Source organism: Agrilus planipennis, unplaced genomic scaffold (genome assembly GCF_000699045.2).
Source record: "Agrilus planipennis isolate EAB-ADULT unplaced genomic scaffold, Apla_2.0 scaffold62, whole genome shotgun sequence".
NCBI classification, from domain to species: domain Eukaryota; kingdom Metazoa; phylum Arthropoda; class Insecta; order Coleoptera; family Buprestidae; genus Agrilus; species Agrilus planipennis.
The window spans coordinates 330,753-398,158 of record NW_020438875.1 but is presented as its reverse complement, the minus strand read 5'-3'; the positions used below and the strand labels follow the sequence as shown (position 1 = coordinate 398,158).

General features: G+C 33.6%; 12 protein-coding genes across 15 annotated transcripts; 6 read left to right on the top strand and 6 right to left on the bottom strand.

Moving 5' to 3' along the window:
* The first annotated feature begins 6,774 nt into the window (after positions 1-6,774).
* On the top strand, positions 6,775-14,960 carry LOC108734552 (scavenger receptor class B member 1). The gene is made up of 10 exons (XM_018466166.2): positions 6,775-7,024; positions 10,453-10,945; positions 12,702-12,812; positions 12,878-13,164; positions 13,519-13,719; positions 13,775-14,015; positions 14,072-14,218; positions 14,276-14,394; positions 14,455-14,583; positions 14,651-14,960. The coding sequence occupies exons 2-10, from the start codon at positions 10,762-10,764 to the stop codon at positions 14,864-14,866; spliced, it is 1,635 nt and encodes a 544-aa protein (XP_018321668.1). The 5' UTR covers positions 6,775-7,024; positions 10,453-10,761; the 3' UTR covers positions 14,867-14,960.
* An 85-nt stretch (positions 14,961-15,045) lies between these two features.
* LOC108734553 (probable cytochrome P450 6a21) lies at positions 15,046-17,083 on the top strand. Its single transcript, XM_018466167.1, has 3 exons — positions 15,046-16,420; positions 16,475-16,726; positions 16,826-17,083. The coding sequence occupies exons 1-3, from the start codon at positions 15,349-15,351 to the stop codon at positions 16,987-16,989; spliced, it is 1,488 nt and encodes a 495-aa protein (XP_018321669.1). The 5' UTR covers positions 15,046-15,348; the 3' UTR covers positions 16,990-17,083.
* LOC108734551 (organic cation transporter protein) lies at positions 17,060-19,321 on the bottom strand. Of its 3 annotated transcripts, none has more exons than XM_018466163.1 (6): positions 19,213-19,321; positions 19,087-19,159; positions 18,621-19,033; positions 18,292-18,550; positions 17,789-18,191; positions 17,060-17,721 (listed from the first exon to the last, which is right to left on the bottom strand). In XM_018466163.1, exons 3-6 carry the CDS (start codon positions 18,960-18,962, stop codon positions 17,085-17,087), a joined length of 1,641 nt encoding a protein of 546 aa, XP_018321665.1. In that variant the 5' UTR covers positions 18,963-19,033; positions 19,087-19,159; positions 19,213-19,321; the 3' UTR covers positions 17,060-17,084. The 3 variants fall into 3 exon arrangements, with proteins under 3 accessions (XP_018321665.1, XP_018321666.1, XP_018321667.1); XM_018466164.1 differs by having other exon boundaries at positions 18,621-18,980; XM_018466165.1 differs by lacking the exons at positions 19,087-19,159; positions 19,213-19,321 and having other exon boundaries at positions 18,621-19,074.
* Positions 19,322-19,823: 502 nt separating this feature from the next.
* On the top strand, positions 19,824-23,916 carry LOC108734556 (ran-specific GTPase-activating protein-like). Its single transcript, XM_018466169.2, has 5 exons — positions 19,824-20,020; positions 20,083-20,286; positions 20,338-20,572; positions 20,633-20,842; positions 23,547-23,916. The coding sequence occupies exons 1-5, from the start codon at positions 20,006-20,008 to the stop codon at positions 23,558-23,560; spliced, it is 678 nt and encodes a 225-aa protein (XP_018321671.1). The 5' UTR covers positions 19,824-20,005; the 3' UTR covers positions 23,561-23,916.
* LOC108734555 (endoplasmic reticulum resident protein 29) lies at positions 21,685-22,780 on the bottom strand. The gene is made up of 2 exons (XM_018466168.2): positions 22,119-22,780; positions 21,685-22,063 (listed from the first exon to the last, which is right to left on the bottom strand). Exons 1-2 carry the CDS (start codon positions 22,668-22,670, stop codon positions 21,869-21,871), a joined length of 747 nt encoding a protein of 248 aa, XP_018321670.1. The 5' UTR covers positions 22,671-22,780; the 3' UTR covers positions 21,685-21,868.
* Positions 23,917-24,376: 460 nt separating the features above from the next.
* On the bottom strand, positions 24,377-25,472 carry LOC112906485 (endoplasmic reticulum resident protein 29-like). The gene is made up of 2 exons (XM_025980685.1): positions 24,811-25,472; positions 24,377-24,755 (listed from the first exon to the last, which is right to left on the bottom strand). Exons 1-2 carry the CDS (start codon positions 25,360-25,362, stop codon positions 24,561-24,563), a joined length of 747 nt encoding a protein of 248 aa, XP_025836470.1. The 5' UTR covers positions 25,363-25,472; the 3' UTR covers positions 24,377-24,560.
* A 1,801-nt stretch (positions 25,473-27,273) lies between these two features.
* LOC108734561 (facilitated trehalose transporter Tret1-2 homolog) lies at positions 27,274-31,148 on the top strand. Its single transcript, XM_018466175.2, has 5 exons — positions 27,274-27,729; positions 27,830-27,907; positions 28,376-28,511; positions 28,816-29,153; positions 30,010-31,148. The coding sequence occupies exons 1-5, from the start codon at positions 27,676-27,678 to the stop codon at positions 31,006-31,008; spliced, it is 1,605 nt and encodes a 534-aa protein (XP_018321677.1). The 5' UTR covers positions 27,274-27,675; the 3' UTR covers positions 31,009-31,148.
* Positions 31,149-31,168: 20 nt separating this feature from the next.
* Positions 31,169-36,895, bottom strand: LOC108734560 (probable cation-transporting ATPase 13A3). Of its 2 annotated transcripts, XM_018466174.2 has the most exons (18): positions 36,644-36,895; positions 35,774-35,873; positions 35,620-35,711; positions 35,402-35,569; positions 35,270-35,340; positions 35,110-35,186; positions 34,892-35,048; positions 34,631-34,835; positions 34,375-34,573; positions 34,184-34,303; positions 33,946-34,121; positions 33,694-33,894; positions 33,452-33,640; positions 33,239-33,394; positions 32,785-33,181; positions 32,556-32,701; positions 32,268-32,493; positions 31,169-32,205 (listed from the first exon to the last, which is right to left on the bottom strand). In XM_018466174.2, exons 3-18 carry the CDS (start codon positions 35,698-35,700, stop codon positions 31,241-31,243), a joined length of 3,534 nt encoding a protein of 1,177 aa, XP_018321676.1. In that variant the 5' UTR covers positions 35,701-35,711; positions 35,774-35,873; positions 36,644-36,895; the 3' UTR covers positions 31,169-31,240. The 2 variants fall into 2 exon arrangements, with proteins under 2 accessions (XP_018321676.1, XP_018321675.1); XM_018466173.2 differs by lacking the exon at positions 35,774-35,873.
* A 14,311-nt stretch (positions 36,896-51,206) lies between these two features.
* Positions 51,207-55,327, top strand: LOC108734574 (proline-rich extensin-like protein EPR1). The gene is made up of 4 exons (XM_018466194.1): positions 51,207-51,467; positions 53,957-54,226; positions 54,329-54,508; positions 55,014-55,327. The coding sequence occupies exons 1-4, from the start codon at positions 51,453-51,455 to the stop codon at positions 55,101-55,103; spliced, it is 555 nt and encodes a 184-aa protein (XP_018321696.1). The 5' UTR covers positions 51,207-51,452; the 3' UTR covers positions 55,104-55,327.
* Positions 55,328-55,420: 93 nt separating this feature from the next.
* On the bottom strand, positions 55,421-58,583 carry LOC112906578 (mucin-5AC-like). The gene is made up of 2 exons (XM_025980924.1): positions 58,411-58,583; positions 55,421-58,354 (listed from the first exon to the last, which is right to left on the bottom strand). Exons 1-2 carry the CDS (start codon positions 58,464-58,466, stop codon positions 55,489-55,491), a joined length of 2,922 nt encoding a protein of 973 aa, XP_025836709.1. The 5' UTR covers positions 58,467-58,583; the 3' UTR covers positions 55,421-55,488.
* Positions 58,584-59,237: 654 nt separating this feature from the next.
* Positions 59,238-62,409, bottom strand: LOC108734508 (glycine-rich cell wall structural protein). Its single transcript, XM_018466096.1, has 7 exons — positions 61,943-62,409; positions 61,101-61,332; positions 60,693-60,904; positions 60,428-60,607; positions 59,704-59,743; positions 59,463-59,624; positions 59,238-59,380 (listed from the first exon to the last, which is right to left on the bottom strand). Exons 1-7 carry the CDS (start codon positions 61,955-61,957, stop codon positions 59,313-59,315), a joined length of 909 nt encoding a protein of 302 aa, XP_018321598.1. The 5' UTR covers positions 61,958-62,409; the 3' UTR covers positions 59,238-59,312.
* A 2,552-nt stretch (positions 62,410-64,961) lies between these two features.
* Positions 64,962-66,318, top strand: LOC108734486. Its single transcript, XM_018466073.1, has 4 exons — positions 64,962-65,255; positions 65,328-65,427; positions 65,650-65,754; positions 66,274-66,318. Exons 1-4 carry the CDS (start codon positions 65,134-65,136, stop codon positions 66,316-66,318), a joined length of 372 nt encoding a protein of 123 aa, XP_018321575.1. The 5' UTR covers positions 64,962-65,133.
* The last annotated feature ends 1,088 nt before the right edge of the window (positions 66,319-67,406 follow it).

Sequence of the window (67,406 nt, the reverse complement as noted above, 5' to 3'; positions counted from 1 at the left end):
AATATATTTTATAATAAAAAGGCTTTTTAATTTCACTATATTCATAGACGTATCAAGCGAGAAAGAAAATTTGATTTTGGCCAAACTTATTGTGCGGTAAGTATTTATTATATTAAAATTAAACTTTAAAGTTTATTTGTTCAGGATAATTTTGGGATGCATAAGGCTGACATTCAAAATTCCTGCTTTATGGCAAATTTTATATTTTGACAAGTTTTGGACTATATGTATATGATGACGCTAAGACTTACGAGCACGGAGTTTTGATAAAAAATTTAAAGAATACGACAAAAGCCGTCTAAAATATCCCAATTAGTGTGTTAAGGATAGTGAAATTAAGGATCTATATCTAAATATATCATAGATTAGAAGCTACAATCATTTTTTTGCAGTAGGTCTGCCAAAACGAGGTATTACCAAAACAAAAATATACTAGTATTACTATCATTTGTTTATAAAACGTGGACAAAGTGTGTTCAGTGTGTTGCCTATAAAATATTCTTATACTTATTAAACAAACGAAAAAAAAAAAGAAAAGAGAAATCCGATGCTTATTTCTTTCATACGATGCCTGCCCATACAAATTAAAAACGCTTTTCATGAATAAAAAGATTCGATTTTTCTCTAGAATTTAGTCAACGATAAATCTCTTGAAATAAAAAGATGTATTCCCAAAAATTTTAATCAGTTTCTAAATAGAATTACAATTTGTGCTCATTTTATTTCCTATTCAAAATCGAGCATACAAATGCGCCGAACCTATAAAGTAATGTTAATGAAAATGTCCAGCAACAAAGAACAAAATACAAAAAAATAATTAGAAGTGGGTTTTAGGCATACTATTTTCAATATTAAATCTACGACGGAGGCTTATTGACATTCGTAGGATGGGTCAGTCAGTTTTACGTGCTCTGAAAGAAAGGTCGCGAGTTATAGGACGTTGCATCAGTAAGGACCTTGTTAACACCATCTGCGGCTCATGCCACGCCACTTCGTATGGTGTTAGGAAATTTGGCCGGTCACAATCTGATAAAAAAAATTGCATTTGGACCTTTTCTACGTATAAGTAGCTCAATTAATTCGCAAGTTTTTAATAATTCAACTGATTTTACCGAAATAATTCCATGTAACCAATCAATAATTTGTAATAAACATTCAATTTGTTTCCCATAAAAACAAAAAAAAAACAATACATAATTCGAAAATTCAATTGTTTCTTTTAATAAAGTTGATGAAGCTACAAATATAAGGAAAAATACTGTAAAGTACAAATTATCGATTTTTGAAGAAATTATTGATACTATAAAATGAAGTAAATGGCAGAAATGGTTTACAGTAATGAAGATATTTGCTTATCAATAAACATTTATTGCCTATAGGGCATAATCTGGAATTATAATGAACCAGTCACGAATTACCGCACATTTTATAGCATTATACTTTATAGCGGAAACGTTTACCATTATAGATCATATAAATGCACCGTTTAGAGGTAAATTGATGCAATCTTCTAATTATTATTTATTAGACCTTTTTATAACAGCTTTCAAAAGAAAGAAAGGATTAAACATTTTTTTTCTTTCCGTGATTCGACCTAAATTTTTAGAGTTGCCTGCTTATAAAAAGTTGTGAAATACTCGTTATAAAACATCATAAAACAAATTATTTGTTGTAAAAAAGAACCAACGAAAACTTTAATTTTAAACGGAGTTATAAAAATCCAAAACTCAGCTATATATAATTTTGGTTTTATTTTTGATAGACTAAATTAATATGATCGCATTTGGACACAATCAATTGAAAATTGTATGGATACTACGAAAACAATTGATGTATTAACAGACCCGCCGGAAGTTCTTACCCATTACAGGAAATTACATGAAAAACATCAACAGAAGAACACCTTGGACTTGCCGATGTCAATAATGTTATTTAAACATGAGAAGAGTAACTTTTGTAATGCAAGATTAAATAATATTATTATTATTGCACTTATATTTGTAAATATTTGATTTGTTGAAATCTTTGGGAAATCCGAGTGTCAGGGACGTATCAAGGGTAATTTTTGGTTTATTGCCCGTGTCTTCGAGAGTAAAATCAATCTTAACCCAAAACAGTTATTGTTTAAATTAATTTGCAAAATTGTTATCTATCACAGAAGAAATACTTCATGTATTTTTTCTAAAATTATTCTTTTCCAACCACCCGCCCCTGGTAATTAAGCAATTTTCTATGGCTAATAGGACAATTTGTAAAAGTTTGTAGAAAATATTCCCCAAAAGGTTCAAAACGGTCGTGTTCTTCATTTGTTATTATTAACATTTTTATTTGACATTAGATTTGTATCAAATAAAGATGCATTACTTTTACTCTCAACTCCATTTGTATAAAAATGGCCAAATTGGATTGACCATCGATGGATAATAATTTTAATGGACTGCAATTTAGTTGCGAAACTGATGTTTTAGAGCAGCATAACTTGTTTTGAAAGTTGATGCACTTGAATACACTTATGCGATTCTATCAAAAATCGCACGCAGTTTTTTACCTATATGTTAGCTGTATCAACTAAAAATAATTAACAAACGCACCAATTAAATTAGGTACAATGACTTAAAACAACTTCAGAACAAAAGACAAACATTACGAAAAATGAAACAGTATAGGTAATTTTCAGTGTCGCTTACGAAAATTACTCAGTAGTACCCTGTAGGTACACTCCATGGAATTTTTTTGTTTCGTCTCAATCGATAGAANATATAATAAACAATTTAATTAAATAATCCTTGAGTAAACATAAAACTATTAATTCTGGGCCATAAAATTCGTTTGTCTTTCAACGTTTGCAAATTGGTTTTTTTTTGTTAGGTAGGTACTTACAGTAAATAGATAATTTTTGAAAAAAAGGCTTATGTAATCCAAACACAGCCTTGAACACTTCTCAGCAAATATTTTAAAATTTTCTAAAAACCCAAACAGGTCCAAAAAGAATACATTAACAATAATTTTATAAAAAAGCTCTCTATTAGTTTTATTCAAAGTTGACCTTGCAAAAAGTAAACGAGATAATTTTTGATTGAATAGAGGCAACAATGTATCAACGTAATTTGTTTATCGTTTATGGTATAAAATCTAATTGAATAGGTACTCATCATTAAATTTCATTTTTGACTTTAAATCATGGACATACAAAGGTTTTACCATAATTGAAGTAAAGCAAAAACAAACGACATAGGATCATTGTGAAAAATCCTAGTGATCTTCAACTTTTTATTCATTTTTAACTTCTTTTGTTTCAGATTATGGGATGAATTAAACAATTACTATTTTCAAACAATTGCACTAGTAACAAAATCAAAGACAAAAGGCTTTTGTTTGACCTTTGTTCTATAAAAAGGAAAGTAATTGTAGTAAAAACAATTACACTTATTAGCATATTTAAAAAGGAAAAATGTTCTCTGGGAAAGCACGGTTGCCAACATAAAAAATCGGTATATTCGCTCTACGAAACTAACAGAACAATTACTTTAATATCTAATAAATAATTAATTGAGATTGACTCATTCTGTCGTGAGTGAATTTTAAAACAAAAGTAGAATAATAATATAATGGAAATCATAGAATCCCGTCCATTTCCTGACGATGTCACGTCGAACGATGACGAAACAAGCAGCGCTAACACTGAAGATGCACTGATTAGCGCTCGAAACAGTAGCGAAACAATTAATTCTACCACCAACAGAAACAACATTGGCTGTTGTGTAACTGATGAAAAGAAGATCACTTTTTGTGGTAAGTATCTCATATTATACAGGGCGTTGCGCGATAAAAAGGATCACAACTCATACAACTGTCGATATTCTGTTTAATTGGATTAATTAATTAACGGATCTGTTAAGATATCTATTTAGTAAGTTTTCAAAAAAAAAAAAACCTTGTGACACTTTGCTTAACCTCCTTTTTTAAATTACAGTTTTACAGTTCCGAACAAAATTTATTATTACAATGTAATAAAATTGAAAAATTTAGAAGGTTGTTATAATAATGGTTTTAGTAAGATAGATTTTATAATCTCTACAAATACGAGGATCGCCCAACAAATCATCGTATGATGCAATATTAAAGCGTTTCTACTAGGAAAAGATTATTTTCTGTAACGTGTGAATTTCTCATAAGAAACTATATTATGAGAAACTTGTGCGACAAAATTGAAAATTTGAATAGTTATTGTTTCCTAATGGCCTTGCAATTACGGTTGAAATTTAAAAAGGCATTTGTAATCATATGTATGCTGCGATCTGTAGATATAAACAATGTACCACTTGCATGTAAATGTTGAGGTGTTAACAATATCTAAAAATAATGACACGGAATAAAGATTGGCTCGATCTGCTTTGTAATTCTTGCAAGTTATAGCTTAAGTATTAGCAAGGAATATTAATTGCTTATGTAATAATTAATCCAGGGTCGTAGCCTGCAGTTGTTAACGGAATAAATACAAACGCGGAAAAATATTCCTGAGCTTTTTCAAGCCTGTCCTGTTTGCAGTCTGGCTACAGGCTAAAAGATTTTAATGTTACTAATTACGTCTACATCTACAAAAACTATAATTTAAAAGTGAAATTTCATTAATCTGCTTCAATGAAACCAAAATTACAGCTCAATTGGCCTTTGTTTTAAATTGTCCCCGCTCTTCCACCAAAATTTCCAATAAAATTTTTGATGCATAAACATAAGACAGTAAAAAACTGCGTCTAAATGAAAATAATACAATTTAAAGATGATAATTAATTAATTTACTTCAATGAAATCGGAATTATACCGCAATTATAGTGGTTGGTTTAAATTGTCTCGGCGCCTCCACCAAAATTTTCATTCAAATTTTTTATTAATTGCAGATAACATTGGTGTATCTTTATGAATACGTTATTGTCGGTAATTAAATATTTGTTTACAAGAATAATCGACCACAATGAATGTCAAATTCAACCCTTCTCTCAATATGTACATATAAGAGACACAAACGTATTTATTAAGGAAAGATGTAGAATATTGTCTCTTTTTTTCGATTACGTATCAAAACATTTGATTAACTTACTGTATTTTGTTTTTCTTCTCAAAACAAAAGGATCATTTACTTTGTTCATTTGTCTGTTTAACAAATAACTGTTTTATGTTCAGTTTTACTCGAACTACACAGGCGATTAATATTCTACCATATACGTAAGGTAGTTATACATACTATCAGACTCTAACAACACAATTATTTAGAAACTGCAATCAGGTTCAATGTTACTATTACGAAACGAAGCCGTTTGCTAAGCCAAGGTGAAGAAATTAACAACGTGTTTAAAAAACATGTCCCCATTAAAAAAATGCACTTTACATATGAGCTGATAGCTGAAATGGTAATATGTTAGATTATTTATAAAAAGAAAAATACTTGGGGTTCAAACCTCACAAAAAGGCATTGTTGGGGCATCAGATAATAAAGTTGACCTTGCAAAAAGTAAACGAGATAATTTTTGATTGAATAGAGGCAACAATGTATCAACGTAATTTGTTTATCGTTTATGGTATAAAATCTAANATCCAAAACTCAGCTATATATAATTTTGGTTTTATTTTTGATAGACTAAATTAATATGATCGCATTTGGACACAATCAATTGAAAATTGTATGGATACTACGAAAACAATTGATGTATTAACAGACCCGCCGGAAGTTCTTACCCATTACAGGAAATTACATGAAAAACATCAACAGAAGAACACCTTGGACTTGCCGATGTCAATAATGTTATTTAAACATGAGAAGAGTAACTTTTGTAATGCAAGATTAAATAATATTATTATTATTGCACTTATATTTGTAAATATTTGATTTGTTGAAATCTTTGGGAAATCCGAGTGTCAGGGACGTATCAAGGGTAATTTTTGGTTTATTGCCCGTGTCTTCGAGAGTAAAATCAATCTTAACCCAAAACAGTTATTGTTTAAATTAATTTGCAAAATTGTTATCTATCACAGAAGAAATACTTCATGTATTTTTTCTAAAATTATTCTTTTCCAACCACCCGCCCCTGGTAATTAAGCAATTTTCTATGGCTAATAGGACAATTTGTAAAAGTTTGTAGAAAATATTCCCCAAAAGGTTCAAAACGGTCGTGTTCTTCATTTGTTATTATTAACATTTTTATTTGACATTAGATTTGTATCAAATAAAGATGCATTACTTTTACTCTCAACTCCATTTGTATAAAAATGGCCAAATTGGATTGACCATCGATGGATAATAATTTTAATGGACTGCAATTTAGTTGCGAAACTGATGTTTTAGAGCAGCATAACTTGTTTTGAAAGTTGATGCACTTGAATACACTTATGCGATTCTATCAAAAATCGCACGCAGTTTTTTACCTATATGTTAGCTGTATCAACTAAAAATAATTAACAAACGCACCAATTAAATTAGGTACAATGACTTAAAACAACTTCAGAACAAAAGACAAACATTACGAAAAATGAAACAGTATAGGTAATTTTCAGTGTCGCTTACGAAAATTACTCAGTAGTACCCTGTAGGTACACTCCATGGAATTTTTTTGTTTCGTCTCAATCGATAGAAAATGTTTATTTTTGTTATTAATTTCATATGTACATAATATACATTTTCACTTGTCGTATACCTGTCCAAAGCTCATGCATCCTACCTCTACTTAAATGTCTTGAAGGACGAATCTGACAGCGGTAATAATGTAAGTAAATAAATTGTAAAGTAAGGGTCGGGATTGCTATAAGACTTAAGCTACGCCGGGGAAGTGACTTATTACATGCGTTTCTTTCGCCGATTAGTGACTACTATCGGTGCTGTTAGTTTAATTCATAATCGCACTTATCTAATATCTAGTAGTAGTAGTAGTAGAAACAGTAGCAGTAGTGGTGGTAGTAATAGATCGAGAGTGCTGTGCTGCAGGATCGGCAAGGATAACAAAAGAAACGCGCTCGAAACAGTTCGAATGTTGTGAGTACCTAGATTTAAAATTAACAAAAGAAAACACAAAACAAAAGCAAAATGACTCGATTATAACAGAAAAAAAAAATAAATTTCTTAAGTGTAAATGATTTTATAACTTACTTTGGCACTTGTTTTCTCTTTTGCTTAAGTATTAGAACTACTACAGTAACTACATAATTAGCATTTGATAAATCAATTGATTAGTAGCGAATGCAAAGAATTTGCCAAACATTCACCAAAAACTTAACTTAGATGACCCTAGCCTCCTTCTGATGAGTCACATTACATAATCATATTCGATTCAATGCCATAAGAAAGCGGTTACCACAAATCGAAACATGAACAAAATAATAACGAACCAAAAACTGATTCGAAACAATTTTACATATCTCATCCACCTACGATACCACTACTGCATTAAAATATAAAATACGTTGTTAAAATAAAAACTAATTCATTAGTAAAGTGCAAACAACGACGGGACCCATCTAATAATAAAATTATTATTGACATTTAGTTTTAGGTTCCGTCTATTAAGGGCAATTATGTGATTATTACTACTCCTTGACCCATTGCACCTCCTGATTTAATAATGACCTGTACGCGACGAATTCCCTTACGATTAATTGTAATTCACCGTTGTTCTAAAATAGTAAAATTATATTTTGTTTGCTTACAATAAAACGACTGAACAGCATGTACCCTTTTACAACACCTTGGACGTTAATGTAAAAGACAAATCGAAAAAAGCTATTACACAATGTCATTGTGCTCAAGAAAACAGGAACTACAACATAAAAATCGAAACCTGGCGATTGTAGAACATTTACGCAGTTAATTGTCAAGAAAATTTAATAGTTTTGCATATTTATCAATAACAAAAGTTTACATTGTAAGTTTGATTTGTAAACTTTAACCTGCCAATGCTAGCAGTGACAGGTCATTAAAATCATCCCATTATTTGGTATTTAGCCGAAAACATTGAACTGTAATTTTCAATGCCATTACAGGCAAAAAGTTTATCTTTCTTATTTGCATAAGCCACTGCACCATGTCAAGTTCAAATATCTTGAAAGAAATTTTAACCTTTTTTAGTTTTTCATTTTGTAATCGATTAAACTAAATCGTATTAGATTTACGGTTTATTCAAATTAATAAAACTTAGTTCAAGATTTTTAGCGCTTGTTTTTCTAAAAACAAAAATAAAACGTCATGCTTTTTGTTCCGATTTCCTAAACAAATGCTAGGCAGTTGTTCATACATTGTAGACATTAAATGTCAACGCATCTTCATTTGTTTAATTTGTATAATTTGTTGAAAACTTGCATACAATGTGAGCTAGAGTAAATTTTAACTTTTGCCGGTAATCATAGCGTTAACGTACGAATAACTACACACATAAGCGATGTCTATATCACTGGCAATGTGGAGGATTATGCAATTAGAAATTAAGCGCATTAAATTCTCATGCACCAAGTGTAATCATCGTCAGTAACTTTAATTATTGAGGTGAAGGGTTTTGTTACAAGTTGACATTAAAACGGCGTACAAATTGTAGAAGCCGTAAAACTAGCAACATCTAGTCGAAATGAGGCAAAAGCAGTGTGTCCGAGGGTACCGAATAATAGAAATATTTGATTCGAATCTTCAGCTACTCTAGTATGTCTCTAATTAGCCCTCAGATGTGGTGATCATTTTCCTTATTAATTTCCATCGCGTGTTTCGTTCTATATCCATTACAGTAGCTCCTATTCCTGAATGGGAATGAAAATGACAGAATACAACATGTGTATTAGGTACAATTGAAATTCACCTTCACGTATAATTTCGGTAAGACATGGAATTGACCAATTTTACCTTGTTAATAGCCGTAAAAATGTCGGTCACATACTGACTTAATAATTGTAATATAATAATAACACACATAAAGCCCAGTTACCTCATTGTTATTACAACAAAATTAATTGTATTAGTGTATTAATTGACCACAAAAATTGAGAGAAAGTTTAAAAAGTCCAACCACAAAACGCTTCTGAATTTACGCGAACTATACAGGGTGACCTGCTTTCAAAATGAGTTTTATGTATACATAGCTCATAATCATCATAGGATCATCAATCCTAATACTGGATAGACACGCATCTCCACCATTTCCTATCCTGAGCTAATTTTCCTATTTACCTAAAACTAGAACATCCCACATGTTACATTTATTTGACTATTTTTTTTAGCCTCATTTCACTTGCGCAAAAAAATTGATATAGAATTACAAGAAATAAAAATTTTAACACTTCAATCTTTAAAAACTTGCAGTTCTTCAACTCTCAAGAACAAACGCAATCGAAACAAAAGAACCAAAATGCATTAAAAATTGAAAAAACCTCTACATTTTGTTTCTTTTATACTGCAAGTTTAAAATAATTAAAATACGATTTGTCTGACAATAGGTACATCTATTGATAAAGATGCCAATACATCTCCTTGAATTAAATGTGCAAGTATAAGTTTGGATAATTATTGTCATTATTGATAGTTGACCCTGTAACTGCTTAATATATTTATGCATATGTTTTATTATAATTATCTAATATAAATCATTATGTCACCGAAAATCCTCCGTGGAAAACGCAACCAATGTGTTTTCCTTATTTTAATTAGGTATATTATTATTCAAAAACATTTGGTTTTCAGTTAAACATTTGATATAAATATATTCCTATTTTCGAAATGGAAAACGCAATTTATCAATTAATTAACGACCGAAAAGCGTACATTTTAATTATTTCCTACACCTCAATAAACAGCGTTTGAGTTTTGACCCCAAGTTTTCATAAAAAAATTTATGACTTTGTAAATCTGACAATGTCAATACATATTTTGTCCCTAACCGCGATATAATAAACAATTTAATTAAATAATCCTTGAGTAAACATAAAACTATTAATTCTGGGCCATAAAATTCGTTTGTCTTTCAACGTTTGCAAATTGGTTTTTTTTTGTTAGGTAGGTACTTACAGTAAATAGATAATTTTTGAAAAAAAGGCTTATGTAATCCAAACACAGCCTTGAACACTTCTCAGCAAATATTTTAAAATTTTCTAAAAACCCAAACAGGTCCAAAAAGAATACATTAACAATAATTTTATAAAAAAGCTCTCTATTAGTTTTATTCAAAGTTGACCTTGCAAAAAGTAAACGAGATAATTTTTGATTGAATAGAGGCAACAATGTATCAACGTAATTTGTTTATCGTTTATGGTATAAAATCTAATTGAATAGGTACTCATCATTAAATTTCATTTTTGACTTTAAATCATGGACATACAAAGGTTTTACCATAATTGAAGTAAAGCAAAAACAAACGACATTGGATCATTGTGAAAAATCCTAGTGATCTTCAACTTTTTATTCATTTTTAACTTCTTTTGTTTCAGATTATGGGATGAATTAAACAATTACTATTTTCAAACAATTGCACTAGTAACAAAATCAAAGACAAAAGGCTTTTGTTTGACCTTTGTTCTATAAAAAGGAAAGTAATTGTAGTAAAAACAATTACACTTATTAGCATATTTAAAAAGGAAAAATGTTCTCTGGGAAAGCACGGTTGCCAACATAAAAAATCGGTATATTCGCTCTACGAAACTAACAGAACAATTACTTTAATATCTAATAAATAATTAATTGAGATTGACTCATTCTGTCGTGAGTGAATTTTAAAACAAAAGTAGAATAATAATATAATGGAAATCATAGAATCCCGTCCATTTCCTGACGATGTCACGTCGAACGATGACGAAACAAGCAGCGCTAACACTGAAGATGCACTGATTAGCGCTCGAAACAGTAGCGAAACAATTAATTCTACCACCAACAGAAACAACATTGGCTGTTGTGTAACTGATGAAAAGAAGATCACTTTTTGTGGTAAGTATCTCATATTATACAGGGCGTTGCGCGATAAAAAGGATCACAACTCATACAACTGTCGATATTCTGTTTAATTGGATTAATTAATTAACGGATCTGTTAAGATATCTATTTAGTAAGTTTTCAAAAAAAAAAAAACCTTGTGACACTTTGCTTAACCTCCTTTTTTAAATTACAGTTTTACAGTTCCGAACAAAATTTATTATTACAATGTAATAAAATTGAAAAATTTAGAAGGTTGTTATAATAATGGTTTTAGTAAGATAGATTTTATAATCTCTACAAATACGAGGATCGCCCAACAAATCATCGTATGATGCAATATTAAAGCGTTTCTACTAGGAAAAGATTATTTTCTGTAACGTGTGAATTTCTCATAAGAAACTATATTATGAGAAACTTGTGCGACAAAATTGAAAATTTGAATAGTTATTGTTTCCTAATGGCCTTGCAATTACGGTTGAAATTTAAAAAGGCATTTGTAATCATATGTATGCTGCGATCTGTAGATATAAACAATGTACCACTTGCATGTAAATGTTGAGGTGTTAACAATATCTAAAAATAATGACACGGAATAAAGATTGGCTCGATCTGCTTTGTAATTCTTGCAAGTTATAGCTTAAGTATTAGCAAGGAATATTAATTGCTTATGTAATAATTAATCCAGGGTCGTAGCCTGCAGTTGTTAACGGAATAAATACAAACGCGGAAAAATATTCCTGAGCTTTTTCAAGCCTGTCCTGTTTGCAGTCTGGCTACAGGCTAAAAGATTTTAATGTTACTAATTACGTCTACATCTACAAAAACTATAATTTAAAAGTGAAATTTCATTAATCTGCTTCAATGAAACCAAAATTACAGCTCAATTGGCCTTTGTTTTAAATTGTCCCCGCTCTTCCACCAAAATTTCCAATAAAATTTTTGATGCATAAACATAAGACAGTAAAAAACTGCGTCTAAATGAAAATAATACAATTTAAAGATGATAATTAATTAATTTACTTCAATGAAATCGGAATTATACCGCAATTATAGTGGTTGGTTTAAATTGTCTCGGCGCCTCCACCAAAATTTTCATTCAAATTTTTTATTAATTGCAGATAACATTGGTGTATCTTTATGAATACGTTATTGTCGGTAATTAAATATTTGTTTACAAGAATAATCGACCACAATGAATGTCAAATTCAACCCTTCTCTCAATATGTACATATAAGAGACACAAACGTATTTATTAAGGAAAGATGTAGAATATTGTCTCTTTTTTTCGATTACGTATCAAAACATTTGATTAACTTACTGTATTTTGTTTTTCTTCTCAAAACAAAAGGATCATTTACTTTGTTCATTTGTCTGTTTAACAAATAACTGTTTTATGTTCAGTTTTACTCGAACTACACAGGCGATTAATATTCTACCATATACGTAAGGTAGTTATACATACTATCAGACTCTAACAACACAATTATTTAGAAACTGCAATCAGGTTCAATGTTACTATTACGAAACGAAGCCGTTTGCTAAGCCAAGGTGAAGAAATTAACAACGTGTTTAAAAAACATGTCCCCATTAAAAAAATGCACTTTACATATGAGCTGATAGCTGAAATGGTAATATGTTAGATTATTTATAAAAAGAAAAATACTTGGGGTTCAAACCTCACAAAAAGGCATTGTTGGGGCATCAGATAATATAAAAAATGATTTATATGGGGGGAAATTATAAACTACTAAAATATAAAATGTTGCAGGTACAAAACGATACTTAATATCTGGGATAATACTCATTATAATAGGAATTGTGTCATTAATTTGGACACCGTTTGAAGTTTTAATGAACGAAAGGTTGAAAATGATGCCTGGTAAATGAAAAGCGAACGTTTTCTATCCAAACTCAAATAACTATAATAATTGATTTCATTTTTAGGTTTTCCCCCGTACGAGTGGTGGAAAAATCCCCCAGACGAAGTACTTTTACGGGTTTATATTTTTAACGTAACAAATTCCGAAGAGTTCCTAAGCGGTACAGATGTTAAATTAAAGTTACAGGAAGTAGGACCGATAATTTATAGAGAAAAACTAACTCATAGTAATATAAGCTTCAATGAAAATGGCACCTTGTCTTACGTCGCAACAAGGACTGCGATATTTTTGCCAGAAATGAACACCATAAACTTAAACGAAACACTAATCATGCCAAATTTAGCACTATTAGTAAGTTTATGCCTAATAAAAACAAAATCATCGTCATCATTATCACTTCTTCATATCTTGAGTTAATCTTCGTATTTTTGTTTGTACCTAGTCCTTCACAATCATACGAAAGCCACCCTAACACACATATATTTTTTAATTTATAACAAAAAATTACAATTCGATTAAAATACATCTAACCCTCCTCCTTTTTCATCCGGGCTTGGGACCGGCATTGGCGGAGTTACTTTTCATCATTATAATGTCATAAATCCAAAAACGATTTCAACTTCATTTGTTTCTATTTTACGATCATCATTTAACATATCGAAAATTGGCCTCAAATTTTTATTACATGATTTACTCCGATTTTAGGGAATGGCTTCGTACCTTTATGATGCTTCCCTATTTACCAAAGTTGCCTTTAATTTAATGGTGAGGTCACTGAATAGCCAGGCGTTGGTTAAAACCACCATAAGTGATTATTTGTGGAATTTTACTGACCCGCTCTTGGATGCCGCCCAAAGAATCCTACCCTCCCTGGTTCCAGTCAAAAACATGGGCATTTTACACAGAGTAGGACTCGCTACTACAATTGTTATTTATTTTGGTTCAATTTTTATTTTTGTAGATCTACAGCAACTTCGAAGATTTAGTGACAGTTTTTGTGGGCGCCGAACATGGGCACGAGAGGTTTTTCATGATTGACAAATACCACGGCTCCCAATTCGTCCCATTCTACGATAATCACTGCCAAGACCTAATTGTAAACTCTACTGAAGGTGTGGCATATGCCCAATTCCTAACGAAAAACTCCACACTACTGTATTGGAGAAAAACCCTTTGCAAAGTAACACCTCTCTATTACGAAAGTAAATAGAGCAATGCTTTACAAGTTACGAACTTTTTGTAATGTGTTAAGTTACAGGTGAATCAATAAAATTCGGATTAAACGCGTATAAATTCGAATTGCCGAACAATACATTTGATAGAAAATATCCAGCTTACTCTGATTGTTACTTAGGAGATCCTCCTTTACCCAGTGGTTTGTCAGATGTTTCAAAATGTTACTACGGTAGGCACATTACGAATTAATATATGTAAGTAAATGCTTACTACTTTTCTGTCGCAGATTTTCCAATGGCTGCCAGTTTTCCACATTTCCTTTACGGGGATGATATCCTGCAAACATACGTCGACGGATTGTCACCTAACTACGAGAAGCATCACTCTTTTGTTTATGTTGAGCCGGTACGTTGCAGGCAAACGTATTTTCGACAAGTTTTCATATGTTTAGATTTTGTTTTTCAGACAACAGGCATCCCAATGGAATCGAGAGCCAGATCTCAAAGCAATCTCATAATGAGGGAATTTACAGGGTTTAATAGTGCCGTCCAGAGATTTAGCAACGTTGTGGTGCCCATGTTCTGGGCGGAATACGTAAGAAATTATTAAAACGACAAAAAAAGAATTTTTAGATATCAATTGTTGTTATTCTTCTGTTCAGAATCAAGTTGGACTACCGTGGTACATCTACTGTTTGATGTATTTCACAGTTGTCGTCTTACCGACTCTCCAAAAGATTATAAGTGGCTGTTGTTTTCTAACTGGAACGTTATTCGTCGCCTTGGGTGTCAAACGAATCAAATCTAGGAGAAGTTACGTTCGTTACAATAAATCCTTGCAATTCGAAAAAGGAAATTATTTTTCGGAAAAATTGTAGTCATTTTTTAGTTCGATTAAAACCAAAGCTTTTATACAATTTAGATGAATTTTGCTCAACAACCATAGGCTAGTGATACGCCTAATCGCTAATAAATAAATAAATAATTTAAATTAAAAATACTTGATTATTGAATCACCTTTAAACCCTGACTGCTTTTTACGTAAAAATTGAATTGCTTTGTCCTATCGTTCTGGAAAGATTTTTTAGTTTCCAAGTGTTTTCTTATCTTTCAATGTTGTACATATTTAAATAATACTAAAAATGGCAACTGTATTTCATCTAAGAAACACGTCGTTTAGTCGTAACTAATTGATTATACATTCAAAAAGAGCGATAATCAGCTCCGACCTGAGATTCTGTCAAAAGTAAAAGCATTTAAAAGCATTTCTGTGTCAATCACGTAAGAAACATATGATTGCATGAAAAAAAAATCAATATAAAACATGTGAAAGAACTTTCCTTCTTCAAATTGTTCGAAAATGTTGTCTGAAATATTAGCGGCCAGTTTATTAACTTTAACTTCCCTTGTGTACCTCTACTACCGTTGGTGTTTCCGTTATTGGAAGAACAGGGGCGTTTACACCCTAACCCCCAGTATACCGTTCGGCAATGGCGCCAACAAAATCCTGAGCAGAACTTGCTTCGCCCTCGACCTTAAGGATTACTATTTCATCCTTAAAAACAAAGGACTGCGCTATGGCGGTCTGTATTTCGGCACGTCTCCCTTATTTTTTGTGACTGATTTGGACCTGATCAAAGATATGTTGACGACGAATTTTCAACACTTCACAGACCATCCGTTTTTTGTAGACGAAAAGTCCGATCCGCTGTCAGGCCATTTGCTATTCTTGAAAGGGGAAAAATGGAAGAAATTCAGGGCAAAGCTGAGCCCCAGTTTCACGTCAAGCAAAATCAAAATGATGTTCGAAAACATAAGAAAGTGCGCAAGGGGATTGGAAGATCTAATCGAAGAGACCATTGCCAAAAACGAAATTTTTAACGCGAGAGACGCCATGAACAGATTCACCACGGATGTAATAGGGTCCTGCGGGTTCGGCATAGAAATCAATTCCCTCAAAAACCCGAACAACGAATTCAGAAAGCACGGGGACCAGATATTCACGCCCAGTTTCAAACGGGAATTTTTCATATCGATTGCCACTTACGTCCCCAAGCTCATGAACTACCTGATCATTAATCTTCACGATAAGGGGCAGATAAATTTCTTCTTCAATACCACGAAAGAAACGGTGGAATACAGAGAGAAACACAATTACGTCAGAAAGGACTTCTTGCAACAGCTCATACAGCTCAAGAAGGCGGACAACGAGGTTACGATGGCCGACATCGCTTCAAACATTTATGTTTTCTTCCTTGCCGGATACGAAACGTCCGCAACGACAACGACTTTTCTTCTTTACGAACTGGCCGCCAACAAAAATATACAAGGAAAAGTAAGGGAAGAAGTACGTTACGTACTGGATAAATACAACGGAGAAATAACATACGAAGCATTGATGGAGATGGCATATTTGGACAAATGTGTACAAGGTAATAACTGAAGTAGTTTGGGTTATAAGCAAAAGTCAAAAATTTTTATTCTAGAAACGCTGAGAAAATATCCAGCATTCCCTATATTAAATAGGATCTGTACCAAAACCTACAAGGTGCCAGAGAGCGATTTGGTAATTGAAAAAGGCACGGTGGTACTAATTTGCCTTTTTGGTATACAAAGTGACCCCGAATATTATCCGGACCCCCAGGTTTTCGACCCGGAAAGGTTTTCTGAAGAAGCCAAAAGCACCAGGGATAATTTTACTTGGTTACCATTCGGCGAAGGACCACGCATTTGCATAGGTATAAAACTGGCACACTTTTGGTGTTACATATTAGAACAGTATATGTTTTTGACAATAATTTGTCGAATCGATACTGATACCTTCGATCAATTTCTAGGTTTAAAACTGGGAGTTATACAAATCAAAATGGCCATAGCATCTCTTATAAGGAGTTACAAATTTAGTGTGAATTCCAAAACCCAAATCCCAATGAAATTTAACGAAAAGGGGTTCAGTTTGACGGCAAAGGGCGGCATTTGGCTCAACGCTGAAAAATGTTAATTGTATCTATTTATGAAAAAAGTTGATAATGTTCCTAGAAAATATTACAAACAATTAAATAGTTTATTTGTTGAATAAAATATGTAACAAAACATTTAGTATTTATTTGGCGTTGTTGTTATTGTTGTTAAAATGTATGTGCTCTCGGAAAGGTTTTTTCTGGCCCACGCGAATTCGAACAATTTTTCGTCCTCCCCGAAATTCTCCCCGTCTTCCAGGGTAACGGGCAAAGTCCTGTACAACGTTTCCGGCAAAAATAAACACGCCACGGAGCCCATCATCAACAAACATCCCAACACGAGTTCCGGCAGGGGTTTCCAATAATTTGCCAAGTACAAAATTTGCGGACTGAAGAAGGTGACCATGTAGCCCGAAACGTGTATGGCTGATACCCCTTGACCCCTGACAACCGTCGGTATCAGTTCCACAGCATACTGCGTCGAGGAATTGTAGGCCACGATAATGGCGAATCTTGATATGATCATAAAAATTGAAAGCGTTATGGTACTGATGCTATTGACTTGAAAAATAGCAATAATTAAACAGAATATGCCGGAAATGAGAAGGGACGTGCTCGATAAGGCTTTGCGTCCCACCCGATCCTGCACCAAAAGGATAAACAGGCATCCTGGAAGGATTGTTATCGAAGTAAGGCTGAAAATTAAAAATGACGAATAACCGAATCCATTCACGTCCCTCGAAATTGCATCGTAACACAAACAAACTACCATCCTAGAAAAAAATGTACTTGTTCAATAAATACATACGACTCCTGGAGATATTAAAATGATCCACTTACGATTTGAAAATCAAGATCAGCGTTTTCTTTCTCAGTTTGGGCGTTTTGAAAAGAACGAAAAGGTTTTCGTTACAGGTCGAATTGACATTCTCCTTGGCATAATTCTTGAAGCCTTCGACAATCTTCTCGTCCAACTGTTTCTTATTGATTTTGGCAACTCTTCTGAAACATTCAACAGCTTCGTCTGTCTTTTTAACGCTCAGCAACCATTGGGCGCTTTCCGGGACCAAGAAGTAAAATAAAAGAACGAGAATGTGGGGAACCGCCACAGCAATGAGAAAAATCCTCCAATTCCCAGACCATACTGCCACCCATGGGACCATTACACACGACAGACAATAAAAGACACCTATACACAGGTTCAGACCTATCGTTCTCATGGAGGGTTTCATATATTCCATCACTACAATAATTAAAACTTCCCGTAAGTCAAAACTCTTAACTAGAATCGTGCGCAAAACTGTGGAAATAGTAGAGAAGTAAATTATGCGTTCAGTACATACCGATAATGTACATCATGACGAAATTGGCGTCTGTGGCAAGTCCGGCCAAAAATCTACTAAGACAAAGTAGAATCAAGTTACTGGACAACAGAGTCGTAAGGTTGCCCAAAAAGGCAAACATGTTGGAAGCTACCAAAACATGCAATCTTCCTATGTGGTCTGCCAAGGCCCCGAATGCCAGTGACCCAAAAACGGAACCTATGAAGAAAACCGATTGTCCCAATGCCGGTTTCCAACTGTTTTCACATATCAATTCCAGCTAGAAAGTACGAATTGAACGATAAGTAGCTCAGTACCAGTCACCAGAGAAGAATTTCAAGGTATTTTACCTCTTCCGTTAAACTGATATACCCATACGATCCATTGAAAGCCCATTTGGTACATGGTTTTTCAAAGACTCCACTCGTGTTATCGACACGGGTAGAACATGAAAAGACTTCCAATTCTTCTTCCCCGTTTTGAGGATTCGTCTCCACGCAATGATAAGAAGGGATCGTGAAAATAAAAGACTGCCCAAAATAGTGGAAACCACTGATAACGTTTATGAAACCAAAAAGGCCCATCAAGATGTATTGGTACTTCCCGAAACCACCAGCATGTTCTAACATTACATCTACGTCCACCAAGTCATCATCTTTGCAATTTTTATCACCAGAATTTACTGCACTCATCACTTCTAATTTCAGTAACTAAAATTCATAAAAAGTTACCATGGGCGCTTAAGTGAAGATGACTGAAAAAACTGTTTCCTGTTGAATAACACGTTATTGTTAACGAAAAAAATATGTTTAATACCTATCTCAGATCGTATAATTTACTTCATTATTCTATGTGTATAGTTATGTACAGCTATGTGAACTTGATGTTCCTGCAATTACGAAAATTATATACCATGTATACACGACAGCTTTATCATATTACCGAAGTAGATAAGTACATACACTTTTACTTGCAAAAACAGTCCTAAAATTTTAAAATGAAAACGAAATTCGCTTTTAGCGCGATTACAAGGCATAATTAATTTGGCCACGCTGATAAAAATTCAAATCAAACTATTGGTTACTGGATTTCCAATCTACTCCTCGGAAATTTACAAAAACAACACATTAATTAAGTCTTACTTATCGTTTAAAGAGAGTGATCGTACAGTGAACTTTAAACAACGATTAAAAATAAACTTAAATTTAGTATGTCTGCGTTGTTTGTCAAGTAAACAAACATTTTTCATGAACAAAATGTTAAATTGCATAAAATAAAGTTGGAAAGAACAAACGTAAACGAATTTTTACTTGAAATTTTCCCCTTTCTCTTTAAATTTACACGAAAAATAGAACGGTTGGTTATGAAGCACTACTCTCTGACCTTTTCCATTGCAATGGTAAAGAAAAATAGGTTTATTTCATCTTTTTAAAGTACTTTTTAAAAAACGTGGCAGTAATGGCTGCCTTTAGGTGATTTCCCAATCAGTTTCAGATCAACTGATTGCTTTGAATGAGCCCAACAGTTTCAAAAGTATTTTGAATACACCTAATAAACGTCTATTTTGTTTTCATCCAATCAGAACCAAGCAAAAACGTTCTCCATGTTTTTGTTCGTTTATTTTTTGATTAGAAGAGAAGAATTTGCACTGTGTATTTTCGAAAATTGATAAGTTTTCGAAAACTGGGCCAGGAAAGTAGGAAGACTTGTGTAGTTTTCGAAAAAGGACCACAAGATGACTGATATTGTGGTAAGTTGTTGTTATAAATACACGTGTTTTTAAATTGTTTACATTTCCCTTTTTTATTTTAGAAAAGTGAAGATAAGAAAGAACGTAAGGCTAGTGAAAATTCGGACGTTTCAGCTGAGGGGGACGTGGACCCCATTTTCGAACCTATTATCTCATTGCCAGAGGTTAAGGTGACCACTAATGAAGAAAATGAAGAAACAGTCTTAAAACTTCGTGCAAAGTTGTACAGATTCGATACAAGTGGTACTGATGGGCCAGAATGGAAGGTAAGTCTTTACATGCTATCCTGGATCTTGTCTGATGGGGGAAAATTTTAGGAGAGAGGCACAGGGGAATTGAAGCTACTTCAACACAGAGACAACAACACAGTACGAATAGTCATGAGAAGAGATAAGACATTAAAAGTGTGTGCAAACCATTTTATCACGCCCTGGATGGAGCTTAAACCCAGCACAGGATCTGACAAGGCCTTTGTATACACAGTCCTGGCTGATTTTGCAGATGAAGTTCCTAAAACTGAATGTTTAGCTATTCGGTTTGGCAGTGTTGATTGTAAGTGTTGATTTAATTGGCCTAACTACATAGGATTTATAATTAATTGTCTACTCCCAGTTGCAAACCAGTTTAAAGCCAAATTCAATGAGTCCAAAGAATTTGTCAAGACAAAGTGCAGTCTTTATGCCGAAGAAGCAGAGGAATACCAAAAGGACTCTGATATTGAAGAAAAGGAAGAAGATGAAGAGGATGAAGAGAAAGAGGATGACACAAAGGATGTGACAAAGAAATTGGAGGATTTAAATGTTTCAAAAGAGGATAGTGCTGGTGATAAAGAATAAGTGATATCAGTCTCCCCCTTTGTGATCATTTTATTTTATTAAGTACTCATCTTTTTTATATCTACTTAAACAAAGGTCTCATAATAATTGTTATCAATTATTGCAATAGATTGTTTTTTTTAAACTTTTGCACATTCCTTTGCAAGTTATTAGGTTTTGGCTTCCTTTTATTATTCCTTTATTATCTTCAAATATAGTAAGACTTAAGGTCTTGATCCCTGTAAATTTTATTATTAAAAATTGTAAGATGTTGTTTGGTGATGAACGAATTTGTGTGTAACTAAAGTATGAAATATTGCACTTCTTGAACCTGTAGATTTAATATTTTTATATGTAATATTGATTACATTAAAAGCTAGAAAGGAGAATATTTCGTTTTGATTTTTATCTCTTGTCACCCAATCTTGTAGGCTGAAAAATCTAAAATAATTACTGCTGAAATAGAATTTTATACATATTATAATAAATATAAAACTACGCCTCTAATATTCGCTTTTCAGAAGAAAAAAGACATTCACGTCCTAATTAAAATGAAGTACATGAGTAATTTTTGTCTTTAATCTTCAGTGATTATAGGACAGAAAAGTATTACTTATTTCAATAAAAGTTAAGAATAAAGTCTGTTATATCTTTATTATGCCTTAAACATTACTATTATAGGTAAAAGTTGCCATTGTGACAAAACCTCCCAAAAAATTACAGTTTTGGGAGAAAACCGAGTGTCCTTAGTAAACCTAGTCATCCAAGTGTTCCAATTTCCTTCTGTTTCCTATTGGTCTATTTGTTGTAATTTATGTTCAGAGGTACTGATAGTTAATGAAAGAGAACTTTTTTTAAAGCCCTTTTATTTTCAACAGAAATATCACAACTTTAAATCAGTCATTTAATTATCTATATCCCACGGTGAAACCTCTTGCTAATGTACATAAAAAATCTTACCAGTGCACTACAAAAAATTTATTACTGTATGAATGTGTAAAACCTGGACACAATAACTAAGACTTAGTCAATATTAAAGCTCATCCTTTTTATTTTCAAAAGACTGCAATATGTTAATCTTTTGAGACAGCTCCTCTTTCTTTTGCTCCTTTACTTTTCCATCCTTGAGGATTTTTCCTAATCTTGAAGCTTCTTGCTCCACAAATTTAGCTCCCTGTTCAATAATCTTTTTCATGAAGAGAAGATAAGTCTTTGCACTTGACTTTTCCTGGATAAAAGTACAATTTGTTACTATAAGATGAAAATAAAATGAGAATACTAACCTTCTCCTTTAAATTTTTTGCTAGCAACTCAGCTTTTTTCATTTGTTCCTCTTTATTACTTGAGGCAATGAACTTATTTGCAAGCTTATCAAATTTTTCTAAACACCCTGGCAACCCCACGTATATATCAGTATTGACTCTGACAAAGTTTCTAAGTTTTGAGAGACTCCACTCCTTATTTTTGCTTAATGGAAGGTCTATGGGCGTTGTCTGATTTTGTATAAATAGTTGAACGGTGGGTAGATCATCTTTAGACATTATTCCATGCTTTTCGGCTAGTTCTTTGTTTTCCTTGTCACCATAGTCTTTGACACCAACTTGAACAATAATAATGTCCTTATTATCCGCAAATTCTTCTGCAAGTTTTGTGAATGTGTCGTGTCTGTCCCCATAAGGAAAAGCCACATCGAATTTCACTAAAGCTGCCCTAAATTTTGGTACAATTTTCTCCCAACTCCACTGATCAACATTTACACAGCCTTTGCAAGAATAAGCTGTGCAAAAACCACTAAGGAACAAAAATAGGCCAAATAAAACAGTTGCTACATTCATTTTTAACAGTATTTTTACTCAAAACAGTCTACTTTTAACTCAAATTAACAATTCCTTTCAAATAAATAATTAAACAGGTAAACACGTCAACTTAAAAATATTCATAGATAAGAAAATAGTTTGACATGTCGAATTCTGATTGGCTGAAATCTCAATTGATTGCCCGCGATAAAATTGAAGTTGTTTTTTACTAATAGGTTTTTATTTCACAAATATTTATTTGGCAATAGTAAAAATTGTTATTCCTTATCTGCAGCAATAAAAAGATCATGATTAAAAAACTTGTGTATTATTTTTTAAGAAAATAATCTATAAAATAAATGTTTGGTATTGTTTTACATTTCATATTTTAATATTAAGTTACCTTGGAGCAATATTTATTACAAAATAATGTAAATAAATTTTTATTTTAATTTTAATACGATCAAAAGCAATTTTTGTTTAGTTTAGAGCCTATTTTAATACTATTTAATAAATTGCTTACCAATTTTTGATACTCAGTATAGGCAACCTATTAAAATACGAAATTGATGTGCTATAATGGTTGCATAATTTAAGGTATCAGCAAAAAATCTTTTTAGTTTTTTAAATAAATAATCAATACATTAACATTATAATAAATAACATATTTGTGAGAAAATAGTGTAAGATGTTATATTTATTATTCATTTCATTAATAACAACAAATATGAGAAATTTCATCTGATTCCTGTTAACTATTAGTGTAGAGCTACATTCCCCCAAAAAAAAAGGGAAATTAGTTTTTTTTACATGATTTCTGATATGACTTTAAACAACTTATGTCTATTTAGGCTTATTATAACAATATTTAATTCGTTACCTTCTAATTAACAGTAGTCACTATAGGCAATTCTGGTGATAAAGAATAAGTGATATCAGTCTCCCCCTTTGTGATCATTTTATTTTATTAAGTACTCATCTTTTTTATATCTACTTAAACAAAGGTCTCATAATAATTGTTATCAATTATTGCAATAGATTGTTTTTTTTAAACTTTTGCACATTCCTTTGCAAGTTATTAGGTTTTGGCTTCCTTTTTTATCTTCAAATATAGTAAGACTTAAGGTCTTGATCCCTGTAAATTTTATTATTAAAAATTGTAAGATGTTGTTTGGTGATGAACGAATTTGTGTGTAACTAAAGTATGAAATATTGCACTTCTTGAACCTGTAGATTTAATATTTTTATATGTAATATTGATTACATTAAAAGCTAGAAAGGAGAATATTTCGTTTTGATTTTTATCTCTTGTCACCCAATCTTGTAGGCTGAAAAATCTAAAATAATTACTGCTGAAATAGAATTTTATACATATTATAATAAATATAAAACTACGCCTCTAATATTCGCTTTTCAGAAGAAAAAAGACATACACGTCCTAATTAAAATGAAGTACATGAGTAATTTTTGTCTTTAATCTTCAGTGATTATAGGACAGAAAAGTATTACTTATTTCAATAAAAGTTAAGAATAAAGTCTGTTATATCTTTATTATGCCTTAAACATTACTATTATAGGTAAAAGTTGCCATTGTGACAAAACCTCCCAAAAAATTACAGTTTTGGGAGAAAACCGAGTGTCCTTAGTAAACCTAGTCATCCAAGTGTTCCAATTTCCTTCTGTTTCCTATTGGTCTATTTGTTGTAATTTATGTTCAGAGGTACTGATAGTTAATGAAAGAGAACTTTTTTTAAAGCCCTTTTATTTTCAACAGAAATATCACAACTTTAAATCAGTCATTTAATTATCTATATCCCACGGTGAAACCTCTTGCTAATGTACATAAAAAATCTTACCAGTGCACTACAAAAAATTTATTACTGTATGAATGTGTAAAACCTGGACACAATAACTAAGACTTAGTCAATATTAAAGCTCATCCTTTTTATTTTCAAAAGACTGCAATATGTTAATCTTTTGAGACAGCTCCTCTTTCTTTTGCTCCTTTACTTTTCCATCCTTGAGGATTTTTCCTAATCTTGAAGCTTCTTGCTCCACAAATTTAGCTCCCTGTTCAATAATCTTTTTCATGAAGAGAAGATAAGTCTTTGCACTTGACTTTTCCTGGATAAAAGTACAATTTGTTACTATAAGATGAAAATAAAATGAGAATACTAACCTTCTCCTTTAAATTTTTTGCTAGCAACTCAGCTTTTTTCATTTGTTCCTCTTTATTACTTGAGGCAATGAACTTATTTGCAAGCTTATCAAATTTTTCTAAACACCCTGGCAACCCCACGTATATATCAGTATTGACTCTGACAAAGTTTCTAAGTTTTGAGAGACTCCACTCCTTATTTTTGCTTAATGGAAGGTCTATGGGCGTTGTCTGATTTTGTATAAATAGTTGAACGGTGGGTAGATCATCTTTAGACATTATTCCATGCTTTTCGGCTAGTTCTTTGTTTTCCTTGTCACCATAGTCTTTGACACCAACTTGAACAATAATAATGTCCTTATTATCCGCAAATTCTTCTGCAAGTTTTGTGAATGTGTCGTGTCTGTCCCCATAAGGAAAAGCCACATCGAATTTCACTAAAGCTGCCCTAAATTTTGGTACAATTTTCTCCCAACTCCACTGATCAACATTTACACAGCCTTTGCAAGAATAAGCTGTGCAAAAACCACTAAGGAACAAAAATAGGCCAAATAAAACAGTTGCTACATTCATTTTTAACAGTATTTTTACTCAAAACAGTCTACTTTTAACTCAAATTAACAATTCCTTTCAAATAAATAATTAAACAGGTAAACACGTCAACTTAAAAATATTCATAGATAAGAAAATAGTTTGACATGTCGAATTCTGATTGGCTGAAATCTCAATTGATTGCCCGCGATAAAATTGAAGTTGTTTTTTACTAATAGGTTTTTATTTCACAAATATTTATTTGGCAATAGTAAAAATTGTTATTCCTTATCTGCAGCAATAAAAAGATCATGATTAAAAAACTTGTGTATTATTTTTTAAGAAAATAATCTATAAAATAAATGTTTGGTATTGTTTTACATTTCATATTTTAATATTAAGTTACCTTGGAGCAATATTTATTACAAAATAATGTAAATAAATTTTTATTTTAATTTTAATACGATCAAAAGCAATTTTTGTTTAGTTTAGAGCCTATTTTAATACTATTTAATAAATTGCTTACCAATTTTTGATACTCAGTATAGGCAACCTATTAAAATACGAAATTGATGTGCTATAATGGTTGCATAATTTAAGGTATCAGCAAAAAATCTTTTTAGTTTTTTAAATAAATAATCAATACATTAACATTATAATAAATAACATATTTGTGAGAAAATAGTGTAAGATGTTATATTTATTATTCATTTCATTAATAACAACAAATATGAGAAATTTCATCTGATTCCTGTTAACTATTAGTGTAGAGCTACATTCCCCCAAAAAAAAAGGGAAATTAGTTTTTTTTACATGATTTCTGATATGACTTTAAACAACTTATGTCTATTTAGGCTTATTATAACAATATTTAATTCGTTACCTTCTAATTAACAGTAGTCACTATAGGCAATTCATTACAACAAAATGCCAAGGTGTTATGAAGGTTGCATATGCTTGAACTAAATCCCGCATATAATATTTTAAATAAAATAAAATAATGACTATAGTAATCAGTCAGATTATTTTAATTAATGTATTACGAAGTCTAGGAATGTTTATATAGAAACATGTGATAACTTCTTTGTTGGAGGTGGGCTTGCGTATTAAGAGCGTTAATTTTATTATCTTTTATTGTAATTATTAGTAAATGCGGTTTTGCAATTATTTATATAAATTTACTTTATTTATAACTATATAGTTCTTTCTACTGATATCACACAACGACTTTAAAAGATTTTGGAACAAACAGCTGATTTAATTAAGTGAGAAATTAATTTATCATAAAATAATAGCGACGTTCTTACACTGGGGGTTGAATGTGCAATCTGAAAATTTCTAACTACAAAATTCTTTTCACTGATTTCCTACGATAACTTTAATCCATTCTGGAACATAAGCTAATTTAAAATCAATTTATCTAAAAATAATAGCAGGGTTTTTTATCTGGGGGTTGAAAGTGCAGTTTGGAAATTTCTACCCAGACCTAAAGTTCTTCTCACAGTTGCCCTATAACGACTTTAATACATTCTGGTAGTTTCAGTTTGTTTAGTAAGGGAGAAACTAGTTTTAAATAGAAGGAAAAAGTAATAAAATGAATCGTACGTTTCCAAAATATACAGGGAGTACATCGACGAAAAATATTTCTTAGTATTTACATTTTTATTTATCACTAGAACATTTAAAGTTCTTTGTAATAATAACATTTCTGCAGGTAGATAGGAAAATATGTACTTGGTTGTTTAATAAAAATAAAAAAATATTCGTATGTAATAAATAATAAAGTAATACAAGTCCAAAAATGTGTAATTTCAGTGGTCTGTGAACTTTTTGCCTTACCTGTATATGTACCTATTAAAATTAAACACTCACGTTGTGTTTTTTTGTCTTACGATTAACCCATTCTAAACGCAATTTCTTTATCACATAGATTAAATCGAGACTTATTTATCTGCCAGATTTCAACTTAAAATTAAAGTGCCTTCGCACTTTGCTATCAAACGACTTTGATATTGTAGCAAAACCTTCGCTGCTAATCACCTTGGAGAAGAAAAGAAGAAAGCGGTTCGAATCTAGCAGAATATCAAACTAATTTTTAACCGCGATGTGAACTTTCGACCAGGTTTACACATTTGATGTGATGTGTGATCAGCAAAAGTAGAGATAAAAAGTTCAAGCGAAAGGAGGGAAATCTAGTATATATCCAAGTGACATTTTACAAAAAAGGGTCCAGAAGTTACCCAAATATGTGGTGGTCCTGTTGTGAATTGTAGTTTTTTCTTTTTTTTTTTTTCGTAACGATCCAAGTTTTGAGAAATAATATTGTTCTTAATTCTTAATAAGTGGATTGTTAAAATGGATTTTGAAAACAAACCTTTAGACAATTCGGAAAAGTCTTTCCTTCAACCAGTAAGTGAAGCAAACGGAATAAATACTTAATTATCCTTGGTTTTTTCCTAACAGCTTATATTAATACATTTTTCGTGAATTAAAATAAATTTTCTGTTAGGTTTTAACAGTAAACGCATCATCAAATGGTAATGGAAAATATACAGTTCATACAACAAAGAGATCAGCTACTAAACAGGTGAGATCATACCTAATACATATTGAAATCAGTTTTTTCGAAAGAATGAATTTTATTATGCGTAAAAACAACAGAAACTCATTTAGGTAACTTTTTTAAGTAAAGAATTGATCTGCAAACATTTGAAAGAAATTTATATTTTGTGTGTTTACTTCTAAGTTAAATATTAAGAAAGTTTAAAATTAAATTTTGATGAAGACGCAGCACTACATCGCAAATTATTTACGAAGTCTATCAATTGTTAATAACAATCATGATTCATGAAATGATGTAAGAACAATGTAAAAATTAAATAAGCTCATTAATCATTTCAACAAGAAAATACAAAATTTATATTTTTAATAACTATTTTGTAATGAACTAGAAAAGTAACCATTTCTTTGCATCTTTGTTTAGTTACTTACAATTAGAATGTACCAAAATTTTATAAACAAGCTCATTTTGTATTTTGTTCTTTTTTGATATTAGGTTTTGTTGGGTCTCGTTGCAAATTTCACGTGTGTGGCGCCCAGCATGAGCCTAGGATTTTCAGCTATCGTCCTTCCTTATCTTTTAGCAAAAGATAATCCTTACCAGCTTACCCCCAGTCAAGGCTCTTGGGTTGGTGCGTATTAAAACAATATTACTTTGTTTGAATATGAAAAAAATTCCTTAACGCAGTGGAAACGTTTAAGTAAACATGCAAATATTTTTTGTCTACATTCTATTGTTTGCACGTTTTCTTTAACTGTTTCAAGAAACTTAAATAAAGAGAAAAGTCCACATACAAATAAACAAATATTGTTACTCATAACGAGTTCATTGCATTTTTCTAATATTATAATCTTTCGTCGCACAATTGTAGTAAATAAAACACTACAAACAAATGAAACGGGAAACGTTATTGAGAACAGTTTCAATTTTTTCAGCCAGTGTTGCTTCGATCGCCACCCCCTTGGGCTCATTTTTATCAGGCCCTTTATCAGACAGATTTGGTAGAAAATTGACTTTCATATGCGTTCACATTATTTGCTGTCTGGGATGGTTTGTGATAGCTGCAGCCTACAAAATACCGGATTATCAGTATCCGATACTGATAGTGGGCCGACTAATAACAGGGCTGTCGACAGGGGTGGCTAGCATGCCACCCTCCGTGTACATCGCAGAAATATCCAGCCCCAAACTGCGGGGCATGTTTACAACTTGGAGCAGCATATTTTTCTCGATCGGCGTATTAATCGTTTACTTATTGGGATATCTCAACAAAGTAAGTCCCAAGTTTAAAGAAATAAAGATAACAATTTTGAAATATGTTGTACATTTTTGAAAGTCAACTGAAAGGAGAAAAATACAACAAAAAATTATCGAGAGATACACAATTATTTCAAGTTGTTTGCAGACTAATGTGCAACAAAGAAAATGACGCTAATGTGTTTATTCAAATTAAACGAAAACATGCGATGTATCGTTTAAGAAAAGCGTCAGAAAATTAGCCAATATCACTGTTACGTGTACCTATCAAAATCACGTGGAGCGTAATCAAAAACCCACTAAAAAAACAGCTGATCTCTTAGCTCACACAACACAAAAGTTTTGACCCCACGTCTCGTTTTTCGATTCCATAAACCGATAGTAAGCAAATAAACATATAATTTTTGTGTACGCCCCGTATATTATAAGCTGAAAACATCAAAACTCACTGTCAGTATCCGAATGCTCATTCTAAAACAATAAATTGTGAAATAAAGCGATTTAAAGCGTTATCAAATTTAATTTTGGTTCACTTTATTAACAGTTTTGTTTGACGTCCCTTATCATCAACGATAAAAAGAATAGCGATTTTTTTTAATGTGTGCGTTTCGAAACATTTTCTGATGTAATGGGATGTATTATACAATAAATAAATGCCCGTGCATTCTTTTGTTGATAAGCCAGGTTATAAAAGAGCATCAAGATATGCTTGTGCTATTAGGAAAACTTATGTGTACAATATATTAAAAAGTCTTTCGTCGCTGTTGAAGTTCAATGTCAATAAAAACATATTATTGTTACGCTATACACAGTTAGTTAATAAATATGGTATATAAATAATGTTTCCACATTAAATCTATAACCATTTTCAGGAGGATTGGTTCGTGACCGCAATCATTTCTGGAATAATTCCCCTTGTGGGAATTCTTCTTGTTCACATTTTTATCGTCGAATCTCCCACATGGCTTATATCTGTTGGTGAATGCAACAAAGCAAAGCAAAGCATGTGCCACTTGTACTCTACCAAAATCTGTACCCCTCCCATCCAGCAAGAGATCAATACCATCATCACTTCCAGGCAAAAGATTCAAGCAGCTATAGAAGCCAAATACTCCCATCTCGAGAACCCATCGAGAACAGCCATATTCTTTTCAAATCTAAAGTATTTCACTGGACCAACATGTCTCAAACCGTTCATCTTAATGCTGGGGTTCTTCTTCTTTCAGCAGTTTTCTGGTACTTTCGTAATTATCTTTTACGCGGTCAGCATCATTCAGGAAGCGGGTGTTTTGATGGATGCTTTCATCGCTGCCGTCATAATAGCTTTTACACGACTTGTAGCGGCCGTTTTGGTCGGATTTGTCAGTAAAAGTTACGGCAGAAGGCCACCAACGATAATATCCGGGTCCGGTATGACCATCTCCATGCTCCTGCTTGGAAGTTACGTTTTGGCCAAGTCCCAAGACCTGCTCAGTGACGCTGTTATATCGAAATTTAACTTCTGGCTTCCCATGACCCTTCTAACAGTCTACATCTTCACGAGCACCTTGGGATTCTATGCGATACCGTTCGCAATGACAGCCGAACTGTTTCCGGCGAAAGCTAGGGGCATGGCTTCGGGGTTGTTGACGTGCGTCGCGTATACATTCAACTTTATAACTGTGAAATTTTTTCCGAACATGGTGAAAACGATGGGATCTTATGGGGTTTTCTTCCTCTTTGGAGCCTTCTCGCTGGCTGGTACGATTTTTGTGGTCCTTTGTCTGCCAGAAACGAAAGGGAAAACGCTGGAAGAGATTGAAGAATATTTTGGAAAGAAGAAGACAAAACAAGCGACCGAAAAGTCCCTTATGATCAATCACGATCCATAATGTATTATTATATATGTATATGTATGTAACGTGTAGCAAAAGTCATTGCCACACTAGAGATGTGTTTATTTCAGACTCGCATCCGTGTAAATAACTGTGATATTTATTATTTTAACATCCATAAACAAAATTACGAATTTGTCTAATTTTATTTAATTTACCTTACCTACTGTACAAAATTAATTAATTCACAACACAGATAATATTTAATGTCGTAGGAATAATAAAATAATCAAGCATCGTCAACGAAGCCTCTATTGGAACATCCACCAAGCGATTTAATATTTTTTTCGTCTATAGCCTTCTTCGGTTTGAAATATATATTTGTTTTAACCCCCTGAAAACTCCCAAGCCGCCGGAAACGCGGCAAAATCTTTTTGCTGATCAAAATCTCTACGCACAGATTTTCGGCTATCAGAGCGGTTACTAAATGTGCTAAAGAAATTGCCAATATTGTGATTCTGCCGTTGTACAGGGGCGGAATTATCAGTTCAAACTCCTGAGCCAGCCGATCTGCAGGAAACAATGTTATATAGGAACAAACCAGAGTGCTCATGACAATGCTCATCATAAACAATTTGTTAGTATACAGCGGTTCTCTGTACGGCTTCCCTTTGGAAAAAACTACGGCAATGATTATGTACTGAAAAGTGGACACACAAAATACCGCGTAATTTTCAAATCCGCTGAAAAAGTGTGGCGTCTCCGGATCGAACTCGAAAGGCGTGAACCAGTCGAATTCCTGGATAATAAGAAACGCCGCAGTCTGAAAAATTGCAATGAGAAGAATTTGTAGAATAATGGACATGAGAGGTGTGAAACCCAAGAGGGAAGATTTAGGAGGAGTCTTGCACAGAGGTCCTTTGTAAGCTCTGGTCTTCCCGAAAACAGAGGCAAACTGCAAGCCCAAGAAAACGTCAATGAAAAGAAACTGTAACGAAGTCAAATTGGAGTCGACACCGTACAAAATTATTACTGAAGTAAACTCTGCAAGACTGTAGCACACCATAAACTTGAAGACACCGAAACTAGTGACCAAAGCAGCTCTTCCTTCTCTAATGATGTGGACCACGCAGGATATGTTGGTTTCTTTGGAGGTAAAAGGAGATGCGACGCTGGATTCCTCTTCCGAAAGTGATATTCCCACGTGGGCGGCTTTAAGAGCACCGACATCATTTGCACCGTCTCCACACATCCCTGAAGAGACAACGGACGAATTGGGATCGGGCAAATCCCACTATGTAAATGAAGACACTTACCAACATAATATCCGTACATTTTTAACTCCTGTACCAGCTGCTGTTTTTGATCGCTTGTCATCCTGGCAAAAACGACCCCGCTCACGACTATGGATTCCATTTCCTGAGGAAAATATTTTCGAATCAAAGCCCATGTACTTCCGGTCATCGAGTAGCAATAATTCTTGCGAGATTTCCCTGACTCCGGATCGTCATTTTCCACCACAATACTGTCCATGACATCGACCTGCAGAACGAACATTAATGCTGAGTTTTTCTGGAAACTAAAACTTTTTATCAAATGCCTACGTCGTTTTTAAAACCTGCGTCGTTGTAAATAATTTTGTATTCGTCCGTCTCTTTCAGGTGGATGACACTAACGTCAATAACTCGTTGGCTCTGTTCTATTATACCACATTCCCGGGCAACACTAAGGGCTGTAAGAATATTGTCCCCTACAAAATGACTGTACTCAATTTGTATTGTAGTTCTCAAAAAAGAAAAACGAACAAAAGTAAAAATGTTACCATGTAGATACCTGTAATCATAATTGTTTTAAAATCAGCATCTTTGAGAACTTCAATTATTTCCTTTGTTTCCGATTTTAAACGATTCTCGAAAATAACGAAGCCAATAAAATCGAGATTTGTTTCTACATCTTCTCTGTTAAGTTCTGATGGGTCGTTTAGGTCCAGATCGTCCATTATCTTCATTGCCATAGCGATCACTCTGTACCCTTTTTGAGTATAAGAAGCTAATTTGTCATGGGAATCTTTCGGGACAGTTTCTGGTCGGCAAAGGGAGATTATTTTTTCTGGAGCGCCCTTAGAATAAAGTGTATGATTCCTGTGACTCTTTTCCTTCACTATTACGCTCATCATTTGGAGTTTCGACGAGAAATGGAACTGATGAACGATCTCGATCTCTTTCGGACACTACGAAAAGTTCAGGTTTTTCTTTTTTGAAAATTAATTTCGGAAACTGATACTCACCTCCCAAGTAAGGTTTTTGTTACTGGCCAAACTAATGCTGCTCACTCTCCTGTGCAGCTGAGGAGGCTTGGCCACGGGATGGACAGTGGCTACATCACTGTATTGACTTTGGGCATGGTCCTTTTCGTATAAAGTCCACCCGCTTGATTCGAACATCTTCGGAATAAACCTGTGTTAAAAATAATATGATTTCGTTCGCGAAAAGAAACGTACCTTTACATCTAGAGGGTCGCCACTGATTTCGCCATTTATAATTGACAAAGAATGACAAGAAACCATCCCTTTGATGAGTTCTTCGTCTTTAGGAATCGACCTGACGTCCTTTATGGCGTCTTGCAGGGATCCGTTATCAGAAATCACGACTCCGAACATGTCCAAACCATCTTCTGTTAAGGTTCCTGTCTAAAACAGTATGGATTGTTATTGGCGAAAAGAAATTTTGTTGGATTGGATACCTTATCAAAACAAATACAGTTTAGGGACCCTGATACGTTGATGTCACTGGAATTTGTGCAGTAGATGTTTTGTTTTTTGAGACGAAAAAGTGCATAGAGTTTTCCTACGGTCATGGCAGCCGGTAAGGCTGGCGGTATGACAATAGTTATGATGTCCAGAGCCTTTACAGCGATGTCTGCTCCGGAAATTCCTCTGTAACTCTTAAAAAACACGTCAATATTGTTATGTATAAGGTTCTAAGATCTGAATACCTTTGAGACAATTGTGTAAATGAATCCTACGAGTGCAATGAAAGCTAAAACTCCAATGAACTTGTAGCTGTCCTGGTCGAATTTGAAATCTGTTGGGGGTGGGTACAGGATTGTTCTGACAAGTTGTCCTTTAGTGGTTTGAAATCCTGTCCTCAGCACGATGGCGAATATCTTATCTGGAAAGGAACAAGTGCGGGTTTAGGCTTAACTGGACTAAAGAAAGGTGGAACTGACTCACTTCGACTTCTGGTTTGAATGATTTTAGTACCGGAGAATAAAGTGTGTGGTGCGTCGTCCCTTATGTTGTAGCATTTCGTGTCCTTTGGAACTGGTGTTTTCGTTATTGGTACGGATTCTCCTGATTAGGTAGAACAGAGGAAGGCGTAGATTAAATTATTGCTCGAAAGTAAATAGGAATTCCGTGCGTACCTGTTAGCATACTTTCGTTGACGACACAGTTCCCGTTCAGCAAAATCGCATCGCAGTGGAGAATTCCTCCTTGTTCTGGAATGACTAGAACGTCTCCTGGAACCAACAGGTTGGACTGTATCTCTTCCAAAGAGCCGTTGGCTCGACGAACTGTTACTCGATCTGTAGAGTGTACAGTTTTTCGAAGACTGTTTTGATTCTTGGAGGTAAAGAGAATTAGTGGAATCAAGATTTAGACAGCGTAGAAGAAACTCACTTTTTTCGATTCAATCACAGATGACGTTATACCAACCGCTGACATAATAACTATGGCAATTGTGTAATAATAATAAGATTCTGCAAACCAAATGATCAAACTGAAAATTTGGAAGATGTAGAATGGCGTTAGTATTTCTCGTAATATGAGAGAGATCACAGATTGAGTAGGAATCGATATTTCATTTTTATCATAAATAATCCTCCTGCAAAAAACATATTTTATAGAGTGCTTTTGTAAGTACGATATGCCTATGTCTACCTAAATATTTGTTCTTCTTCAGAAAATCCTTTGAAGTTGTAGTATTCGCAGTGTTTGATCCCGCTATCGTACCCATGCAGATTGATGAACTTCCCTTCGTCAGAATCCCATATGTAGCATAACTTCTTATGCCAAACTACTTTAATTTCATCGTATTCTGAAAAGCAAAACCCTTTTTCGTTAAAAGCTTTAACATTTGACTTAATTAAGTACTTTACCTTTCTCCAAACCACCGCCCAAATGTATTCTAATTTTTTGGGTTCCTTCGCTAGATTTTTTTAAATTATCACCGTGACTGTCATAAAAAAATCATCATTAGGTACATATATATATATATAGATAAAAGAAGCTATCTCATAATAAATTCATAAACAATACCTGCTACTGCTTGCAGTCAAAACTCTTATGTTTTCTACTGTGAACGTTTTGAAAACCTTTTGGTAAATGTCCTGAAATATCGCATGAATGAATTATTATTAGCATTTTTGTATGTTGAAAAATTATACTAACAACTAAAAGTAACTTTTCGGCCTCGTCAAGAAAGCATCTTTTGTGGGTACAGACCAGTTTCATTTTTGGATACCAGTAAAAGAAAAGATTGAGAAATCCCAACGTTAACACACAAAACAACCATAGCATATAGCACTTTAGCTGGTCCTTTTTGAACCCCAAAAATTCCTAAAAATTGTCCCATCAGTAAAACTTCTTTACCGGAGCTAAAAACTTACCAATTCTTCATCTTCGAAAAGAGTTATCAATTGTTTCCTAAGTCGAATTCGTTTCTGTCTTAAACGACTGTTGAACTCCATTTTGTGTTCATCTAAAAATTGAAAACATTACGTAGTTAGTAAAGATGGAAATTGCACATAAGAGAAATGATACCTAAATGGACAATTTTTCATTGTTAGCTTGGGGTTCTGACGATAGAATAATTGATAAGAATCATGTTACGCAATCAACCACTGTTAAGTGTAATTACCACCTATAAAACAATCGTGTCAAGAGACAAGGTCATCTAATTGCGAAAATCACTCTGAACGAAAAAGTCGCAAAAAGTACCAGTAAAAATATAATAATAATAATTTCGTTATGGGTACTTATTTTTGTATGGTTTATCTAAATAATTACAATATACAAAACAAATTAAAATGCAATACTAAGTAGTAAAAATGGTGTAATTAATTCCGAAACAGTTATTAGAGTACGTAATTTCCAATATGTACAAGAAAAGTCAATAACAAAGTGTTTTTCTTTATCTATTCGGCTATTTAAAATATGTACGACTACTATACTGGTAATTAAATAGAATCGTCGTTTGAATTTGCAGAAAACGTTGTTGATAAAGATAAATGCTTTACTTTGGCTATCAGTGATGAACTTGTGGTGAACCTTCGTAGAAAAATAATAAACTTAAACCTTATTCTAAATTTGATATAAATTAATATTAAACGTCTGTAAATATTGGCATCCACCAAGGCAATCTCGGAAAATAAGTCTTTGCGAAATCTGACAAAAACTAATTATTCAAATTCAAATGGAAAACTAATAATTGATCTTTTTATTATCGTAGTAATAAAATATACACCCAATAAATAGAGAAATTGGAATTCCTAAAATTTATTAATCGTTTCGTACACAACACACCATTTTAAATATAAATATTTTAACAATGTTATATAATAACAACAGTCACATGTTATTAAACAACAACGAACAAATGTAACAAAACAAATTGTTTAATAAAATACTCACCCAATTTTGAAACCATACTTTCTTTCGAATATGCAGGCGTTCACGTTCGAAGAAAGTTAATTTGGATAGCTACCTATTAAGAAACTATCTACCTGAGTAACTTAATAATAATAACTGTCACAACATTATACCGATTCTAATTAATATTCCTGACTAATTATCGGCTCGTTATTTGTGTATGTTTCTGAATGTGGGGACATTACGTACGAAGTGAACCAAGTTTTGATTTACACTGTGGAGACTACAGTGAATAATATCGTATACTAACGCGTGCACATAAAAAATTATCATACTTGTATTATTTGGTATTACATGTGTTCGTCTACAATTATTACTAAAGAATATGGTTTCTCGTTTTTCTTTGTCAAAAAGTTTCTTGGGTGTTTTATGATTTCAAGCGATTTTTATTTTCAATTGTTTTTTAATGATTCACGAAAAATTGGAGGTTTTATTGCTATTGTCCATTAAACTACACATTCATGGTTCGCAGTCGATAAATCTTCTCCAAGTTGAGTTTGAAGACTTAATTAGAAGCCAAATTAAATTGTAGGTACAACTAAAAATCTATCTATAAATAGTGAAAGGTTTAAAAACAACCGCAACCAAGACTGTACTGATAAATTCATTTTAGAAACTTCTTTGATAAATAAAATTGTCTTGTCTCCGTTTTGCCTCATAAGGTTCTACCAGCATATTAAGATGTAATTTTTTTATTGACTGCTTTTTGAATTTAATCGTAACAACAGAAAATGCAAATTCATCAGGCAGTAATTTTTCCTTGATGTTGAAATATTTTCTGAAAATGTCCAGGCTGAATAGGGAAAGGAAACAGAATCGGAGAATCCGGAACTCCTAAAGAAACCGGAAGCCCGCAGTGGCTGTCTTTGTGGGTGTCCCAACTTCTTTGCGAACGGAATTAACTAAAAGTCTTATCTAACAGTTTGTTTTGTTATGTTTTAATTTCATTTTGTTTCACTCAGTTAGATACGTCAGAAACAAACCAAAAGACTTTTCAAGAAACAAAAGAATTGGAGAATAAAGGAAGAAACCAACATTTCACTTTTGGGTTTTGTTGTTTCTGAATGAGTTACGGTGTTTTTGGAACTTAAAATTAGATAAAGTTATGGGAACGACGTAACGTAGAAAAATTTAATGTTAGTGCAGAATATGAAAGTAAATTCAGCTATCGACTCGGTTCGTTTGAACTTTATGTGCCATAATTCAAAACTATTACGAACAAACATTAAATAAAGGTAGAGATGATATATAACAAATGAATAGCAGGTAAACTGCACAATTAATAATAGAGCGAAAGTTCCTATGTTATACGATAAAAGTTGTTCTTCTTTTAAGTAAATTGATACTGACACTGGCATATCATTTTTTTTAATAGGTTTTATTTGCTATTGCAAAATCACCCTGTAGAAAGCTTATTATACGAAGTAGTACGAGTTAACACGTACCTAATACAAATGCAAACTACATGTGAAATCATCAGAAGCACGTGTAAGCTTTATTATCCCATTTTCTTTTATTTCCCGCCCTTAACGGAAGGAGTAAAATATGGTTTACGACGTTTCTATTAGTTTCCTTTCATCTTACAGTTTCGTCTGCTTTTGCAAAGGAAACAACAAAATAAAAAGTTTTGCTTTTGTTTTTCTATTGCAATATACAGAAATACACAGTAATACATTTAAGAAAAAGAAAGGTGACGGAACTTATTTATATACTTTTCGATTCAGTCTGAAAGTTGTAATGTCTCTTTAATTGGAAAACTTTTCAAATGTTTCCGTTTCAACGTTTACATTTACCGAACACCGAACACACAATAACTTTCAGTTTTAAAAGGAAATGTTGGTTGATAAGAGATAAAATGGAAAGTAAAATAAAAGAAATTAGTTTCTCTTACACACAGTAATATACACAAGTAAGTAGAAGTGCTATTGTTCCCACGCGAGAAATGAAACACAAAAGAAGGAAAAACAATTTCCATCTTCTTGATATGCAACACTTTAGTCAGTGGATTCGACGATAGACGTTCAACTGTTTTTTTTTTCTTCTTCTTTCTTCAAGTTGTTAAGCAAAAGAAAAACGTTAAATTGCAATAAAGTTGTGAGAGCCCTTATACGTATGTTAATGTTGTTGCGCCGTAAATCCCGATGTGCTCCATCTCATCGACACTAACGTCGTACCATAGTCGTTACCCTAGACATTCGTAATACAACAACGAATAGCGCTATTTGCTAATACATTTATAGATCCACAAAATCGGAAAAATAGGAGCAAGGTCGTCTCTTGTTCCAAACAAACACTAAAATCTTCTTCCTTCGCCTTCTGGGATCCAACGGGCGCTGCAGGCAGGACAGACGGCGCCTGGGAGTGACGTCACCCGATGCAGATAATTCGTACTTTCGAAAACCAAAAATGGCAATTTATGCCAACATTTTTCATTTTAAATCCTATACCTGCTTACCACACCTCCAGTGCTTTTTTTTGTTTTCATAAAATAATTCTAATTTAGCACTTAAATTAATTATTACGTTTTCGCTTCACGTTTTTGTCCAGCTCCTGTGGGTTTGACGTTGATGTAGAGACTGAGTGTACTTAAAAAAGGGGTGGAATTAACGTAAAAGTTGTGACATTTAGCAGACGACCGAAAGCTCGCTATCGGAGACCGTCCACGCTGAGACTTGGACATATTTATTTGTTCTCATACGGAAAGTTGTCACCGTCGTCGGTGTTATCCCAGATTTATTGGGTTTTTCCTCCAGGACGTGTATAACGCCCACGAAGAAACCATTGCGAAACGCCGTTTTCTCTGTCGCGAACTACTAAGGAATCAGCGAAATTATGTGAGCTACAATTCATAAATTATTGTGCCAAGAACAATAAACAGACAGCAATGACTTGTAGGTATTATGCACCCACTTAGGTCAGGATTCAAGAGATTTGTTGATTAATTCCTGACACATTTCCATCCATACCATATCTATATACTCTTTTCATATCTTTAATTCTAAATCTCCAAAGTCTCTCTTTCATCATTTCCAAACGGAAAAATCCTCTGGAATTGCATCACAACTCCTCGGCTTTATCTATCTTTAGGAATACACATCTTAGTCTTCTTAGGCTCTTGATGGACTATAACCATATCATTTGATGTATAAATCCGAAGATCCTCAATATAGCTTGAACTAAATCGATGAATTTTTGACTTCTTTGCCAATGTAATGTTTTCTTGTGATAACTGACATTATTTTGACGGGTGCTCTTAGTCTTGGATTTTAACTAGGCTTTAACGAGATTGCTGGGCTTTCTTAGTTTTGGTTAATGGAGTCTTAATGAAGTGTTGTTTGATTCTATGTATAGATTTGTTCTTTTGATATCTTTATTTCACGATAACTCATTGTAATCCGCAGGCTCCTTCTCATAATTTCAATACAGATTGCTCTAATTGTTTGTTTTCCTTTTGATTGATGGTTCAGTAAGACTTCATTAAAGATATTCTATTAATTGAGTTATTGATTTAAAACACAGAATTAGGACTCCCTTTGTCTTTTTCAACTTGCTTAAAAAGAACCAGACGATTAGTGGCGATCCCCGGTGATGATCGTCGATAGATTTGTCGATAATTTGGAGACGTTTTTGTTTGCGATTACGATGTAAACAAACGATCTGTCGCGTTTAGAAATCGTGACAGAACGGCCATTTGGAGTCTTATCACAAAGCTTAGGTAATAAATGATCCTGTAGGTGGCTGACTGAATAGGAAAGTTCCAACTATGTAGGTGATGATAAGGGAATCCCGGAGACGTCCTTTTCTTTCCCGTTCTGCTCATGGCATCGCCAAGATGTTTTATTATAGAAGTAATTATCGCGGATAATGTTGCAGAACCGAAAGCTCGTTCGTTCTCGTTATTTATAACTGTCCGTTATTATTGTTTCTGAATATTTTGAAATTATGTGCTTCATAAAGCAGATAATTGAGGGAAATGTAGACCAAGATCATCCATTAAATGCCCGAGGTCGCATCACACATCATTTACGACGTACAAAGTAGAAAAACGTTACAATTTGTAAAAACAAAGGAGGTTTCTCTTCATTTTTTTGGAAAGAACTTTAGAAACTGTTATGGGCTAAATTTGATTTGTTAATGTGTGCTGGAGGCATCCAAGAAGTTGAAAATTTAACAAAATATTCAGCCGTGTGATGAAAAGTTTGCTGGAGATTATAAGCTGGCAATTATAACCGCGTTTCACCCTACGGCAATTTACCCCCTGGCGAAATCATAACAGACACCAGAAGATTTGGCTGAATTAACAGCTAATCCCCCCGGTATCACCAACTTCAGCAGGAAAAATTAAATCTGTGAGGCCAAATGTGAACGTTTGCTTGGCAACAAAATTTGATTATACTTAAGTCATACAATTAATAAGTAAATTAAATGACTTCGTTTAGAAATATTACGATTCTAAAATTTGTAGCAATACATAATAACGTTATCGCGCGTGCATATTTTTATGGTGTTATATTCATCAAAATTGCTTTTGTTTAACGTCTTCACATTGTGCTGGAAATTTATGGGGTCTTTAGTTACGCTAGACGTGATCAAATTGCAAGAAGCAGTCCTGGCTGTACTTTAAGGAATAATTGCTACCACACCATTACATTACACACTTATCATGTACGTAGGTAACCCGATTTTGCAAGCAACTGCTACTGAGGATTTGTTAAAACTAAAGAGACAAACAAGACAACGGTGTATATAACAATAGAATTCAAATGTTTTTGCTTGCATTGTAACACTTGAGCATCATACTTATACGATGAACGCTCTAGAACTAAAGAGACAAAAAGACACCATTGCTGTTAGACATGACCGACTTAGTTACGTTAAATGTTGTAATCAATTTTGCCTATTAAGGCCTTTTAAATATAGAAAATCCATTTAATTATTTGGACAAATAGACTTTCACATCAACTTTCGAGAAAACGAAATTGCTTGTTTAACAATTGAAACGTACAATGAGCTTTCTATAAACGACGAGACAAAAAGACACCATTACTGTTGACACCACCTACCTAACCGTGCTAAATATTATAATCACTTTAGTCCTTTAAGGAGTGTTAAGTATGAAAGGACCATTGGCTTATTTTGGAAAATAAAGAGTACGTATAAAATTTCAATGACGTTTGGTCTTGTCAACGGTGATTTATATGGAATAGGATCGATCTTAATCTATTGTAGCGGTTGAGCTTAAGTGGTTTTTTCTTCACTCCGTTGAAAAAGCATTAATCTTGTTACAGGGGTCGAAAAAGTTTGTTCTGTTTCAACAAGTATTTTTCAAATCGGAACAAATAAAGTGAAATGGTGTTTGTTTTCTCGTTGAATCATCTCGAATTCTTCGCTAACTTACCCCTTAGGTTTTCACCCCAAGTTTTTTTAAGTTGGCTCATAAAAGAACAAAGGGGCACACGCTGCGAGTTATACATGTAAATCGCGTGTAGGAAGTTGATGAATATATTTGACGTATTGTAATAATTTGACGACGAATTGTAAATATCTTCAGTTTCTAGAAACAAAAAAAAATTGAATTGTTCAACAGATATAAAAATACCTAATTAATAAAGGAAAGGTGGTTCTTGATCTAAATTGTTCTTTTTTTTTTTATTTCTTCTTCTATAGAGATTTTTCACTTGCTTGTCTCAAATTTCAAACGGATTTATTCATATAATGCCTAAGACAAACACTTACATCACAAATAGCTATGCAAACAAAAGCAAAAACGAAAATAAATAAATAAATAGTTCCTTTCACCTAACGATAAGTTACATAGAGCTACCTAAAAAAAGAAGCAACGAGCGGAGAAATTTTTTGAACCATCGCCATTGATTGCAGAGATAGAGTTGAAAATCTGCTAGGTTTATAAAATTTTTAATTGTTTTTGACACCCAACAAATGATACAAATTGTTTGAGAGTAGGTACAGGTAGGTACCTGCTGTAGAATTCATTAAAAACTTTTATAATGGCACAACAGATAAACCTAAACTTTCTAAAATTTATTATTATTCATGTACTTGAATAAATAATTGAGAAACTAATTATCATAAAAATACTACAATAGGTACGTTTTTATTTACTGTGTAAAAAATTACAATGAGTAAGTATAAGGATAGGTAGAGAGTGAGAGATTTTTATTCAATTTTTTATTGACTGACAAAATGCCAAATGGGTACAATGTCGCTTTTGTTCCAAAAAATGAAAAGAAGATGGATCTAGCGCAGAGTTACTACATGCAAGTTTATTGTTTAGAAAAAGCTTATATGAAGGAAGTTATGATGAATGTAGAATGAGTCCGAGCACCTATATGTTTCTTGTTTCTGCGAAATTCGGGGTTATTTGCCGATGATAAAACGGTTTTTACGTCTCTTTATATGTTTGTTCCAATTGGAAATTTTTACTGTCATGACCATACTGGAAATTTTATAGAGTTATGACGTTACGAAGGGTCATGATTTTAAAAATTACAATGTATGTAAATATACTCAATATTTTATTGTTCGTGTCATAATTAATAACTGTTTTATTTTCGCTACCCCTTTGCGTACTTCATTACGTCCACCTTCTTTTGTTTTCTGATTTGTTTGGCTTTTGCTTGGGTCCATTACGGTCCACGGATCATAATCTAATATCTTTTCTTATTTTTCATAAAGTGCTACACTGTTCTAGTTTTGACAGTGATGAATCATACAAGAGCTGAAGAAACAAGCGAAAATATTAAACGGTTTGTTTCCACACACAAAAGTTACGTTACCGGTCTATTTATTTTCGAATCGGCAGAATGATAAACGATAAAACTTTCAAAAAATGCGCAGAATTATTTAAGATAGAGCAAAGAGATATGTATATTATAGAATCGAAAAAACTATGTTCCAAATACAAAGATGCTGTGTAGTGGCAGTTTTATTGGACCATGATAATTTAATGTTAGGAATGATAAGAAGTTAAAAAATAACACCTACGCTTCGAAATAGAGAGAAAGCTCGCGCGCGTATTCTGATTGGGGTTGTAACCGCCCCCTGTGGGTGCTGTCGCCCTTATAAAGGCCCTTTTGGCGCGACTTTGGCTAGTATTACGTTCAAATCAGCACAAGATAACAAGTAGCCAAAAACTATTCTCCCGATAATCAGTTTCTCCAATTTCGTTCGCCTATTTTTCTCGCATTCATTCAAATATAACGTAAGTAAAATTATAACAAGAAAACACTCTTTTTTACTTCTCATAGCTTTGTTGCATTGTTTTTTTTTTTAACAGTTTAACAAATTTATTAAGCAAAATACAGGCTTGACTCAGCATTGCCTACAATATAAGATCATACCATCTTTTGTTGAATTTCCTTTTTAATTTTTTTTTGAGAAGTAAACGCCTTGTTACATTATTTTCTACAAATTTAAATTTTTATAAACGGATTCCATTAAGTTAATTTGTTTTCAATATCAAACAGGTTAAATTAGTTATTGCGTTACTCAATTTTCATTATTAGGTACGTGTTTTCTTTGATGTGGTGTCGGAAAAGACACAAAGAGAATGTAATTCAATAATTAAAGGGAAATCAATTTACTCGATTGAATTTAAATAATAGAACAAGGAGGGTAGATTTCTAACACATTTTCACGTTTTAATCAACATATGGCTTCTATACCTTCCCTGTTGGATATTTTATTTATTTACCGCCCTAAATAACTTCTCAAAAACGACCCGAAAGTGTTCCATTTTCCATTTTTAGCGGAATCGCGAATTAATAAATCAATTAGTAAACTCTTCTAAGTAGCATCGGGCCAAGACGAAAATAGAAAGCTTAAGTTAAACTTGTTGATGTTACAAATTAAAATTGTAATTGTTTTAATAGCTTCACTTCAAGAATAATGATTATAAGATTAATTAGAACTTGAAATTGAATTACTTTCAAACAGTGCCTACTTAGTTAACTTTTGATCACTTTGCTAAACTGAAAATTAATCTTTGTATACATTGCAAATTGCTTCAGATGTCACCAAAGCTAGCAGTTCTTATTCTTTCCACAATTTTTGTTGTATTTTTGCTGGAAAACAATTTGGTAACTGCAAGATATCTCCCAACACGTTCTAACACCGATCGACTAGACAAACTACGGGAATTATTGAAGGAAGTAAGTTCTATATTCTATAAAATATATTCATATTTCAGTCACACAAAGATTAATAGGTACTTTTTTGAAAAAAGGACTACAGTCAAAATTGTCTCTTGTGAGCTTTTAGAGCTTTTATATTGTTGCTTTCTCTCTTCAATTTAATTAATCACGAAGGACATTAGGGGTTTTGGGATTTACGTTTATAGCACGTTTATTAAATTAAAGGGGTAAACTTAACTAAACAATATCTTAAATATTGCCCACGTCTTCAGAAAGAGAAGGGGTTGAGTGTGTTACATACGAAGTTTAAGCTTTAACTTTGGGATTGAAATTAATTGGTTTTGTAGATCATTATGCGTATGTACCTGCCTACATAAATTAGTTTAAATTTGTTGCTTTATGGTTTAGCTTATCGAAAGTGAAATACAGAGGGAAGAAATGCAGCAGGATGCGCCCCCGAGGTGGCATCCCGAAACCAAACTATTTTTCAAACGGGACATACAAAATCAACTCGAAAAACACGGAAACGAACAAGTTTAGAAACAAATTCGCAAAGGACATGGTTTACGATCTCCAATAATATTAAATTATAAGTGATATTTTTCTTACTTAAATAATTAATCTTATTGTACAATAAATAAGAAAACATTTTAACGATAGATAAATTTTAAATAATTTATTTCGCAAATTTGAAGAAGTTACTTATTCGTTTAAATAATTTATTATTAAAAATTATGCAGAGAAAATGTGTCGCCTAAAATTATTATTAAAAAATATAAGAAGTTAAAATTCAAAATCCGTCCGGCCAAAAAGAGATAGGTACTTTTTATTTATTAAAGAATTTCTACAGCATATAATTTTCGACACTAATGGACACAACCTAACCATTTTTTCTGCTTAACTTTTAACGTAATTAGTATGTGAAAATCTGTCAATAAAGTTCTAGTCAATTCCTGTTAACATTATTTTATATTGAATAATATGTAGAATAAGTTTGTTAAATTTTTCATTGATATATATCTAATAATTTTAATAGCAATATTTTAATATTTCAATGTGTCTTAAAGGTATAATAAAGGTGTTGTCAGAAGCCATGTATTGTTTTATTTGCTCAGTAAAATCCTTATTTTTTATAAACAAATATAGAATTTTGCTACATCCGTTCTGTATAAATTTAGGAATTTTCAATTCCTTGAGGGCTTATTTTGGATTGTTTTTCAATCAACTTCAACTCATGTCTAAAATCGAAAGTAGAGTTTAGGAGACAGATAGGTTAATGATACAACTAATTAACCATTGCGGGGTAATTTTGTAGTTAATTAATTACTATTACGTCTAACGACGTACAAAATGATTTGTTTCAAACAGATAAAATTTCTGGTTCAGTGCAGTGCTTAATGTTGTAGGTGTTGGATCAACATTATGATAACGATAAAGGTAAGTAAAAATTATTTTCAGTCTTGTTGTGGGTCAAATTATACAATATAATGTAAAAGATACCTACATAAAATGTCGTAAATGTGATCGTGTTTTGTAAAATTTTATTCGACTTTTTATTGTACATGCATTTTAATCACGTGTTATAACCTTTTTTGAATTGCAGCTATTAATTTTTACTATTTTGTCCGGCGTTTTGGGAGTCCCTGATGATGTTCCCACTTCAGGAAAGAATTTCGTACAAAACGAACAAACAAAACAGAAAAGATCGCTAGTGTCTTTGATTTCACCTGACGGCGATTCATACAACGAACACAATGTTCTTTACAACGAAGACAGCCCTTACGGGGACGGCTTTTACGGTTTCGAATTGTTCAGGCAATTTTTCGAAAAGAGCGGTACCATTGTGGGATCGTTATCAAAACTCTTGGAAACGTTCAGCTATAAAAATATCAGGAGCGATCTGATGTTACTCAGAAGATTTTTGAACATTATCATAAGACTTGCAACCTTGTTTAATAGCTTCCTTCCCGTACCGCAAGTAAGCAATACCGCAATGGAAGAATTTTCCAAGTTACATCCTGGAATCAGTATAACCGTCGTCAAAAATGAAGAAAGCGGGGGACTACCAGATATTTCGGACATCCCAGAAAAACCCGAAAGTGTTTACGACTATGTGACAAAGAAACCCAACGGCGAGCACCAACAAAAAGAATTAAACGAAGAAGATGTTATAAAAGAACTGTCAAAAATCGATTTACAAAGGATAAATAGTCCGAATAAAAGGCACCAAGGAAGCAACAGTAGGAAAGAAGCTGGACACGACAATAACGAAAACAGAATTTATTTTCCGTCAACTTCTCTGCCCGAAAAGGCGAGCGGTTCTTCTACGTCCCTAGAAGATTTTATTAGAGATAGAAATAGGGTAAAAACGTCGAATAGCAACACACCCCGTGGATCTTCGGAGATTTTAAAAACGCATCCAAAGATCGATTTAAGAAGTCATCACATATACGAAGCAGATTTGACTGTATTAAATAATAAAAGAAACAAGAATACGTAAAATTACGCATTTGCTTATTTAATTAACCAAAACTATTTATACAATCTATTTATTTAAGTGTAAATAAAGAACATAGAAACATTTTACGTGTGGTAATAGTACTTATTATTTTATTTTCCAAAGTTTCGATTTGCAATAGTGCAATAAGCAATTTAATATTTAAAGTTAATTGAAGGCGACATTGTTCAGTTTTACGATTAATTACATGTAGGTTAATATGTAGTTCATTACTTCCTAATTAGTGACTGTTTAATTAAATATCTCTACCTCACTTAATATGTCAAATATTTTGCTTAAAATCTAAAACAGTTTATGGAATACTTGACTTTCCTATATAGCTTTTTATAGTTAAATTGTGTGTATAGTTTGCTAGCTGAGGCACTAATAGTCAAACTAATTATGCACATATTGCAAACTTCCTCATCGATATTACATCGACATTTTTGCATAGAAAAGAATTCGGTAACTTCATGTCTTTGGTGTCAGGTACTAACCAAAATATCATTAGACATTACGAGCACTTTCCTTCACGTTTTGCCAGTTATTATCGTAGATATCCCTAATTAGGAGATCGGAAGAGGTGCTTCTCATTATGGCACATAAACACTTTGAGCAGCAAGCTTTCTTTTCCTTGACCAAGACAATAGACCGTACGTCCATCGCCGTGACATAACACGTAATGTCTCTTTTTTTTTTTTCTTTCTAAACTTCGTACATTCTACTCTGTCACGAAATGATATATTAAGTGAGAAAATAATTTGAAAAGATTCAAAAAAGAACATTAAGCCGAAAACAAAAAAATGCTGTTACATAACTGTGTACATGAGAATGAATGTAATTTAGAAACATTCTTTAGATAGATGAAAACACAGTAGCGGCGAATAAATATTTACTGTAAAATATAGAAAAAATAGTGGAAATTAAGGATAAGCACAATAAATAAGAAAAACACTCGGCTTGTTTTACAATTTGTTTTGGTGTTGATTAGGTACCTACTATAAATATTAAATCTAAACATAAATCGTAAGAAAAACCAGCTTGACCGCCTCTGTACGTGAAATTATAAGCTTAATGTTAAAACGAACTTAAACACATAATTTTAATTAACAACACTAAATGGCTTTTTAACATCTTAGCCGAGCATAAGCGCAGATATTACAAAATTATGAGAGTGTAGAAAATTATGATGAATAATTTATTCGTTAAAGCTCAAGTGCTATTAGTATTACATAAAAGAAAATTACGATGATTAAATCATGTCGAGGAAAAGAAGTAACCCAGAAAAAAAAAAATATAGAAAGAAGAGCTACATGCGTACGCAAATGGAAAACGCGGGACCTACATTTATTCGACAGCTGAACAGTGTTGTGTTGTAAAACAGCTTAATTCTTTCGTATTTTGGACATTTACTCGCCTACCAAATTACACAATAAGAATATTTTAGCAATTCCTCTACATGTGAAGATACATTAATGTCACATACAGATTAGAATTCTAAATATTTCTACACATTATGGGTACGTCGTATTTTTAAATTTGGACATTTATTAACAATCTAGCATCCCGTTATTAAGCAGAGTTGTATTTAAAAAATTGAATCGTAAAAATTGTGAAATGAAAATCATAGAACGCGTGTAGATACTTGTATATAATTTATTATTGTACATATATATACCATTGGTTGTGCAGGTACCTACGTGTGGTACCATGTATAATGGTACGTTATGTCGGTAATACTTATAATTTCTTTGGACTACTTACTCATCATGTACGCACAAGTTACGCAAGCTTCGTAAAACGAACGCATCACGTATAATACATAAGTCTTCCAATTGATCCGTATCGTATGATGGATGTGCATATTTTGGATGCCTTTCACTTTAAAAATCATGACCTGCAATAATAAAATGATATTAATGATTGATTGCATTTTCCTAATAGTAAAATTGTTAAACTGGAAAAGTGTTGGCCAATTTTGGTATCTACTAACGGATACTACCTTGCTCTCAGATGGGGTCCGTTTTTGGGTATATCCCTTCTAGCTTCCTGTGGCTGCCCTGTATACAATATAGAATTTTCTTGGCTTTTTTGGAAAAGTGGAAATAACAATGCAAGTAGCTCCTGAGTACTCCGGAGAAGTTACAATAATATTCTACATTTTAGGACGATCTTCACTTGTTCACTCTGTATGTTTTAGTCTGGAACTTTAGTATTCAACTAAAGAATTCGACAACTGTATTACAGGCGCTTGCTTTCTTTTTATTGTATTATTCCCTAAATTCGGTAACACTGGCGGACGCTATTTCGAAAACACGATTGCGAATGAATGTATAAATAAAGACGTCTCCGTATAGAAACGGTATTTGTGGTATTTCAGTTTAAAGTTTAGACTTTTTTCAAGTTTTATACATTCACTTATTTGTTTGGTTTGGTTAAAAGTAGGTTTTGTTTTATTGTCAGTAGGATCGGAATGCTCTGTTTCCTACCAAAACATAACTTTGCAACAACTATTATATAATTTCAGCGATTAAAATAACAAAACTGTAAAGTGGCTGTTTACCCGTTTAAACTAAATCTTTTAGGTATTGACAAATTGCACCAGCGTTTAATTAGGTACTCGTTCTCAATCTCAATAATCACTTGATTTAATTAATCTTATTCTAACGCAATCGGTTTTCTATTTAATGTAAATAAGAGAAGACGCTGCAGGTTATCTAATAACCCAAAAATCACTCAGTAAGGAAGCGTTGAGAAATATAATCGGATAAGTGGTACTGCGAGTACCTACAATAAAATTTTTCTGAATGTCCAAATAAGTGAAAGTAAAAGAAGAATCCTTATCGTAAAACTGTCAGCTATAAATTGTTTAACAGCAAGTACTCGCTATTGAACGTTAAAAATTGCGAGTAACAATTTTCTCATTTATTTCGAAATCTCTCGAATAAATTGATGAAGACTAATCGTTTAATAAAAATAAAATGATGTTGCTTCTCCTAAAGGACTTTCTGGCAGGATTTTCTAAAACAAAAAATCTACAGCTGAATAAATTATCTGCTAGTGGATGAAGTTAAGCTAAACGACATTATTAAACGACTGAATTTTTTTTTAAAAAACGATATACGCATTTCCTTTTGTAATTCCTTTACGTAATGGTTTGGTTGGAACTATGTACTTAGAAATGAAAACTATGATATCATTCCCACGGGATGTTTTCTTTTTGAGATTGTTTCTTAAGCATATCCGACTTTTCAATTGTTTGTATTAAGAGCGTCTAAATTGTTTCTCTGAATAATACCGAAGAAAACTGAGCTGTTTCGCAGGATTAAACGGGGAATTTTAATAACTGATGTAAGGAAGCTATTTTTGGATTTTAATCGTAAGTAATAACAACAAGGCAAAAGTTTTAATGAGTTTCAAAAAGAACGAAAATCAGTGTCCTCACTAACACTCGATTAAAACTATTGAAAACAGAAACAAGACGGACAGACGAAAAGCAAAAAATTATGACAAATACATGCTGTTTAGAATCTTCGTCTTTTTTGAAGAAGATCAGTAACTGCACTCATTCAAAGTCGCTAAAATATCGTATTTGTATATTTGTTTGCACAGCATCATATCGCTGTTTTGTTCTAGAAACGAAAGGAGATCTATTCCTGGCAATATTTACATTTCATCTTATTCGTTTTCTTTTAAAAAATAGTTTCAGGAAGCTTCTCGGCCGTCAGTATCGACAAGAATTTTCGACAGGTGAAACTGAATTTAAATATTTATGGGCAGTAAGCACCTTACACTTACTTGGTAAGTGTCCAAATCGAACAGCACCTGTACACACACGGACACATTTGTACACGGAGGTCCTGTAATTTCTTCAAGTGCTGTTGCATTGTTTCACTTTCACTAAATCTTGGTTGCATCGCGTCGTCCCGGCTTGCGACGAAAGTTCAAAAGAGATAAAACACTGAAGATGGTCTTCTGTAACCCCACCCCTTAGCGCCTTCGTTGGAGTAATACCTAATAATTAGCGGGAATAATAACATTGTTGGCGGTGGCGTACTTATATATAAAAAAAAAGTTCTGTCACAGCGTTACATTAACGGTTTGTTGTGTGCTGTGGTACCTAGTGTGGATTATTTGCACCATGAGGGTTATAGTGGTACGTGATAATTCTGTATTTTTCTTGTTCAGTATTGTAATTAATATTTTTCAATACTGCGCATATAATAGATGTAAGTGAATTGAGCGCCAAACGTAGGGATTGTATTGCATGCAACCCCATGCAAATGATTTTGAGAATTCGGTTTGTTTAAGACAGTTTTCAATGAAGTATAAGTGATATTTTTAGATAAGCGTGGTCGAAAAAACATATTCGACACTAATTTATATATAAAAATAAAAAATGCCGACAAGGAATTCGTAATTTCTGCCCATTTTGCCTTGTAGGTATATCAGGTACTACAAACCAACAGTCCTGTAAACACATTTCTTAATTAATCTTTTACTTTCATAATCGGATTACTAGACACTGGACCCTTATGTCAGCTAAGTACTTAATTATAAAAGAAAACATTACTTCTTTTTACATCTTTCTTGCGATAAAATCGACGTTAGCTTATTAAAGTACCAATTGTGCTACAGTACATGGATGCAAATTACATTATTTTTGTTGAATGCAATGCAAGAAGAGAAATGAATTCAATGCTTTGTACGGTGTATTTCAAGTACAATATCCGCTATTTTGATTTTGATTTCTAGTCGAGTATTAGGGGTAAGTGTAGAATATACCTACCCTCAATATTGGTTTCGTGTTCGACAAATATTTGATTCGAGTTTCAGTAGAAGTATTCGAATGAATGTGTACGTGGTGTGGTGTAATATGAACCTGTCGAATTTATAAAAAAAAAAACAATATCATAAATATTGCGTAAACACATCATCGAAATATGAACTGACAATATCACATTCATTACAAGATTCTGTTACTCAATATCTGATTAATATTGTGTACTAAAGTAGGCCGGCCGAATTATCATTTTAGGACTTCTTCTTTCTTGTCAGCCTTGAAGCACCTGCCTTTAATTTTAAGTACTTCAGGCATTTCTTTTTCACAGTTTCTGGGTCATTGTTTTTCACGCACGGATAAAAAAACAGTCACTTTTCTTGCCATAATTGTCGTCTCGTCGATAGATATTAATTTGCTGTTTCATAGGAATTTAATATTATCCTTGTTTGTACTTCCCACAAACGTTAGTCACAATGTTACGTTTAAAAACTCGACTGTTGTTTGATTGAAGTCAAGGGCGTCTATCGTCGGATCTGTTCTCTCAAAGAGCGCTTTTTTAATTATCTAGCAAGAAAAGTTCAAGTGGAAAACGATTATCAATATTATCTTCTTCAAATGTCTTATTGCATGTCATACATCTAAGAGATCCAGTAATATTTATCTATTATACCTAAGTTAAATTGTTCAACGAACATAAAAATTACACATTTCTTGTGAGCATTTTTTCTTTTATATGTCGCACGGGTGGAAGTTTTAAATTGCATTTATTGGACCTGTATTACTTTATTGTTTATATATATATGAAAAGATAGGTGAAAGTATTTGTACGAATTTTTCTATATAACGTTGAATTTTTCAAAATATGACATATGGCTCCTTGATTGTATGGAATATCCCTCTGTTGAATTCCCAATTTTCTCTTATAGTGCTGTACATCAGTTCTCATAACCGACTATCAGCATCATTATATCATGCCTATTTCCTATTGATTTCAATAATGCCCTCTGTTCTCCTATTCTTTCTAATAACTACTTATTTCTAACCGTTTCTTTCAACGATATTTTTAGCATCATCCACCCATAATACCACTTGTAATCTTTTCTTTCCCATATTGCCCACCGTCATGTTCCGCATCCATATAGAACTGCGCTGCAATATTAATAGAATAACCATAAAAAAGACAAAACATTCAAAACGTGTGGGTAGAAATTATATTGTGGTAGGTATTTTTTATCATAGACGTAAATAAAATTTCGTTCCAATTTTACCTTGGCTTACCGTATTAGTACGTTAGCTTGTACACACGCTACGCGAATTTTCCCTAAATTAACAACATTGTAGGCAACGGAGGGTATCGACTACCCATTCCGTTTTAACTTTCTTTTACTCGGTTCGTTAAATAAATTAATGTTCGTGAAAAATAAGCCGCTTCTTCTTCTTCTTTATCTTCTTCCACTAGCACAATAATTCCTCTCTTACATAAACTAGACGTATATGTAGTTTCGAAATTTCCACGCAAAATACACGCCTTCTGATGCAAGAGGGCACCTTCTAATCGCACCAGTTAATTATTATTAAAAGTGTATACGAGTACGGACCTGGTTTAAACGCCTCTTGATCATGTAGTCCAATAATTTCTTAGGCGATTATTAAATAAATTATTAGCGCCTCTTTTGTCGCTTCTTACAACACGCTGTTGCGACTATTCGGTCTATTGCCCCGGACAATAAATGAATTTTGAAATAAAAGATTATTTGACACAAATTGATTCAAGTTATTATTATAATTGCTTTCAATGTCTAATGTTTCATCTACTCTCGTCGGCTACAATTACAATTATAAAATGCGAGTGTATTTTTCAGTTTCTATCGGCGTTTCTGGCGGTGACTTGGGCTCGACCTCAGTATGCAAGTGCAGGTCCACCGAGCAGTTATAGCGCCCCTCCGTCTGGAGGTGGTGGTGGCGGTGGATACGGGGCTCCAGCTCCAAGCTATGGCGCTCCTGCTCAACCACCCATTGTGCAAAAGCACGTGTACGTCCATGTGCCACCCCCGGAACCTGACAACAGGCCAGCGCCCAAAATAATCCCGGTTCAGCCTGCAAGGAAACATTACAAAATCGTTTTCATAAAGGTACTAACTTTCACGGTTACCTTTTCCATTGGCCCATTCTGGTTGTCGATACTGATCACATAAGTCGATAATGATGATTGATATGATCTTTCTCCTTTTTAGGCCCCAACTGCACCTCCACCAACGGTCCCAGTTATTCCACCGCAGCCCCAAAACGAAGAAAAAACCCTTATCTACGTGTTGGTCAAAAAACCGGAAGAAGCTCCAGAACTCAACATTCCTACCCCCGCTCCCACTCAACCCAGCAAACCAGAAGTATACTTCATCCGATACAAGACTCAGGTACCATATCATTTCGGTCATAAATACAACAACTACCCTTACTACTTGGATCCCTCCTCCCTGGAGGAAAACGTTGTACCCCTTAGTGGATACGCTCCCACTATTTTCGGATACAATCCCTCCTCATTTGGACATAGTAATCTAAAAGAATTTCTATACGTACGTAACGACAAAAGTAACTGAGATAATAGCACAAAAGGAGGGTTACTGGTAAAGGAAAAAATGTCACCACCACAGAACAACGAAATCGATTTTAAACAGTCTGATTTCTACATCGCAAAATAAGGGATTTCACCCCATGCAAATTAAATTACTTCATTCACACTTTCACGGCATCCAAACTTAGAGCTTTGGGTTTTAAGGTTTAACACAATTCATTTTGTAGATCTTTAGATTGTTGGAGTTTCAACATGAAAAACATTTCCTCCACACCTTTTGATACAATTTTAAATCAAAATGTAATTGACTTTCTTTAATTCCATTTTTCTTTTTATATTACGTATAGAAGGAAGAAGGTGGTGGTGGAGGCTACCCACCAAGTGGCGTTCCCCAAAGTCAGTACGGAGCTCCATCGTCTTCTGGAGGATACAACTAATTCTCACTCATCGAAGGACACTAAAATATTTATACTCGCCAGTCTAGTTTTAAGCCAAGTTAGTTTCTATGCTTACTTTATTATCATAAAGAATTACGGTGATTTTTTTAAAAATTTAACATTATTCTGTTGTTATAGGTTTACAATTGTTATCTTTAGTTATAATTTAGAATATTAGTTATAGCTTTTCGCAACGCTAAAATGACTCAGTGACCCGTTCAATGACAGCTGTACATTTCTTACTATTTTTTAATAAATAGATAATAAAACACTGTGCACTTTTTTTTCTTCAAATAATACAATATAAAATAATTACTTTCCATACGGCAACCATCGATAATTTTCTATATTTTCACAGCCATTAAGTTTCAAAAGCGAACAATGGTTAGTTAACACACAATATAACTAAGTAACATACTACACAGCGACCAAAAACTGCAGACACGATAGCCGCAATGGACGCAGAAGCTTCAGGAACCGCGTCCAGAGAAAAAGAAGTCGTTGTCTCAATTGATGTTGAAGGGCCATCAGACGAGGACTCAAAAGAAGAATCGGTTGAAAGAGTCGAAGAAGAAGTAACAACTAATGTCGTTGTTAATTCGTTGTTATCGAGGGACGAAAAGGTGGATTCCATTGTTGCCATGGGTGATTTTGTTGTATAGCTTATAGTAGTCACTTTAGCAGAGAAACGGATCGGAAGAGCCCCTTCAGTAGTTTTTGTAGTCCAATCAATCTCAGGCATGCTTGGAACTACTGAATGATCTAAAACATACGTTGTAGAAACCTCTTCACTTCCGTCTGTGGTTGATTGACTCGCTGGTATATTTCGAATAGTTGAATGATCAGGACGATTGGTTGTAGAAGCATCTACAGTGTTATCTGTATTCATTTCAACATCTGACGTGTATGGAATTGACGAAAAATCAGGCACATTGGCTGTCGAAACATCCACAGCACCTTCTGTAGTCAATTCAACATTAAGCGTATTTAAAACTGTTGAATGGCTAGGGGCATTAGTTGTAGAAACCTCTGCAGTGATTTCAGTAGTAAATTCAGCATGAGGCGTACTTGAAACTGTTGAATGATAAGGACCATTGTTTACAGAAGCCAATGTAGTGCTCTCTGTAGGCAATTCAATCCCCGACGTATCTGAAATTGTCGAATAATCAGGAACATTGGATGTACAACATTTTTCAGTGCTCTCTGTGATTAATTTGGTCTCTGGCGTGTTCGAAATTGTCCAACTGTCAGAAACATTGGTAGTAGAAGCATATGTAACACCTTCTGTAGTTAACTTGAGCCCTAGTGTGTTTGAAATTGTTGTTTCGCTATGGACAGTGTCTGTAGATGGCTCGTCAGTACTTCCTAGGGTCATTTGAATCTGTGGTGTATTTGCAATTGTAGAATCATCAGGTACATTGGCCATAAAAGTTTCTGCACTGTCTTCTGTAGTTATTTCAGCCCCTGTCGTGTTCGGAATTATCAAATTATCAGAAAGATTAATAGTAGATGTATCTGTAGTACTTTCTGTAGTTAATTCGGCCCCTGGCGTGTATGAAATTGTTGAATCGCCATGGACAGTGTCTGTAGAAGGCTCGTCAGTACTGCCTAGGGCCATTTGAATGTCTGATATATTTGGAATTGTGGAATCATTAGGAATATTGGTCGTAGAAGTCTCTGCACTGCCTTCTGTAGTTATTTCAGCCCCTGTCGTGTTCGGAATTGTCAAATTATCAGAAAGATTTGTAGTAGAAGCATCTGTAGTACTTTCTGTAGTTAACTCGGTCACTGGCATGTTTGAAATTGTTGAATCGCCATTGACTTCTGTAGTTATTTCAGCCTCTATCGTGTTTGGAATTGTTAAATGATCAGAAGGATGGGTAGAAAAAGCATCTGTAGTAATTTCTGTAGTTAATTCGACCCCTGGCGTGTATGAAATTGTTGAATTTCCATGGTCAGTGTCTGTAGAATGCACGTCAGTGCTAGCTAGGGTCATTTGAATCTCTGGTGCATTTGGAATTGTGGAATCTTTAGGAACATTGGTCGTAGAAGTCTCTGCACTGCCTTCTGTAGTTATTTCAGCCCCTGCCGTGTTCGGAATTGTCAAATTATCAGAAAGATTTGTAGTATATGTATCTGTAGTACTTTCTGTAGTTAATTCGGCCCCTGGCGTGTATGAAACTGTCGAATCATCAGGAATACTAGTTAGGAAGGGGTGTTGTGTAGTGCCTGAGGTAGTAGAAGTCTCTGGTACATTTGGACTTGCTGAATCGTTAGGTACATTAGTCGTAGACGTCTCTACAGTGCCTTCTGTAATAATTTTGGCCTTTGTCGTGCTCGAAATTGTCAAATTATCAGAAAGATTAATAGTAGATGTATCTTTAGTACCTTCTGTAGTTAATTCGGCCCCTGGCGTGTATGAAACTGTCGAATCATCAGGAATACTAGTTAGGAAGGGGTGTTGTGTAGTGCCTGAGGTAATAGAAGTCTCTGGTACATTTGGACTTGCTGAATCGTTAGGTACATTAGTCGTAGACGTCTCTACAGTGCCTTCTGTAATTATTTCGGCCCCTACCGTGTTCGAAATTGTCAAATTATCAGAAAGATTTGTAATAGAAGCATCTGTGGTACTTTCTGTAGTTAACTCGACTTCTGAGTTGCTTAAAAGTGTTGAATGATTAGAAGCAGTGTTTGTAATAGCCCCTGTAGTGCTTTCTGTGGGTAACTCAGTCCCTGACGTGTCTGGAATTGTCGAATAACCAGTGGTTGTATAGCCTTCTTCAATGCCTTCTGTAGTTAATTTGACTTTTGATAAAGGAATTGTTAAATCATAAGGAATATTGGTGGTGAAAGACTGTTCAGTAGTGTCTGTAGTCAGTTGGGTATTTGGCCTATTCGGAATTGTGGAACGATCAGGAGCATTGGTTGCAGAAGTTTCTGCAGTAATTTCTGTAGTCAATTCAGCATCTGGCGCATATGAAATTGTATAACCATCAATGATATTGAGTGTAGAAGACTCTTCAGAACTGCCTGTGGTCAAATGAGTTTCTGGCGTATTTACAATTGTCGAGCGATCAGGAAAACTGTCTGTAGAGGAAGTAATTGTATTGGATACAGTTGTGGAAAATAACGTTGTAGTTTCGGTGGCAAGGTGGAATGATAAATTAGTTGTTAGAATAGATTGTGCTGCGTCGATCTTTGTCGAAATAATCCTATCGGTGTTATATGTATTGGAACCTCGGGGGTTGTACCTTGAATGAACATTAAATGATTTAGTAAGTGTGAGTTACATTACAAATCGACTTACGTGCTTAAGTCCAAGAGAACCGTAACAATAGCACAAAACTTAAACAGGGAATTCATCACAGTAACTTATCATTTTATTTCGATGTGGACTCGAGTTTGGTGCTATATTGTTTATTACAACTGCAATTTGAAATATGAAAAACGCTTTTCTTTTCAATTACGAATGCACATAACGAACGGACGTCCCCTTCATGAATGGGTATTTTTTCTAAGGTGAATTTATCACGTCACCTTCGCTTACGCGATGATAAGCGACAGATAGATCAACAAGATATCGTGGTAATTGCACCCCACTAATTCGCATTGCAGCGGTAATTAAATCGGAATTACTTTAATTGTGTTTTTGGATTAAAAGTATCTTTCTCTCTGAGATAAAGGTGAAATATTTTTTGTTTTCAAATATGCGGATATGAAAAAAATTATTGTCTATATATATATATATANACTTTGCAAGTTTCTTAAGTATGGAGACGATTCTTATTTTTTTTTTTAATCAAATTAGAAGGAAATAGGAAACGATAAACAAAAAAATCGATTGAAAATAGAGATTTTTGTCACCGTAATTTTATTTACAAAATAAAATATACACATATTATACATATACATACATGTATTTCAATCATTAAAATACATAGGTACACATTATCATTAATACTTAATATTATTGCACTCTATTTACACAATTTACGTAATAAGGCTTAGTATACACTAAAGGCAAGTTAGTTCACTTTTTTGTTCTCGCAAAACACACGAACGTCCTGCAAAACGAAAAAAAGGGCAGTGACGTCATAATACGGGTCAGCACGCACGACGATGCTGTTTCTTATAGTTGCTGCTGTTTTTTTTTTTTTGTTTGTTTTGTTTTTTGTTTTGCCTTTTTTAGGTATCGTGGTAGGTTTGGGTTTAGTATGGGCCAGATTTTCCGGGGGGACCGTAGCTCGAAGATACGCCTCCGCCTCCGCCGCTGATGCCTTGAAAATAAGAAAAATAAGGGATTATAACAATGAAACTAAAAACAATTTCGAAAAAATGATCGATTTTGCCAAAACTTACCACCGCCGATACCGCCGCCAATTCCACCACCGATACCGCCTCCAATACCACCGCCGCCACCAATTCCACCGCCATGTCCTCCTCCAAATCCACCACCGGATCCACCTCCGAATCCGCCACCTGATCCGCCGCCAAATCCACCACCTGCTCCTCCTCCAAATCCTTAAGGAAAAAATAAATTATCACAAGTGGTTCCATACCAATAATAAAAATAATAATAAAAATAAATCATTCAATTTACCTCCTCCAATTCCAGTACCACCGCCTCCGCCTACTTCTTTCTGCAAATGAAAAAAAATGATATTTAAAAAACAAAATACAGTTGCAGTCGGTATTGTGTTTGTAAATAATTGAATGTCGCGCCGTACATTCAATCAAATACGCACGCTATATCCCACGGATTGTGTGAGCATTTTACGCATTATATACAAAGGATTATCGTCCTTACATGAAAGTCAACTCTATAAACGGTCTTCACATGCATATTATACTTTACTATGTACATGTTGAAATTTGGTAAAGATGTTGCCATGAAATGAAACAATGCATTACTTTCTCCTGGTGTCGGTAAACTTATTACAGCCGGTCGTGTATTTGGAAAGTCGCGAAATCCATTGACCAACAAATCACTAGACAGATGTTTATAGAAAAGCGCGATTAATTCGCATTTCACCTTTTAATGTCACCGGTGGATACTAATCACCAACAAACGGTAGATTAAAAAAGAAGAACGTCGACGTCGGATTCGGGATATACTTAATGCGTGACATCAATTTTATTATTATCGTCTTGATGCTAAATAGCCAAAGAAGAATTTGTTATAATTCTAGCAACTTCGCATATCTAGGTCAACACAAAGTTGATGTGTTATTGTTACCTGCCTAAATAAGGAAGAATTGTTTTGTTTTAGTTCGAGATAGGAGTACATGTACCTAAAGATGAAAGTACAAAACAGGGTTGTATACCTGTGTCTTGTATCTGATGAAGTAGACTTCTGGTTTGCTGGGTTGTGTGGGTGCTGGGGTTGGAATACTGATTTCTGGTGCTTCATCTGGTTTTTTAACCAAAACATAGACCAAAGTCTTTTCTTCGTTCTGTGGTTGAACGGGAATAACTGGAGCAGTTGGCGCAGGTGGGCTTGGGGCCTAAAAAAGGGCCACAAACAAATTTATATACTAGTGTTGGAAGGGGTAGGGGGGCTGTAAACCTGCACAATTTCAAATCGTTTACCTTAATGAAAATGATTTTGTAATGTTTCTGGGCTTGTCCGACAGAGATGGGCCTTTGCGGTCTGAATTCTTCAGGTTCTGGAGGTGGTACGTGAACGTAGATGTGCTTCTGGACGGTGACACCACCGCCTCCTCCGAAACCTCCACCGCCACCACCGCCAAAACCACCGCCAGCACCACCGCCAAAACCACCGCCAGCACCACCGCCAAATCCTATAAAACAAAAAAATTATTTCATACAATTCGGAAACACATAATTTTAATTTGAAGTAAGTATTTACCGCCTCCAAATCCTCCGCCGCCTCCACCTCCGCTAAGTCCTAAAACAAAAGGTTTCGTTAATATTTTCTTGTGGATTGTTTTCTCTCCGATTTCTTACCGCCTCCAAATCCGCCTCCTCCCAATCCGCCACCTCCTAATCCGCCTCCAAATCCGCCACCGCCGCCTCCGAAACCTCCGCCGCCGTGTCCTCCACCTCCGAAACCTCCGCCGCCGTGTCCTCCACCTAAACCACCGCCGATTCCGGTTCCTCCGAAACCGCCGCCACCCCCAGAGGGTGCTCCGTATGAGGACGAAGGTGGGCTGTAGCTGTAACCGGCTTCAGGCTTTGCTGTGGCAAGTGCCAGCAAAGAAGAAAACAGCTGAAAATTGAAATTTGCTGTTTATTGGAACTATAACTGAAACTCATAATAGTATAAACCGAATCGTAGAGAGTTCTTTAAATTATAATGAAACTTTATTAAAGAAACTTTTTCTTTTTCGGCGACAGATGAAAAGCGTAAAGCAAAATTTCGTTTTTGATTGATATATACATATTGTGCCTATATATATTTACTAGATGATAAACAAGAAGTGGTAGAAAATATCCTATCCCGAAATAAACATTTGTGCTAAGTAAAAAAAACGAAAAACAAAATACACAATTCTTCAAAACCAACTACATAATGCTGTTTTCTTATTTTTTCAATTCTGTCCGAAAAAGTGATATAAAATACACCCCCGACATTCAAGAAACAAATACTATTTAACTCTCTGGATTTGTATGCCACAAACGTTAAAAAAAAACAAATCCAACATTTACAGAATCAAATCACACTATTAACTTTAACGGTTTCTTTTTATGAACGATAATTTAACTGCACAAGTCTCACAAAAGGGTTAAAAAAATAAGTGAAGTATTTACAGAAGAATATCGGAACTTAGCGTTTAGTTTTTTGAAATTTCGCGTAAATAAAAATGTATAGTACGTACCACAATTGGTCGCATCTCTGTGCTGACACCACTAAATGTTGAAGGAGTTGAATATTCACAAAATGATGCCGAACAAACATCCCAGATAGTATTTAAAGAGACTGCCCCCCTTTTTGGCCCGAAGATTTACTCGCTCAGGAGCACATTATGGAAATAAGAAAAAGACCAAGAGAGGACCGCGTTCGCGACAGTGTATGTGTAAGTAAGTGTGTGTGTGTGTGTGTTTGTACGTGTGCACATTCACTTCTTGATGAAAATTCACTTTTACCAGTAACCACTGTCGGCTGATGCACAATCAGCCGAAGAGGAAATTATTGTGTGCGAATTGTTGTCGGCGGATTTCTGATGACCTTTGGCTCTCAGGCAGAGACGTCAAATAAATTGCGAATAATTTAACGCGATGAAAAATGAAAAAAAAGAAAATAAAGACAAAAGAAATTTATTGCTTCTTTTATAAACTTCACGGCTAATGTCAAGAGCGCTTTTTATTACGAATGACTCTTGCTCAGTTTATTTGGTACATCTCGTTTGTTTTACGTATATTTGTTTCCTTACAATTGTTTTTCATAATAATTATAACAAATGGAATGAACGCTAATAAGACAATTTAGTATTTATATTCGCATGTACATTAATATATTTTGTGAAAAATTGATACGTATAGGTAAAACCCGTCAAGGTTGACTTTCTCAAAATGTAAAATTTCATTTTACGTAATTATTTGATTATTCTATTAGCCGATAAAATAAAAAGTCAAATTTAGGTTACGTGTAGTTAAATTGCTAATGGTAGATGCTGAATTTCTTACATCTGACGATCTGACACTAAAATTGTTTACTTAGATTCAGTCATCGGTTTCTCTGACTTCTATTTTACACTACCTATTACATTGAGTCACTACTTTAAATACATACTTTTAACAAGTTTTCCATTTTCTTTTTTATTAAATGACTTAAACAAAAGAAAAAAGTTGTCAATTACCTCCCTAATTTGGATGATTTTCTTTTGTTTTAAACTTTTACGCAGCCTCATTTTTCAAATAGTTCGTACTTGTCTTGTGTTTTTTTTTTTCTCTAAACTGATTCTATTTTGTTTTTTCTTCAACTTTTTTATAATTTGCTTCTTTAATTTTTGAATCGTCCTGTGCATATTATTCAATACTGATGACAAGGCTGCACGAACCTGTCAATTATTAGTAAGGATGCCAATTAGGATAACTGCATATCGCCGAATACGTAAAAAGAAAGGTAATTACGTTCTCATAAGTATATAATATTCGGATAAAAAAGTAATTCTCAATTAAGGTGAATTTAATGAAGAAGAAATAATGGAAAGGATACTTATAAAGAAAAGTAAAAAACAAAATAAGACCGCCTGGGATACCACTTTCCCTTTATAATATATTAACCTTTTTTTTTCATCACGCCCTAAAACGTTTTTAATGTTTTCAAAAGGTGTATTATGACCACAAAAGAATGGTTTTCATAAGTTAATATCTCTTTTATTGATAAACTTCAAAATAACTCGATAATTATACTGTTGGTTAATATATAGGCATCTGCAAAATACACCTTTCAAAAATTTTAACTGATGAGGGAATATAAAAGCTATTTTAAATCGGAGGGGTTACGATAATTATACGACCAGTGAAAACTGAGAAAAGTGGAAAATAATAACAACACAACTACGTAGCTGCCATAAAAATCTTTATCTTTTTTAACCAAACTAATTAGTTCGGCGAATTTTACAAACAACTGCACCTATTGTACATTCTTATTTATAAATCTTTAGCATGAATCAAACAAAAACGTAACCACGAGACAGCACAGTACAAATAATACTATAATTCAAACGCAAACATCTCTGATCTTTTGAAACAACCAAACGTCTAAAAATATATTTTACAACTTGATTTATTAATTTAACACCTCTTTAATTGCTACATTCATAAAAACGTAGGTTCTATAAGGACATAATAATAAAATTGAATTCAATATGAATTCTTCCAACTAAATAAATCACTTCAATCTATACTCCTTATTATAATGCTTTCATTTAATGCGAGTTGTCTTACTATTAAGATTTTAGAAAAAGTTTATTTTTCTGTTCTCCCCCTTCGCCCATGAGTTGTTTCCGGATCCGCCCCTAACATAATTAGGTGATAATAATATGTCTTGTGCATTATTTAAATGATCAATAAGCAGGAGCGTCAATCGATACCGAATGAATAATCACTACTACTTTTTAATCATTTATTTCTTGGATAATGGATACTGACTGTACCATTGGGTTATCAATTTTTAAAGGGTTATTTGTGCTATATATTAGGAACCTTTTTTTAGCCGTTACTTAGTTGACTAATCCGAATAATTTCAACATGTCCGACGATAAAGGAATAGCAGAATTTGTCGAAGCGTTCACTAGAGAATCTTTTCAGTTTCTCAGATGGGCCAACTTCAACCTACCGGGAAAACGGGGTGTCGTTTATTATTCCAGAAAAGCATTCCTGGTCTACTCTTCTACATTTTATCCCGCGTTTTCTATTATAATGATAGCCCAGTCTACATCTACTAGAGATTTTTCGATAAACTTGATCGTACCTTTGTCGTTTCTTATGATGTGGTTTGCTGCCATTCAACAGTTCAGCAACAGAAAGGAAATCTTTTCCCGGATGAAGACCATTGGGAGCAGGCTGGACGAAATTATATTCGATCCCCACGAGTACCAAGCAGTGAGGACCATAATGAACAAGGAAAACTCGTACAGAAAATTGGCAACCCAATTGATGTTGTATTCTTTTCTCAGTACTTGGCTGACTCCTACGTTCGTCTGGATTTTTCAGTACTCAATAGCGTACAAAAAATATTACCAAATTTCCTTTGACGAATTTAACACAACTACGACTACGTACTACCAGCCTTTTATTTTCTACGTTTGGATGCCCTTCGAAATAAATTCACGCTTTACTAATTTGTTATCGTTCTTCTTTTGTTCTAGTGCTTGCGGTACTTTAGTGTTTTCCGTGTTAGGTAAGCAAACTTTTGATTTTGAGAAAGAAACAAAAGAAAACAATTTTAAAATAGCAATACCACTTCTATAGGCTTAATATTTTAGGTGTAGACACCCTGTTTCTAAGTTATGTTAGTTTCATATGTGCCCATGTAAAGGTGCTGAAATACCTTTTTAAAAGTATGCATTCACGATGTGCCGAACAACTGAAGAATTCTTTCCAATTTCCAAACGAGGAGGCCCTGAACCTGAAAATGGCCGTAAACATCAAAGTTTGTGCCATTTATCTGGACGAAATGCTTCAGTAAGTTTCATTAGAACCCCTACTACATTCTTATCAAATTCGAGCATGCTAATCTTAGGTCTATCATTAAAGATTTTATGGCTGCATCGAACGGGTTTACCGCATGGTGATGCTGTTGAATTCATCATGGTCCATATGCACCGTGGGCCTCAGTCTCATGAGTGTCTTAGACGTAAGCCATTAAAAACCCCAATTTTACGTGCGATGGTAGTAGGCAATTGGACATTTAGAAACTGAAATTGAACTCGAAACTGTGACTATCAATGTGAGTAATGCATCAGTGATGAATTTGAAGGGCTCATTGTCCAATTACCTGTGACCATCATGTGAAATGTTACTATTTTTCTACTATGGTCGCAAGATTGAAACGAAATTATGGAATAAAACATTGCAGAGTCCCAACCTAGACGAAGCTATCGCTGGTTTGGGTGTGATTTTTGTGGTTAGCATTGGTAAAACATTCATGTACTGTTATTGTGGCAACCGATTGACATCAATGGTAAGAAATATAATTTATGGGGTTGTTATTGCACCTATTTGACTAATGAGAAGTATGTTTGTATTTATCGATACGCTGCATCCAGATCGAAATGTTACATACTGCTATCTACGAGTGCAAATGGATCGGGACTACCAAATCGTTTAAGGTTTCTCTACAAATAATCATGATAAGGGTACTGCAACCCGTTTGTTTTACCATGGGAGGACTTGCACCCCTCACCTTGTCAACGTTTGTTAACGTAAGTTGATGTACACCAGGAATAATTAATTAACAACTAAAAGAGAAGGTCCAAGTTTAAGAAGATAAAATCTCAAATTATTTTCAAAACTGGTCAACCACGGATATTTTGGAAATGACAATTTAAAACTATTAACCTTTGGGATTGACAACTTCTTGAATTTTTCGTGTCTGGGTACCATCAGCTCTTAAAATAGAGTTTCAAATTAGACCGAAAACTCTGCAATGGAACCTTCTCTTTTTAAAATTTAATAACCAATTCAATTTTTCTTTTTACAGATTCTCAAAGCTTCGTATTCACTGGCAGTTTTCAAAAGAAGTTAAATTAATATCTCAATTCTGCATATTCTCTAAATTCTGTTTAATTCACTGCTAATCATTCGGTTGGTTGCTTAATTAATTCATTCTCCTTCTCCCTTATGGATACTTTTCATGAGTTAGATTCTTTAAATGTTCATCTTCTTATAAAGAAAGATACATTGAATACGGACGAATAAACATGTCGTTTTTATACATTTGTGTTCATACCTAAAAATATTTCCTTTTCATGATCTGAAGTAAAACTGATGTCAGTCAGCAAAATTAAATTTCTTTATGTAATCTAAAAGTTCCTACTGTAGAAAAACAGCTCCATCATTTAGATAGCATAGAGCCCGGTACACTTTCTAATTATTATGTATTACAACGAGCGCCTTATTGGATTCTGTTGCATCCAAAATCTTTCCGTTTTTTTTTTGTTCCCTTTCCATAAGGAAATCTATTGCCGGAAAAAATATGGAATTAGTTTTAATATTTATTTCAGAGTTCCTTATGGACATAGAATATTCCAGACATGAATAAAGAGCTTACGTGTTAGAACCTTTTTATTGGTTAAAATTTTCGAAAGTTCTTACTTGCGATTAGTCATCCAGCTTTATTTGACCACGGGCACATGTCGCGGATACAAAATTTAATCAAGGGGTATGTAACATAATACGAGACAACTAAAAAAATCTGAATTTTCTCTTTTGCTTACCCACGCAACGTATGTGCAGATAGCAGACATACAGTCGACCTCAAAATTAATTGCAATTTTAATCAGCGTAACAACTACGGGACAAATTTACTTACCTTGTTTAAAACTATTATTGACGTGCTGCTTTTTATAAAAGTACGTATTAATGTAAATATTACCGTCGAAACTAACTAAAAAAAAAAAAGAAGATAGGACAAATGAATATACGTATATGTTGATAGCTTCTGTCGACAATTATTTAGAATAAAATCGTAATAAAAATGTGAGGCATTTGTTTTTCGGTTTGTAAAGCATAACGGACAACTGAAGGCATTTTAATTAATTGAAGAAACAGAATCAAATACAAGGCAAAGAAAGAAGACAGTAAACATCGACACATAATGTCGGAGAAAGTTTT

Coding starts and splice junctions, on each gene's coding strand:
- LOC108734508 (XM_018466096.1), bottom strand. Junction 59,744..60,427: donor TCATCAGATACAAGACACAG/GTATACAACCCT, acceptor TTTCATTTGCAG/AAAGAAGTAGGCGGAGGCGG. Junction 59,625..59,703: donor TGGTACTGGAATTGGAGGAG/GTAAATTGAATG, acceptor TTTTTCCTTAAG/GATTTGGAGGAGGAGCAGGT.
- LOC108734552 (XM_018466166.2), top strand. CDS start 10,762: ATGGAAATCATAGAATCCCGTCCATTTCCTGACGATGTCACGTCGAAC. Junction 12,813..12,877: donor AAGGTTGAAAATGATGCCTG/GTAAATGAAAAG, acceptor TTTCATTTTTAG/GTTTTCCCCCGTACGAGTGG. Junction 13,720..13,774: donor ACATGGGCATTTTACACAGA/GTAGGACTCGCT, acceptor TTATTTTTGTAG/ATCTACAGCAACTTCGAAGA.
- LOC108734551 (XM_018466163.1), bottom strand. CDS start 18,962: ATGAGTGCAGTAAATTCTGGTGATAAAAATTGCAAAGATGATGACTTG. Junction 18,551..18,620: donor ATATCAGTTTAACGGAAGAG/GTAAAATACCTT, acceptor CGTACTTTCTAG/CTGGAATTGATATGTGAAAA. Junction 18,192..18,291: donor CGTCATGATGTACATTATCG/GTATGTACTGAA, acceptor TAATTATTGTAG/TGATGGAATATATGAAACCC.
- LOC108734574 (XM_018466194.1), top strand. Junction 54,227..54,328: donor ACAAAATCGTTTTCATAAAG/GTACTAACTTTC, acceptor TCTCCTTTTTAG/GCCCCAACTGCACCTCCACC. Junction 54,509..55,013: donor TCATCCGATACAAGACTCAG/GTACCATATCAT, acceptor TATTACGTATAG/AAGGAAGAAGGTGGTGGTGG.
- LOC108734556 (XM_018466169.2), top strand. Junction 20,287..20,337: donor CTGATGGGCCAGAATGGAAG/GTAAGTCTTTAC, acceptor GGAAAATTTTAG/GAGAGAGGCACAGGGGAATT. Junction 20,573..20,632: donor TCGGTTTGGCAGTGTTGATT/GTAAGTGTTGAT, acceptor GTCTACTCCCAG/TTGCAAACCAGTTTAAAGCC.
- LOC112906485 (XM_025980685.1), bottom strand. CDS start 25,362: ATGAATGTAGCAACTGTTTTATTTGGCCTATTTTTGTTCCTTAGTGGT. Junction 24,756..24,810: donor CAAAAAATTTAAAGGAGAAG/GTTAGTATTCTC, acceptor ACTTTTATCCAG/GAAAAGTCAAGTGCAAAGAC.
- LOC108734561 (XM_018466175.2), top strand. CDS start 27,676: ATGGATTTTGAAAACAAACCTTTAGACAATTCGGAAAAGTCTTTCCTT. Junction 27,908..28,375: donor AGAGATCAGCTACTAAACAG/GTGAGATCATAC, acceptor TTTTGATATTAG/GTTTTGTTGGGTCTCGTTGC. Junction 28,512..28,815: donor CAGTCAAGGCTCTTGGGTTG/GTGCGTATTAAA, acceptor CAATTTTTTCAG/CCAGTGTTGCTTCGATCGCC.
- LOC108734486 (XM_018466073.1), top strand. CDS start 65,134: ATGCATTCACGATGTGCCGAACAACTGAAGAATTCTTTCCAATTTCCA. Junction 65,428..65,649: donor GTCTCATGAGTGTCTTAGAC/GTAAGCCATTAA, acceptor AAAACATTGCAG/AGTCCCAACCTAGACGAAGC. Junction 65,755..66,273: donor GCAACCGATTGACATCAATG/GTAAGAAATATA, acceptor TTCTTTTTACAG/ATTCTCAAAGCTTCGTATTC.
- LOC112906578 (XM_025980924.1), bottom strand. CDS start 58,466: ATGAATTCCCTGTTTAAGTTTTGTGCTATTGTTACGGTTCTCTTGGAC. Junction 58,355..58,410: donor GTTCTCTTGGACTTAAGCAC/GTAAGTCGATTT, acceptor TGTTCATTCAAG/GTACAACCCCCGAGGTTCCA.
- LOC108734553 (XM_018466167.1), top strand. CDS start 15,349: ATGTTGTCTGAAATATTAGCGGCCAGTTTATTAACTTTAACTTCCCTT. Junction 16,421..16,474: donor TTTGGACAAATGTGTACAAG/GTAATAACTGAA, acceptor TTTTTATTCTAG/AAACGCTGAGAAAATATCCA. Junction 16,727..16,825: donor AGGACCACGCATTTGCATAG/GTATAAAACTGG, acceptor ATCAATTTCTAG/GTTTAAAACTGGGAGTTATA.
- LOC108734555 (XM_018466168.2), bottom strand. CDS start 22,670: ATGAATGTAGCAACTGTTTTATTTGGCCTATTTTTGTTCCTTAGTGGT. Junction 22,064..22,118: donor CAAAAAATTTAAAGGAGAAG/GTTAGTATTCTC, acceptor ACTTTTATCCAG/GAAAAGTCAAGTGCAAAGAC.
- LOC108734560 (XM_018466173.2), bottom strand. Junction 34,304..34,374: donor CAACGAAAGTATGCTAACAG/GTACGCACGGAA, acceptor CTACCTAATCAG/GAGAATCCGTACCAATAACG. Junction 33,641..33,693: donor ACTGTATTTGTTTTGATAAG/GTATCCAATCCA, acceptor ATACTGTTTTAG/ACAGGAACCTTAACAGAAGA.